This window comes from Bidens hawaiensis, unplaced genomic scaffold, assembly GCF_021521415.1.
Source record: "Bidens hawaiensis isolate Kalapana, Puna unplaced genomic scaffold, B.hawaiensis_p1.1 tig00009196_1, whole genome shotgun sequence".
NCBI lineage: Eukaryota > Viridiplantae > Streptophyta > Magnoliopsida > Asterales > Asteraceae > Bidens > Bidens hawaiensis.
The window spans coordinates 649,431-721,127 of NW_027491680.1; the positions used below are offsets into that span (position 1 = coordinate 649,431).

A 71,697-nucleotide genomic window follows, 5' to 3' on the forward strand; every position below is an offset into this window, starting at 1 on the left:
TGTAAAGTATCCTATTAACTCCCTGATCACAATGAAATGTAACATGTGTTAAAAGTTAGTACTTTCATCAAGTCAAGTATTCGACCATGTTTTTTAAACATATGTTCTTTTAAGACCTCCCAGAAAACGGATGTATATCATCACATTTACCCTATACAGGCGTATATCATCAAAACACGTCACATCAGTAGGGTTTTTAACTTTTTATAACCCGTCTGGAAACATCAACTTTCATTTACCGCATAAAAGAAGTGACATTGGGCATCCTTGTCTTTATCTTTCATCATCTTAAAGTTCACAGGTTTAAAATTGGTTTAATCGCAGCTTTAAAATCTTCGTAAAACCTCTGCTCTGAATACCTACTAGCTCGTTTTCTTGCAGCTGCAGCCATCTCATGCTTCTCGGATTCTGACATCCTTAAAATCTTCAAAATCGCGTCTGCATATTCTTCAACAGTTTGGGCAAGAAATCCGGTGTCTTTCCCTTCTTCTGGTAACACAATATCCATCTTCGGTCCAGCTGAATTATGAGCTGAGAAACAATTTAAAAAATGTCCTTCAGCACAAATAGGTAATAATAAAAGTAATCCAGCATGGTTTAATTAGTTACCGATGGGTATGGCTCCTGCAGCCATGTACTCTACAACACTAATGCCAAAATGTTCATCTATCATTGAATGGATCCCTGCTGTTGCATCCCCCAATAGCTTTACTAATTCCCTGCATTGAGAAAAAAAAGTCAAGAGCTTGTTGGCTGATATGGTGGTATGAGAATAGCATTATTTTGATCCAGATACTTATGACCTGTTGGTGATAGGCCTGTAAGCAAACTGAACGTTCAGTGAACCTTTTTCTAATAGTTTGATGGGAAGTTCGCTTATTTATTAAATGAACGAACATGAACACATGTCCCGTTCGTTCATTTACGTTCATGAACGTCCATTACATTCGTTTATGTTTGTTAATTTACTTCATTTAAGTTCATTTACTTACATTCGTATATGTGTGTTCATTTACGTTCTTTAGTTTATGTTCATTCAACCCATCACCTCAATCAAACTTAAGATTTAAGAACCAATCCTTGGATAATCGAGTAATGAGATAAATGAACGAACAAAAACGCGCTCATTTTCTTTGTTCATTTATGTTCGTTTAGAGCTTTAGATTCTAAACGCGTGTACATAAATAAAACGGACACATTCATATTTTAACGAATAAAAATGAACAAGAAAATATGTTTGTTTAACTGTTCATGTTCATTCGGTTAAATTTAAGGAAGCGAACATGAACAAGCCCCACTCGTGTTCGTTTAGCAAGGGGTCAAATCAGAGAAACTAGCTAAAATGGGAACGGGTCAAATGGCTCAAACATGTTAAGAGTCGCCCAAAGTCTACATCTAAAGCATATACACTTATTATACAGTGTCATTTAAAAACTTAGATTATAAAAATAACATCATTAGTAATCATAATCAACATGTTTTTTTGTTTCAAGAGCAGGACCATTACAACCCGTACTAAAAACTGATATGTTTAAAACCAGACACCCAAGCCTCTAATATAGCATTATATATATATATATATATATATATATATATAAAGAAAAGTGAGACAAACCTGTAGCTCACATTCTTATGAAACTCTACATAATCTTCAACCTTAAGTTCAACAGCTAAACTTTTAAGATTCTGCAATCTTGCTTCATCAGCATCGTTTCTACAACTACCAACGAATTGGAGTTTGGGTCTAGAAACATCTGAACCTACTTTACTGATGGATAGAGCAAAAGCCTGAAGCTGAAGAGTATGCGCCTGACATACAATTTTTAAATAACCTAAAATGAGAAACCGGTTCTTAAGATTTCACAAGGTAACAAATTTATAGTTTTTATGCAAAATGCACACCTTCTCTGGTCGAAATTGAGCCACTGAAATGATTATGGGTGGTGTTGTTTTTCTTTCAAGTGGAAGTGCCTGTTAAGTTCACATTGGCTATGAAGCTTCTTTATTATGTTATGAACAAAACCATGTTTTTTTACAGTAAAAGTAAGTGGAAGTTAGTATAGAATACAAAACAAACCTGCAATCCGGTTGTATCACAAGGAGGATAAACTCGTTTAATTCGATCTGGAATTCCCCAAAGCTTCTCAATATGCGAATGTGTCCATGAAGAATTTACCATAGCAAGATTTGCACAAGAGCCAACAAATCCATACATCCAACTAAAAATTGTGTAATAAACGAGTTTGAGACGTGATAGCAAAGCACTGTCACAACAAGTACTGTTTCAGTCATTTTTACTAGATTAGCTATAACAAAAACAAAAAATCAAATAAATATGCAACAAACCTGTTAGCAACAAAGGCGTCATTATTATACATGGAACTCTGTGAATGGACTCGTGAGAGCATATCTAGGCTTATTGTGGGATAATGTGTGTAGCAAATAACCTTACACCCGAAAAGCCGAGCAAGTGGATAAGTAAATGCATATCCACTTGTATCCAAATAGTACAATGGAGCGAATTTTGTCAAAGCTTCCCAGGAAAGGTAGATTGAACCGAGACTTTGACCGATCATAGTTAAACGAGGATATGTTTTTTCTTCTATCCATTTCCTTTTGTGTAAATGCACAACCTGATATAAAAATTGTACAGCAATCATAAACTTTCCTCAGAAGATTAGACAAAACAGCTTCAACAAATTAGAATTGTAAAATCAGATACAACAAAATTAAACCTGTAGACGAACCCAGCGTTCGGCGGAGTTCGTTTATGTTCATTTGTTTAATAAATGAACAAACATGACCATGGAATTTCGTTTAACTAACTAAATGAACGACCACGAACAGACGCCATGTCCGTTCCATTGCGTGTGAACGTACGATAATGATAATGTGAATGTGTTCATTTATGGCTGTTTACGTTCGTTAATGTTTGTTAATCAAAGGTTTTAATATTTCTAATGACTTTTCTAATCTTATCATATAGATTTAAGCAAAATTATTAACTATAAAACAAAGATACCTATGACTATGAGTATTATGTGATTAATTTATATGTAAACTAACATACGAATATGAATGTTAAGAAAAAACACCAACACAAACTTGGTAGCCAAATCAAATAAAACATCGTCCGCGTTCATTTGTGTTCATGAACAGTTAACACAAACAAGAAATTCCATTTGGTAAGGTGTTCGTAAACCGTTCTCGTATCCGATAAAAGCTTAAACAAACAAACATGAACAATAATCTTTGTGATACAAAGCTTAAACACACAATCAACATTAGAATATAAAAGCAGGTTAATTTATCACATGATGCACAAAATTTCATCTCAATTTGAAATTTCATCTTAAAATGGTAACATTTAAACTTTGTGATACAGCAACTAGTGATATAAATTTAGTTTGTTAATGGCTGTTAATGTTTGTTAATTTATATCACATAATGCACAAAATTTCATCTAAATTTGAAATTTCATCTTAAACTTTGTGATTCAGCAACTAGTGTTTACAACACTTAAAATTTCACTTAGCAGACTACAATAATAACATCAGATCCATCACAACCAATAAACAAAATACAAATGCACGTTAATTCATCTAATTTCACCTAGATTCATGCTAAAATTGTAACATCTAGAATATGTTATTCAACACCTAGGGTTTACAAATTACAACAGTTGAAATTATACCTTGGGAGGTGAAATTAGGTTAACACCGAACCGATCAACGGCACGACGGAGTAGACTGTCAGGCGAAGCATCATGATCGCCGGTGTAGATAACGCAGTCGAGATCAGGCCGTTGTTCTTGAACGGCTTTAACCGCACACCATAAGACTCGCTCGCCACCGCCTCCGTCGTTAGTGTACGGATGGAAGAACCCTACTGCTTTGTTTTTGTTGGACCGGCCGTATGATAGGAGTAAGTAGAAGTGTGTTGCTAAGGACATCATTGCGGAGACTAGTAGTATTCGTATGGCGGTTAGAATCCACATGTTGAGAGTTTTGAGTAAATGTTGCAGGTTTGATTGTTCAAAGTGTTGAAAATGAAAGAGGGGTTAGGTTGGAGAAGGAGATTTTGATCATGCGTGCTTTTGAGTTTGACTCTTTCTAAAGTTTACTTTGAACCGGTTATTTACTCGCGCGTTGCGTGGCGAAATTGGTCGTTAAGACAAAATCATTGCAGTCGATAAAACCCGAGCATCGATAAAACACCGTTTTTGATAAAACCCAAGCGTTACAACGGCTAGTTGACGTGAATTCGATCATTATCGGTTACGTTCGTTACGGTATAAACAATGTTGGTTAAACCCGAACGTAAAACCCAAAAAAAAATTGTCAATTAAGTTATAAGAAATAAAACTTTTAAATAGACGATTATTCGAACGGTAAAACCCGGAGAAAATTCCCAAAAATAGTCCATTTATAGTTAGTGTTTCCAAGTTTATCCCTCATAATTCAAGTTTCCAATTTTAGCCCTTTGCTATCTCGTCGCCGACGACATGATAGCTAACACTGACGATGCTCAACGATATGTTTGTGGTGAAGAGGAAAGGGCACGATGTATTAGTGGACAACAAAGGGGTTAGGCGATTCATTAGTGGATAACATAAGGGTTCTTCGACACGTTAATGTTTAAAGCAGAGGTTCCGCGATGCGTTATCACTAACGCATCGCTGCTACCCTACGTTAGCAACATAACGCATCGTCAACCCTATGTTATACCTAACAAGCCGCCGGCGATGTGAGTCGTTGACTTCGTTAACAAGAACACATCGTCTGGGCCGAAGAACACATCGCGGCGACGAGATAACAAGAACACATGTGAGTCGTTGAACACGTGTCGTTATCTTATTTGTTTCGGTAACGCATTGTCGGTGTTCGCTATCATGTCGTCGGCGACGAGATAGCAAAGAGCTAAAATTGGAAACTTGAATTATGAGGGATAAACTTGGAAACATTAACTATAAATGGGCTATTTTAAGAATTTTCCCGTAAAACCCGTGTGTGGCGTTGACGTGTTGGTAAAACAAAGCTTTGTGGTTCTTGGGTGCTTACATGGTGAGTCGACGTGAATTCGATCAATTCGATCACATTCGTTATAGTTTCAAAACTAAAACAGAAAAACAAAACAAAAAAATTTGAGGTGGCCTAATGGAGTGACATCAGTCGATGAAACTCGGGTGTTGGTAAAACCCGGGCAATTAGGCTACGCGACATCGTTCGATTGTCATTACATTAGTTTTAGTTCCAAAACTAAAAACGCAAAAAAGGGTGTTGGTGAAACCCGAGTATTTTCGGGCCGATGTTAAGGTTATCAGTCTACGCGACATTGGTCGGTAAAAGAAAAGAAAATACAGTAACAAAGTCAAATTGCAAAAATCAGAAAAAGCAATACATAAACTTAAAATTGATCTTGTGGCACCAGGTCTCATTTACTCAATATCTATATGCATAAAGAAAAAAAACAGTAAAAAGTCAAATTGCAAAAAACAAAAAAAGCAATAAAAAAACTTAAATTTCTTTTTGTGGCACCGACTGTCTCTTTTACTTATATATTGATAATAATTTGAATCGACGACCGCGTGTTGCAGAGATGAAATGGTCACGAATTCTGTCGGTATCGAGTTACAGAACCCAAAGTAAAGATAATCGTGCACACCAAAATACAACAAATTAGTATATCTAAATAGAAAAATGCGGCAAACAAAAAAAGACACGAGCGTGTTGCGCCTAAGAACTAACCGGAGTTCGACTGGAATCACTAGACAATATTGACTGTAACAAAAACCCGCGCTTTGCAGCGGCAAACATACACGTATTTGGTTGGTATCAACGGCACTGTCTCTAAATCGTAAACATGGAATTCGGTCGTTATTGATGTACACACTAAACCCTAGGCTAAAAAAATATTTAACCAAAAAAAACACACACACGACTTGAAGTGCCAACATGGAATTGGTGCCACGTGAACCAATCAAATTCACGCGGCACCAACCCATATGCTTTAGATATATATTGGCAATTTAAACTCTGTCATTTAATTAAGGTATTTGTAACAATTAATCTATATGTTTTGGTTTGCATATAAAACATAGGTGGTGTCCTTTTGCCCCAAGTAACCTCGTTAGTTTGCTTGGTTAAGTTTGATCATGCGAGTTGCACATGAGGGCAATATTTATGATTATTTTACACTTGTTAATAAAATAAGCTTAGGATAGATTATGTAACTATTGTAAGTAGTAGAGTAAATGTTGTATTCTGTAGGTAGATCATAGATGTACATGTGTTTACATTTAGTTTTTTATAACTGTGTACAAATTCTGAAAGTAGTTGTAAATAGCCAAATAGCATTCCACAGCTGTTAAATGAAAAACATTTTGAGAGGTGTATAAAAGCTTAAGTATTTTGAAAACAATAATAAAGGGATCACTGATCACTTGTATCCAAATAGCTAAAAAATAGAAACAAACAGAAAGAAACATACTGCAATTAGATTATTGAATTAGCTGAAAACAATGATAATCAAAAACATGAACATCCAAGGTACTAATACTGAAAACAAAGATAAACAGCTGCTCCGCTAGTCACGAACCGGTTAAGGATTACGTGGGATACTTATCACTTGCTCTTGACTTCTTTGTTGATCAACAGAATACTGCTGCACGTTTCCTTCGACTGATTGCGGTCTCTGTCAAGGTAAAACAGCTAGAAGTTAGAAACGAAGATGTACATGCAGCTTCGTTGTGGTCTCCGATTACAAAGAAAAAACTGATCATATAAAACATGAACATCCAAGGTACTGATACAGTGATACTGAAAACAAGGATAAATTAAATAACTGCTCCACTGGTCATGAACTCGGTAACTAGTTAAGGATTAATACTTATCGCATGCGCGTCAAGAGCTTGACTTCTCTGTGTTCAACAGATCACAACTGCATATAGGGTTATGCATGGTTCGGTTTGGTTCATTTTTAGGCTAAAACTGAACAAAGAACCCAAGTTATTTGAATTTTTGAAAATTGTTCGACTTCGGTTTTCGGCTTTCAGTTTGGGTTAGGTTTATGTTTTTTTTTATTTTGCCATTTGAGCTTGAAAATTTTGACCAAGAATTAAAGTTTGGTTAAAATAATCAATTTCGACCGAAATCATTCTGTACATTAAAGCTTAATTGATTATTATACATTTCGTCTAAAATATTTGAGGTACATATTTATTAGATTCTAATTAATTACTTAAAATAAAAAAAAGTAAAAATAAAAATATATAAATGCAGTTAAGTTCGGTTTTTTTTCGGCGTGTGTTGCATGCAAAACCAAAACCAAACCTTAAGTTCGTATTTTACAAAAGCATAAAATCAAACCGTCGGTTTTTTGGTTTTCGCCAAGCAAAACCAAAACAAAAACATAAAATCAAACCGTCGGTTTTTTTGGTTTCATGCACATCACTAGCTGCATATTTACTTTGACTAACCAGGGTCTCTACATGATCATAATCAGACTACGAAACAAGAACTGGCAAGCAATTAAAACTACATAAACCAATTTTAAAGTTTACAAAACTTACAGAAAAAAAGGGGGGGAAAAGGAACATAACCCTGTGCCACATGATATACTTGTAAGTATTTACACAAGTTGAAAACACATATAAGAGCAATGAATACATAAGAGAAACCGGTTTTAGTCCGTACACGCTTAATTAACTATTTAAAATAAAAGTAGATTTGTGTAAGATCTATAAGCAACTATTAAAAATACAATGATTCATAAAGCTAAGTTGCTATTCGTTCGCGTTTAACTAATGAGTAACAACAAACCTCTAGTGAGCCAGGGGCAGTTCCAGTCAACGCCAGCCATTTCTCAGATGGATCACATTGGCAGTAGATTACCTGACTGTTTGATAAATTGGCCGTTCTATCAAACGTCTTTACAGGTTCAGAATCACCTACACCGAAGGAACAGAACACCGAGTTCAGCTGATGTGGCAAAACTCAAAAAACAAAAAGAAAGCAATGTACCTTCAAGTAACCAATGATACACCGACGTCTCGGTTACCATGCACAACATCTTAGGGGCAACCCACTTCCAAAAGATAACCTAGAGAATGAAATGTGATCAAATGTAAATGTTGCAGATAATTAAAATGTTAAAGTTACAAAACACAGTCACCTGCTCAGGCATAATATGAGATTTCACTTTGCCTTTCGTCTCGACACTATATAGCATTACGTAGTCCATAGTATTCCCAGGGAGTTGAGCTTCAAGAAAAACACATCATACATTAGCTATATGCAAAAACTAATTTATTTCAAGATAATCAAATTGCAGGCAACATAGTCCATAATAGGGGCGTGAATTTGTGACACGACACGAACCTAACACGATATTCACATGGCTAGGTTTGGAATAACGTGTTTGAGTCAGTTTCGTGGTTGAACCCGTTTAGCTAAACGGGTCGGGTTCGGGGGTTGACCTGTTTAACATTTTTATTTTTATTTTTTAAATTGATTGGTTATATATGCCTAAAATTTAAACTAAAAATGGAAATTGACATAAGGATTGCAATTAATATCTAACTGTTTTTATATAAGTTTTTTTTTTATTTTTTTTGTTGTAAAAATGTAATATTAAAGTATTAATATGTGAAAACAAAAAAGAAAACGATAAAACTTTTGGGTCAAACTAATTTATGCAAAAACTAATTTATTTCAAGATAATCAAATTGCAGGCAACATAGTCCATAATAGGGGCGTGAATTTGTGACACGACACGAACCTAACACGATATTCACATGGCTAGGTTTGGTATAAACGTGTTTGAGTCAGTTTCGTGGTTGAACCCGTTTAGCTAAACGGGTCGGGTTCGGGGGTTGACCTGTTTAACATTTTTATTTTTATTTTTTAAATTGATTGGTTATATATGCCTAAAATTTAAACTAAAAATGGAAATTGACATAAGGATTGCAATTAATATCTAACTGTTTTTATATAAGTTTTTTTTTTATTTTTTTTGTTGTAAAAATGTAATATTAAAGTATTAATATGTGAAAACAAAAAAGAAAACGATAAAACTTTTGGGTCAAACGGGTTGTGTTCGGGTTCATGTGTCTAACACGATTTTCAGATTCCGGTTTGTGCCAAACTTTCGGGTTTAAGTCGGGTTGGACCCGCAAACACAACCTGTTCTACACCTAAAAAACAATAAGGTGTACCTTTTAAAGCCAGAAGCTTTAAATTGGGATCCAGTAGTGCTGAAGTAGCATCGATTGGCCTCCTCAATGGCTGCATTGGCATACCCATATCAATAATCACACATTGTTCTGAGCCCTGAGGTGATGTTTCACAAACACAAATAAACAAGGAATTTCGTATGATTAACTAAATGAACGAACATGTGCATCGGCCATGTTCGTTCACTTGTGTTTGTCAACGTCCGATGCTGCATTAGTTTACGTCCGCTTATATTCGTTAAAAGATTTTTAATACTTTTTGATGACTTTTCTACTCTAATCATATAAATTTAAACAATATTATTAACTATGAACGAAATATATATACGAGTATTATGTGATTGTTTTATACGTAAAATTAACATATGAATATGAATGTTAATTAAAACGCCTACGCGACTACATAATCTTGGTAGCTGGACCCTACCGTTGACAATCATTGTTTCGGTTAGCCAAATCAAATAAAACATTTGCTTGTGTTCGTTCGTTTGTGTTTGTGAACTCATTCCTTTATTGAACGAACACGAACAAGAAATTTCGTTCAGTTAGTTGTTCGTGAACCGTTCTCTTGTCCGATAAAAGCTTAACGTACAAACATGAACAAGGCCCTGTTGTTTGTTTGTTTGTTCAGGTATCCTATTTCCACTTCAATCACAAACCTTAAAAGTTGCGAAAACAAGAAACAGTGCAAATCAAACTACGTTTGCCATAATGTACTAAAGTGTGAATTGATTCAATTCAAACGAGTGTGTACGATAACCTTGTGTAGAGATTTACGTACCGTGCGTGCTTGGTTCATGCTGAGTAGATCAAAACGAAGATGTAGTGGTGTTCGGAATTGCGTATTTATAACTTATTGATGAAGTTAAATGACTAACTTCGGAGGGTGAGTGACGACTTGGGAGGATGTGCATGGTGGTCTCGAGTTCTATAACGATTACAACCCGGTTTTATCATAACGGCCTTCACGCGGGTTAATGTACTTGGGCAACCTGGCGTTGTTTGCAATCACGGACGTACGAGGTCGTCTTTTGTCATTGAATCACCCTGGATACAAGGGCGGATATGTGGGGCGGGGAGGGGTCGTGGCCCCCCCGGGTTTTCGGATCAGTAGCATACTGTATAGAGCTGCTTAACGGGAAGCTATTTTATGTTAATCTTTTCTTTGAATGTGTAGCATGAGCACCAAGTAAGGTGAGGAGAGTGAAAATATAAAGTTGGAGATCCATTATTCATGAGCTTTAATTGAAGAGGAATGAAGAAGATGAAGAAAAATAGAATAATATTATAACTATGTTGAGTTGAGTGTATACTTTTGATAGAGCCATGTGGGCTTGCAGGTAAACTATTCCTTCATTTATATATTCATTTTTATTAATTGTTATTTACTTATTTGTTTTATATTGGACTTCATATTTTAATTAGTTTATAATGTAATTGTTTATTTTTATTTCCTATAAAATTACATTAAAATATTCTATTTTATTTCATTACTAATTTGTTTGCCTTACCGACCACGTACATTCCATTTTTGAAGAAGAGAACATTAATTATCGGACCTATTGAAATTTATTTCGACCCCCGCAGTTTAGATGTTCAAGTTCCGCCAATGCCTGGATAACTAGGATTTTTCCTTTGCTGTTAAAAAAAAAGCCAAAATCCGGCCTTGGTGGCTATAAAGAATGCCTCAGAGTTCAACGTCTTCAAATGAGTGTAAAATACGAGAGTATTAAAAGGTTAAAAAATGTCTTTGTTATTGAAATCTCGAATTATTGTTTATTGACTCTCTTAACCACCTAAAGTTTGGTGTGTATATTGACTACTGAGCAAGGTCGGCCCTTGGGTCAGCAAACTCAAGTAAAAGCTTTAGGTTCACACTTAATTAAGACTCCTAAATCATTAAAACAAATATATATACACACATATATAATAAATGGCAAGTAAAATTGATATTGTATGTGTCTTTTAATTGTAAATCATGAGTTTGAGACACGATATAAGCGTTTTTATTATTATTATTATTATTATTATTATTATTATTATTATTATTATTATTATTATTAGTTGTAATGAAAAGGTCACATAACCTCATTTCTATTTAGGCCTTTAAATGCAAGTGTGGATATATTTACGTTGCTAAGAGAACTAAACTCATAAATTGTGATTGTGGATATGTTTATGTTGCTAAATAAACCGGTCAACACGAACCAAAACGTGATATCCAACAATGAGTCAAACGCAATATGCAAAACCATTACTTTAGAATATAACGGCAGGCACCAACCTGTTGACCGGGTTTATAAAACGAATCAAGAACGTCTGCTTTTGGACATAAATTTTATTTTTTAGCATATCAAGCCTAAACTATTTGACTCAGTTGCTAGACTTCACATTCTTTTAATCTTCATGACCCAAAAAAGAGTGAAAATAACATTACTTAAGTTAAATTAATAACTTACATTTATTTGGTCAACTCAAAACATTTGCATTATTGTATTGTGGGTCCCACAAAAAATACACAATTAAGTAATCAACTTAAATACATAATCAACTTAGTTGATATTGTAAGTAGGATCAACAATATGAGAAACTACCTAGTCCAAACAATAGTATAATATTTTTGTGTTCATATGATGTTGGTTTCTAAAAAATTAGGTATGACTACATTTTAATTTTATATTTATTAGCTATCTAAGCCTAGTTTATTTGACCATACACATTCTTTTAATAATCACAGCCCGGCCAAAAGAACAGAAAAAATAACATTGCTGAGTTAATTAATGACTTCCAAATTTGATTAGGATGAGGCGGTAAGGTGGTTAAGATGTAGAATAAGATATCAATGGTGTAATTCTTGTAAAGTGTAACATTTAGTTTTTAAAGAAAAAAACTCAAATGTTTGTAATATTTTAATGCGGGTCCCAAAAAAATACACAATTAAGTAATCAACTTAGGGGGTGTTTGGGATTGCTTATTTTCAACAACTTAAAACTTATAAACTTTTTGAAAAGTAATAAGGTGTTTGGGATTGTTTATATTGTGACTTGTGAGTTGTGAGAGAAAAAGTTTCATAAGTTAGAATGTTGTAACTTATTAACTTAATGAAAAACTATAAGAAGATAAAATAAGGAATCCCAAACACCCCCTTAATTAGACCGTGAGTAGGATCAACAATGAAAAACTACCAAATCTTCATGACCCAAAAGAATAGGAAAAAAAAACATTGCTAAGTTATTTAATGACTAACATTTATTTGGTCAACTCAAAACATTTGCAATATTGTTTTGCAAGTCCCATAAAAATGAAAAAACACAATCAAATAATCAACTTAATTAAGATTGTGAGCAGGATCAACAATGAAGAACTACTGATTCCAACAACTAATGGTTTTGTGTGCAACTGATGTCTTATTATATGTTCATGGCATGAAATGAGGCAACCGGATGATCATAACACTCATGTCATCATAAGAACCCCTTGTTGCTGATAAGCCGACAAGCTTCTTACTCGCGGATGCTAGATCCGGTTTCACAGTTCCAATGCAAAAGGGGCGAACAATGTCGACTGCTTCTTGGTTACTAACCTGAAAAGACGCATCAATGTAGAGTGAATTAGCAACCACGGTTTTAATAAAATGATCGGTTAAAGTCATATTTAATATGTAACATGTAAAACAGATAAAATATGTTAACAAAATGTATATGGTAAGATATTACCAAATCCCAAATCCCATCAGAAGCAAGGATTAAAAACTCGCATTCGGGTTTAATGCTGATTATACTTGTTTCCGGTTCTGCAATCACCCATTTCTTAAGATCTTTATCTCCAATTCCTCTCGATACCGCTAGTGAACCTTGGATCCGCCAAACACCATTGCGACAATCAACATATCCACCCTATACATACATCAACAATATTAATTTCAGTAATCTATATTACACTCACATTTTATATTTCATAATTAAAATTAAGTTCTTACCAAACTTTCGACTCTTTCTTTCTCGTCTTCCCTTGAAGGCTTATGATCGACACTTAAAGGCTCTCCAACCCCACTTCGGCTCATAACCGCCCTACAATCACCTAAATTCGAGATTATAAGGTTGCCCTTACGAATCAATGCGGTCACACAACAAGTACCACCATTAACATCTTGTTCTAAAAACTCCGAATCCGTAGCCAGATACCCCTTCCTTACAGCTCCAACAATTTCATCTTCACATTTGTTTGCAAATTTGTACATTATGTTTCGGTTCAAATTCTTCGCTACAAATTCCGCAGCCTTTGTACCTCCATGGCCATCAAAGACCCCAAAAAAAAGCCTATTTTAATTAAATATCAATGTTAATACTTAATAGTTCACACCATTAATGGAAAAATATTACACAATGTATTTTCATTTTTATTTTTTTTTAACTTTTTTAGAACGACAACTATATTTTAAAAACTATCTAAAACTTACCTGTTTTGAATCTCCAACGAGATTTAAAACAACAGAAAACCGATCCTCCGTAGGTCCTCTTTTCCCTTTCTTACAATAAACCGCGTACCCCTCACCATTTTCTTCGATCTCCGCCACGTCATCATCCGGCTTAACAACCTCATTAGTAAAACTCACTTGTGCTAGAGGAATCTGAATCCTAGCTAGCCTCTTCCTCTTAGAGAGGACAGACGGTGTAGCATTTGAGTCAATGAACTTATTAGCATGCTTATTTATAGACGAAACCGGAGATGATGCCTTAGGAGATGTGTGACGGATAGATAACGGTGATGACGGAGGTTGATGAAACATAGGTTATGACACAAACCCCTGCGAGTTTGTTACAATGGCGCCAGACATGTTATGAGAGCAAAAATAATATTGTTGTAAAACTTTTGTTGAAAGCTTGTTTTTATTTTTTGGTGTTGGCTAATGTCAAGTATATATATACACGTTCATGACGGAGTCGTTGAAAACTATGTTATAAGTCGGTAACGGTCTAGATGCAAATATAGAAGTTATTAAGAGGATTTTGTTAATTTATTTATTTCACGTGTTGCTTAAGCGCGTGACAGTCAATTGGGTTGACCATACGAGGCATATAGGAGGACATATATTCATGGTACCTTAAGCTTAAAAGCTAAAAGGTATGTTTGACATAAATGTTTTGATAAAAATACTATTTTAGAAAATACTAAAATAGGAATAATGGATTGAGATATGGGTATAAACCCAGTATAGAAAATCTTAACAGTTGATAAAAAAGTTGATACAGTTTAATAAAGTACCTATTTGAAAATAACTAGAGATTTTGAAAGTTTAGCTTTCTCATAACCGGGGCCCGTTATTCGCGGCTTGAAATTCTGTGAACGGCGACATGAAAAGAAGGTAGTGTGGGGGCGACCAACCGTTTGTGGTGGGAAAAGAGAGATGGGGAGAATAGGTTTCTTACTTTAGGAGACATTAAGCGTTGCTTTTTAAGTGAGAGACGTCAGACAGGTGTGACGTGGAGAGGTTATTGACCTCTCGTTTAGTCGTTGATACTTTAGTCAATAATTATTTGTTTATTCAACGTGGATGTAAATACGAAAATTTATGATATTTTCAAGGTTTAAAGTGACATTAAAATAATAGAGTCGAGATTTGTTTCATACATATGTGACATGGATAGGTTATTTCCCTTACACGTCTTTGATGATGCTTCGACCAATACTCGTTTTTCTAGTCAACATGAATGTCAAAAACATAAATTCAGCGATATTTTTTAAATTTGAAGTGAAGTTATATTATGTTGCATTTGTTTCAACACAGGGGTGACGTGGAGAGGTTCTTGACCACACACTTCTTTACTGATGTTCAATCAAGTACTCGTTTTTTTAGTTAGCATAAATGTAAAAACAAGAATTTACTAATATTTAATGTTTAAAGTGAACTTATATCATATTATAACTAGAATTTTACCTGGGCAGTTGGGATTGGTTTATGTACTCGTGGCATTGTAGTAATGGACATTTGTTACGGCACCGAAACTAAACCTGAAAAATAAATTACGAATATTTAAAGAGATGTTTATTCGGTCGGTAAAACCCGGACATCCAACACCCGGGCTTTGAAACTCGTGCGTTGGTAAAATCTTAGTGTTACGACGGTGAGTCGACACGAATTCGGCTAGTATCAGTTATGTTCGGTATGTCATAAATAATATAGGTAAAACCCGTGCGTCATAACCTACAAAATAAGCTTGTCAAATTAACATGCATATAAAAGATTAAAAATAAAAGAAATAAGTATTTAAAATGGTGACTATTTATTTGGTAAAACTCAGGCGTTGGTACACTCAAGCATTGTTGGTCCCGAGTTTTGAGGCAGTGAGTTGACAAGAATTCGGTCAAATTAACATATAAAAAGATTAAAATATAAAATTTTAAGTTATTTAAAACAACGTTTATTCATTTGGTAAAAGTTAAGTGTTAGTAAAATGCAAGCGTTGTTGGTCATGAGTGTTGAGACAGTGAGTCAGCATGAGTTCGGTCATTTTATGTTACCATGCCTAAACTAAAACAAAACAAAAATAAAAAATAAAACAAAAAATTAAACAATATTAAACAAAAAAAATTAATCAAAATGGTATGTCCCAGTAAGTTATCGCCACCTGGTCCAATAGAATGAAGTGTGGCACCAAAAACTCCCTTTTATATATATTGAATAATATGTCTATTTATGTTAACTTAGAAGAATAAAAAATTGTTTCAGACAGGTTGACGTGGAGAGGTTCTTGATCTCACACTCTGTTGCTGATATTTTCGCTACACGAGTATTGAAGTTCAGAGATATTTACTGCACTTATTTTATGTTAAAAGACATAATCTGAAATTTAGCATAAATATAAAGGACGTAATTTGCAATTAACAGTACTATATATAACTACGCAATATTATAAACCAACTCAATATTTACTATAAGATGATGCATCGTAAAAAAAATGAGACAATGCATGCATGCATCTTGATCAATTGAAAAAACATAGCATGAATTTCTACAAGGGGTTTTAGCCGAAATTAATTGAATCAATCAATTGAAATTTTATGAACTCCTTCAATTGAACTAACATATCATGCATGCGAATTCAATCATATAAATCGAGTCGTTGCATTCGTGTTTGTCATAAATTGATATTAATGGGTGAAGAGAGGAACATTGAGTTGCATGAAGAGAGAAAAAAACTACAATATTAACAAATTAGTTTCATAAGTAGAGTAATTATATAACTATATATTATAGCTAAACATATAACTAGAGTGATTATTTTCATAAGTAGAGTAATAATGTAAGTATATACTATTAGCAAAATATAACTAAAGTAGTTGTTTTCATAAGTAGAGTAGTTAAATAATATATGCGTAAAACTCCATCGCATTCAAAATATGTTATTTAAGTATTACTCTAGTTATAACTATATGATTACTCTAGCTAAGCAAATAACTTCACTATTTATATGTATGTGACTGGTTGCGTTTTTGTACCGTGATTATTTCATAACTAAAGTAATTAAGTTAATATAACTACATCTATGACACAACTTCACTTTCTGTTCTTTGATTCGTACACTTCGTATGAGTACATGTGTGTGTGGTCCGCTAAAAAGGCCATAAAGCAATCAAAGCGCGCCATGCGTTTTGGGATTGAAAGGGTAAATGAAAAGGATTATAAAAGTTGTGTGTAAACACGTCCGGAAAACATCATGTATAAATTAGCACCGTGTAATATACTAAGTTTAAATTGGCACCCGAGTGCAAAACACATGTCTTAATTGACATCATGTGTAAATTGCATCCATGTGCAAAACATCATTTGTTCAAACAAACATGGCAAAAAAAAACTTCAAATAAAATGTACTCACGTCTTTATAGTGAAAAAATAATTGTATTTTCAGTTAAATAATCACACATTTTAGTGAAACAATTAGCAAGAGCCTTCATATCTACATAACACTGACGTGATGAAATTTTTTACCTTTTAATTAAACCACTGCATATATATAAAACACATAAGTTTGTTTATTTGGCAGTTTAAGTCCTCTAAATTTAATAATTTGGTTAACTCCTTGACAAAGTAAAATTAAATTTTAGAGTAAATCTTTAATTACATTATTATTAGAAATATTAGTTAAATTTAGATCTTATATTGTTTTAACTAGTTTTGATACAATAAGGCATTCGAAGAATATTTTTATCTACGCTTCGATATGAATTTTATATAAGTCTTTATCGTTTTTTTACACACATGGGTTATATATAGTGAACACATATGCCATAACGAACTAAACTCGTATCAACCGATTTTCACACCGATTCCCACCATACTGTGCATGAGTCAGTCAACTAGTTTTTTATTTAATAGGGCGATGATGTGTTGCACGGCTGAATGTGCAAGTTATAAAGTGCAAGCATGCATGAGACTTTCATGAAAAGTTATTAAATCAGCATATATTTGGTCCAGATGAGACCAGATCGTGCCAAAGGTCAAACATCTTTAAAAATTATAAATTTATAACTTTAAATAGCCCCCTCTCCTTTAGTTTTTCCGTCAACATAAATAGTCAAACTAGTTTTTATAATATCTCTATACAAAAAAAATTATTGTTGTTAATGTATACAGGGGAAAGTCAGGTGAAAGTTAACGTATAAATAAAATTAATATATTAATTAGGAGAATCAAGTAGAATAATTATATATATAAATAAGATAATTATATAATTATGTCATAAAGTAATTATTAATTACTATATGATATAATTACATAATTACACTACTTGTATATATAAAAACTCTACTTGATTCTCACGTTTAGCACGTTAGTTTCATTTTTATTTGATCCAAACCCCATATATATAATATTAAATCTTATTTTCTGTTTTATAATTCATATAATCAGTTATGACTTCTTAAGTTTTGCAAGTCTTACTTTTAGAAAATATTTAGTGAGTTACTCGAACTCAATTTGGGATGAACATTACATAAAAGGTATGCGTTAGAACAATACATAAAAAAGTATGTGCTATAATATAATACATAATCATTTTTCCCCGTATGGCCGTTTATGTATTGAAACACTTACATTGAAGCTTTTAAACTTATATTTTCTCTATATTCTATAATATAGAGTATTGTTGGGTTTTAACAAGATTATCAAAGTGATAAAATCCCTATTTTACCAAAAACGCAGCGGATATAAAAGTTTTAAATCTTGTTAATATGATATGTATAAAACCAATTTTAAACATGCAAAACCCAAACCCGGATCCAAATACGAATTACACGCTATCAAATACATGCATGTCACTATAAGTCCATGCATGTTACTACTACCTTTCAATATGACAAAACCGGGTGAAAGAGATGATGATTGAAAGGTAAGAACTTGAATATGGAAGCTCCTCAAGCTAGCATACCCCAAGCTTCAACAACACACCACTTCTAGCTAGGATTTGCACTTGAAATTTTCTTCTTCTTTTCTTATGTTGGATGAAAATACCCAAGAGAGGAAGAGAGAAAAGTTTACTTGGAAATTATGTGTGTTATGAAAGAATGAAAGAGAAATACTTGGTTTTATTTAAAGGCATCTTTCTCTCCACCAATAATAACCATTGCATGTCTCCACTCAAACATATAATAATATTACATTTGAAAGAGTTGTTATCTTTTTCTTTTATAAAACTTTAAACATATATATATATATATCCATACATATATACTTTTATAAGTTTATAACTTATAACTTATAAAACCTATTATATGTTAAGAGACATGCTTGGTTATTATTATTCACATATTGTTATTTAACCAACTTAAATAACACTATGTAATGTTCTTTCATAAAACATAAATCATCCATATGATTTGTTTATTACATAAGTACATTTTATTTAGAAACCCATTTCCAAATAACTCAAGTGTTAATATTCATTTGTTATGATCACATCATATATGAACGAATATTATCGGTGTTTGTCTAGCTTGTTATTGGGTATGACCCGACTTGGATCATAACGTACTAGCCACATCAATTTAATATGTCTCTTGGGCAGACCGAGTCCAACAATCTCCCACTTGCACAAGATACATAGAAGATTGATGCAAGTAGCAAATACCGCCTAACTACGGTTTACTACCCCTAATACGTATGACGAAGTGCCATTCAATAACATCATCCCTTTCAAGTCCCATACTTGAAAATGATTTAGGTGAAACTATCATTTATCCTTTTTCCACAAATGTAATGTTAAATCCAGAGACACAGAGTGATCATTCTCTGTTGATTTAACTTGTCAGGTCTTAGACATTTAACTCTCAACGAATAAGAGGGACAAATCCCATATTGACTACATACGTCTCTCACTATCACCTTGTACTATACTTGAGCTTAGCCTTATGTACTGACATATTTCAGAGCAGCGAAGAACTAAGTCAAAGCATAATAGTCGATGAATATCAAGACCCAATATGTATCTCAGGTCGGAGGATACTATGAAGTTCGCCTTTACTCAAATTTACTTATGATCACAAATCCCAAGGATTCCATGCAGTAAAATTGAGAGCGGGTCAGTCCAATATTTATCCCATAAATATCTATGAACCTTGGCAGCAACCCTTTGCTATATTCATACCTCATGAATATCTACCAATCCAAGTTCATAATAGTCTTACTTTCACATTTGTTCCCACAAATATGAACGACTACGGACGTTTAGAATAATTCAAATTATTCACGGATTTAAACATACTAAAATGGAACATAACTCAAGAACATGACCATAACCAAAACCATATGATTGAGTTAAAATAAAATTGTTCCAATATCCAAATATAAATTTTGATCAAATCCAATCACTAGAATATCGAAGTCCTAAGGCGCAAGTATGACTCTCATGCTTCGGCCTTTCAAGGAGTTTCGTGACTGGGTCCGCAATGTTTTGATCAGTGTGAACTTTGCGAATACATATCTTTCCCTTTTCAACTTCATCCCTTATGTAGTTGAATCTCCGCTCAATGTGCCTAGTCTTGTGATGTGCGCGGGGTTCCTTGATTTGAGTAATCGCACCCTCGTTGTCACAAAAGATCTCTAGAGGGTCCTGAATGGTACGAACCACTCCTAGATCGGCAATGAACTTTCTAATCCATGCAGCTTCTTGAGCTGCCAGGGAGGCGGCGATGTATTCAGATTCAGTGGTGGATAAAGCTACCACGTCTTGCTTTGCACTCTTCCATGAGACAGCACCACCATTGAGAACGAAAACATATCCCGATTGTGATCGAGAATCATCTCGATCAGTTTGGAAACTCGCATCAGTGTAACCCTTTACAACGAGTTCCTCCTCACCAGAGCCATATATTAGAAACATATCCTTAGTCCTTCTAAGGTATTTCAATATGCTCTTAACAGCCATCCAATGGCTAGTTCCCGGATTTTGTTGGTATCGACTTGTCATGCTCAAGGCGCATGACACATCCGGTCTAGTGCAAATCATGACATACATGATGGATCCTATAGCAGATGCATATGGGATACCACTCATTTTGTCTTGCTCATCCTTTGAGCTTGGACATTGAGAAGCACTCAACATCGTTCCTCTTTGAATAGGTACCAAACCTTTCTTAGAGTTTTCCATCTTGAACCTTTTCAAGATCTTGTCAATGTATGCACTGTGATTCAAACCTATCAACCGCCTTGATCTATCCCTATAGATTCTTATTCCCAGAATATAGGCGGCTTCACCAAGATCCTTTATGGAAAAACAGCTTCCAAGCCAGGCTTTCACACCTTCCAAGGTTGGAATGTCATTTCCAAACAGTAATATGTCATCGACATATAATACCAGAAAGGTTATGATGCTCCCACTAGCTTTCTTATACACACAAGCTTCATCAGCGTTTTTGATGAATCCAAATTTCTTAACTTCATCATCAAAACGGTGATTCCAACTTTTGGATGCTTGTTTCAATCCATAGATTGATTTCTTCAACTTGCATACTTTGTTAGGATGTTGTGGATCGACAAAACCTTCAGGCTGAACCATATAAACATCTTCATTAAGATGCCCATTTAGAAAAGCAGTTTTGACATCCATTTGCCATATCTCATAGTCATAATATGCGGTTATGGCAAACAATATCCTTATAGACTTTAGCATCGCCACGGGCGAGAAAGTTTCATCATAATCAACCCCTTGAGTTTGAGTGAAACCCTTTGCTACAAGTCTAGCTTTATAAGTATCCAAGTTTCCATGCATATCAGTTTTCTTCTTGAAAACCCACTTACTTCCAACCAGCTTGGAATTTAGAGGTGGAGCAACCAAGTCCCATACTTGATTGTCATGCATGGATTGCATCTCAACATTCATGGCTTCTAGCCATTTGTCACAATCAGATTGCGACATTGCATCTCGGTATGTGGTGGGTTCATCCGAATCAACCACGTAGCATCCATCCATGAAAAATCCATATCTCTCAGGTGGGGTGCTAACTCTACCAGATTTGCGAATGTTTTGTGTGTTTTGATCAACCATTTGATCATCCTCAACAACCTCTTGTTGATTGCTAGTGTCAACTAAACGTGTATCGGCTTGTAGTTCTCGATCCTCTTCGAGTTATACAGTTCTATCAGTTCCTTCCATAAGGAACCTTCTTTCCAAGAACTTAGCCTTTCGAGCTATAAACACTTTATGCTCGCTTGGATTGTAGAAATAATATCCCGTCGAATCCGTGGGATATCCTACAAATATACACTTAGTGGATCGACATTCAAGTTTGTCAGGGGTGTAGATCTTAACATAAGCCTCACAACCCCATACCTTTAAATATGAAAATTTTGGAGCCTTTCCATGCCATATTTCAAAAGGTGTCCTATCCACTTTCTTGGTTGGTGCCATATTTAAAATACGGGCAGCAGAGATCACAGCGAAACCCCAAAATGATAGAGGTAATGAGCTTCTAGCCATCATGGATCGAACCATGTCCAATAAAGTTCGATTCCTCCTTTCGGACACACCATTATGTTGTGGTGTTCCAGGTGGAGTAAGTTGTGAGACAATCCCACAACTCCTAAGATGTTCTAGAAACGCATCATTGAGGTATTCACCTCCTCTATCGGAACGTAGTACTTTGATTGTTTTGTTGAGTTGATTTTGTACTTCATTTTGGAAGACTTTGAACATTTCAAAGGCCTCATTTTTGTGTCTTAACAAGAACACATACCCATAGCGACTATAATCGTCGGTAAAGGTAATGAAGTATCTTTCACCATTTCTTGTCATTGTCCTAAAAGGTCCACATACATCCGAATGTATGATACCTGATAAGTCTTTCGCCCTTTCATTTGTTCCATTAAAGGGTTCTTTGGTCATCTTTCCCAATAAACAAGATTCACATTCATCAAATGAATCAACATTTGATTTCAAAAGACCATTCTTTCGAAGTGTATGAATACGATTCTTGTTTATGTGACCAAGACGACAATGCCAAAGAAAAGTATTACTCAAATCCATTTTGAGTCTTTTGGTGTTAGCTTGGTACAACGAGTTATTAATGTATGAGTCATCATGAATTAATTCATAAATGCCATAAAACGACATCGCTTTAAAATAAAAGACATTATCCATGAAAACATAAATACCATTATCAACAAACTTAAAGTCATAACCAGATTGTCTTAATACAGAAACAGGGATAATATTCCTAGTCAAACTAGGGGAATATAAAATGTTTTTCAAAACAATTTCCAAACCATTTGGAAGCTTTAAAACATAATCTCCTCGGGTTTGGACGTCAACCTTTGCTTCATTGCCCATGAAGAGACTTATATCTCATTTCTTCACCTCATTTCTTCTTTTGAACCCCTGCAATGAATTGCATATGTGAGTTCCACATCCGGTATCCAATACCCATGTGTTAGAAGAAATAATATTAAGATCAATGTGAATCATGAAAGTTGTACCTGAGGTTTTCCCCGCATCCCTCTTAGCTTTCAACTCCTTGAGATAGGTCGGACAGTTTCTCATCCAATGACCTATCTCACGACAACCAAAGCACGGATCCTCAGCGCTAACCTTTAGCTTCTTTGGCTTTGGCTCCGCATTTGCCTTTCCCTTGAACCCCTTCTTGACTTGCCCCTTACCAACGGCAACCTTTGCTTTTGGTTCCGGGTGATGCATTTTCTTTGAGCCACCCTCATTGATCGCAAGAACGGGTAAAACCTTTTTACCCATGCCGGCCTCGGCTGTCTTAAGCATTGCGTGAAACTCACCAATGCTTTTGTCCCATCCATTCATGTTGTAGTTCATGACGAATGTCTCAAACCTTTTAGTTAAGCCATTTATGATTAAATCCGTGGCTAACTCTTTTGAGACGGGACAGTTAAGCCGTTCAAGCCGATCAATGTGGCTCTTCATCTTAAGTACATAAGATGAAACAGATTGGGTTTCTTCCATATGACATGTATGAAGCACTCGAACCATTTCGAATCGCTCAACCCGAGCTTGAGTAGGGAACATTTCCTTAAGTTGGGTTATCATGTCATACGCCCCATGATTCTCGAAATCCTTTTGGATCTCGGGAATCATTGTTCCTAACATGAGGCAAGAAACTTGCACCGAATCCTCGGTGTATTTTAACCAATCCGCATAGGCATCCAAGTTATTGACATCGGGTTCATCGGGAATAGGATCGTCTAAAATATAAGACTTCTTTTCTTGCTTGAGAACAATTCTCAAGTTTCGATACCAATCCATGAAGTTGTTAAAGTTTAGACGATCCTTATCCAGAATGGATCTTAGTGATAGATTATGCACGTGTGGGATAATTGCGTTCGGTGCGTTGTTTGCGGCCATCTAAAAGAATTTTAACAAAGTTCAAATTAGTATTTTCGATATTAATAAAATTTTAATCTTTAATACCCTTTAAATGTCTCCAAGACAATTATTGATTAAAATCTAGAACCCAACGTTTCATTCAAATAGTAGTTAGGTGACCTTTATCCTACTATTCGAATTAACAAGGTAGTCAACGTTTGACAATTGCAACCCTTTGCAACTTCTAGTTTTATGGGATCGGTTAAACATCATATGTTTAGTTGGTATGTTAAATCCCATCAACACCTTTGAACGCCATGTTAAGGTGATCCTATAGTCATGGTTTCAAATCAAGTCGTCCTACTTATACACACGTGTGAGTTTACTCATACAAGTGGTTAGGTGATCCTAATGCCAAAAGTACTTGCAAAATCACCTTAAGATCACAAGTTTTCTTAAAAGTGCTTAGGTGATCCTAACTCACTTTCAAGTCTACAAGTGACTTAAGTGTCGTATAAAAGGATGGTGTTTAACTTGTTTTAAAAAGGGATTTTAGTTTTTTAAATTCTAGATTGGAAAACTATTTATTGTACCTTTCATTTGCATGCATTCAAATGTATGGTACTTAGTTGAAAAACCCATTTTCAAAGTTCCAATTAATAAAACCCATTTTTATTATGAAATCATTAGTTATTAATAAAACCAATTTTTATTACCTAACGATTTCTAAGGAACCAATTTTATGCTAGTTGATTTTAAGTTGTTAAGCAAACCATATTGCAAATAATAAGTAAATCAACCATGCAAGCATAAAATATACACAACCACAAGTTCATAACCATAGCCTCCTAATATTGACCACACTTGTTGACCGAAGACAAGTGTGTCAAAAAATCTCTCCTAAGGAACCCAAAAGAACATGCACTTGTGTCGGTGAACTCCCACTTGATTCCGCATCCATATGCTCCAAGTGTTTACTCCCGGTGTTGTGGTCTTCATCATTTTATTTGGGCTTCCATCCATGCATCTTCTTTTACAAAATATATCCTAATACATTTTTCTAGTAAAAGAAATACATCTAATCTACTTATTATTACAAGCCATATGAATGAATAAATAGATTACAAACCCAAATAAATATTACAACCAAATCGAATGAACAAACAACCAACACAATCATTCAACCAAACACAAGGCCATGGCTAGGTTATGAACATCTATTACACATCCAAATATGCAATAATACAAGACCAAAATGGTTCCTCTTTTTGCCTCAAAACTTTCGGCCAAAGCTTAAGCAAACCGAAAGTTTCGGGTTTTGTCCAAAGAAACTAAACAATCATCCAAATGACTTGGTTTTTCAAGATTACCACATGCATGTAAAGTATAACCTTGAAAAACCATGGGGTAACCAAAACCCCAAAAAGTTTCGGCCAAATGGTGAAACCCACCATAAACCCGAAAAATTTTGGGTATAATGAAGCATGCATTCGTATAAGCGGCTCTTGATGCCATTGTTGGGTTTTAACAAGATTATCAAAGTGATAAAATCCCTATTTTACCAAAAACGCAGCGGATATAAAAGTTTTAAATCTTGTTAATATGATATGTATAAAACCAATTTTAAACATGCAAAACCCAAACCCGGATCCAAATACGAATTACACACTATCAAATACATGCATGTCACTATAAGTCCATGCATGTTACTACTACCTTTCAATATGACAAAACCGGGTGAAAGAGATGATGATTGAAAGGTAAGAACTTGAATATGGAAGCTCCTCAAGCTAGCATACCCCAAGCTTCAACAACACACCACTTCTAGCTAGGATTTGCACTTGAAATTTTCTTCTTCTTTTCTTATGTTGGATGAAAATACCCAAGAGAGGAAGAGAGAAAAGTTTACTTGGAAATTATGTGTGTTATGAAAGAATGAAAGAGAAATAATTGGTTTTATTTAAAGGCATCTTTCTCTCCACCAATAATAACCATTGCATGTCTCCACTCAGGCGAAGTTAGCAGCCAGACGAAGTTAGCAGCCAGGTGAAGTTATGGCCAGGTGAAGTTAAAAAAAAAATAAAAAAAATAAATTGTTTGGAGTTTTCGTCTGTATGGCCAGGTGTACACGATTATTGTGATACCGAAGATGTTGTTCCGTCAACGAGTGATCTTGTTATCTCTTGGTCTTACGTGTGAACAAATACGTGTCAACTCTGGATATGGAGTTGAGTTTGTGAATGGGATATTGATTGAAACTGGATATTGACACATATTTGGGTGTTTGTGGGCAATGAAATTGTTGTTGTTCGAGGTTGACCAATTGAAGAAAGTCAAATTGAACTGAAGGTTTTTGTCATTACTGGATTGCGGTCAGAGCATATTATTTATGTTATTTTCAAGGCGTTCGAGAATTGGATCCTGAAACGTGATGCTTATTTATTAGAGTGAAAATTCTGGAACAAGTTGGATTTAATCGGGAACTAAAGTGTTTATGTTCATGATCGTTATCCCTGGTGATTGAAGATGCTTCGGATTAATTAATGGTCATGTGTTAGATTCTGTCAAGGTGGTTTTGTGATGAAATTGATCACTTGATGTTGAGTAGTTGAAGATTAAACCTTATCGTATGCCGACGAGTTGGTGAAGTTGTGGAGGAAGCCCAACTTCACGTGTTGGTGAAGTCAGATGGACTCACGTGATTGGTTGAGATGATCTATTGGCACGAGGATGCATGCATTTCAAAGACCTCAATCGTTATAGTCAGAGAAGCTTACACTGAAGGGGAGATCTGATATGGAAGACGCTGGGTGATTGGTAGATTTGTGAAGCTACGTGACAGTTTCAGACACGGCTGGTTGAAGAGCAAACAGAAGATCATCAGTTAAGAGGGAGTCTGTTGGTGCATGTTTTTGTAATAGATGATCTTTCGTGTTTGTTAGAATTGAGAGCAACGGTCAAAGGGGAGACTGTTGGTGCATTTTGTGACCGTCGCTATGCAATTCAGACCAGCGGAACGCCACAGGCGAAGTTAACACAACTTCGCCTTAGGCGAAGTTAGAACAACTTCGCCAACGGCGAAGTTGTAACAACTTCTGCCTTAGGCGAAGTTATCACAACTTCGCCATAGGCGAAGTTATGAACAACTTCGCCTACTGGCCCAAGCCCAAGCCCGAGAAGATGTTTTGTCTATATATATGTGTGTCTTGTTTAGGTTTTGTATCCAGAAAATAAGAGTATTGTGTTATAGTTCATTTGTCTAGAGAGTAAAAGAGAGGAAGTGTCGTGAGGGACGACCCGAGGTAGAGCTCACCTCGGGTCGGACGTGTTTCTGTTTATGTTACGGTATGTAACGTGTTTGTTTAATGATTATTATATAAGAATCTGCAGATTTGTTTATCCCGTTCTTGTATTTGTTCGTGTATTTGTTCGTGTACGTGTTTGTGTTCTTTATCTTTACACCAATAAACGAGTCTAGGAGGATTCCGCACTCCTAGACCTCGTGCGGATCTCGTATCGATCGGCGACGTCCCCGGGGGGGGGGGGACCTACAATTTTGAATATGAAGAAATATTATCAAAGTGAACCATCGAACCTTGGATCATCATCTTCAAGTAGTAAACCATTAAAAATAAATTTGGATGATCTACCATGGGATCCTTCCGAAAGGCAACCAATTTCATCTTATCACCCAAGTCAAAAAGATGAAATTAGACGGACATATCTACTTAGAGGTCCATGTCAACCAACCGGGCATGATTGTCCTCTAACAAATTTTAGTGATAAATTAAGACGCTTTAATGAGGAATGGTACACTAGTGAATTTGGAAATTGGTTGGAATATAGTGTCAAAGCGGATAAAGTGTATTGTTTGCATTGTTACTTGTTTAAGGAAAGTGGACAAAATGATGCATTTCTAAGTGAAGGATTGCGATGTTGGAATAGGTGTCGGGAGAAATTTAGCAATCATGTTGGAAAAATTAATAGTTTTCACAACAAAGCACGTAAAAAGGGGAAAGACTTACTTAACCAAGCTCAGTCTATACCTGTGGCCATTGATAAGGGAACAGATCTACATAAAAAACAATATAGAATCCGATTACATGCTTCGGCTAGACTTACCAAAGCATTGTTGAATGGTTCATTAGCTTTTCGTGGTCATGATGAGTCTGAAGAATCTCTTTACAGGGGAAATTTTATTGAGTTCTTAAAAGTGTTTGGAGAACTAAGTGAAGAAATTGGTAAGGTTATATTGGGTAATGCTCCCGGGAATAATCAAATGACGTCTCCATCAATCCAGAAAGAACTTTGTAATTGTTTTGCAGAAGAAGTATTAAAGAGGATATTTGAAGAACTTAATGATGATGTCTTTTCCATATTAGTTGATGAATCGAGAGATATTTCTAAAAAAGAACAAATGGCCGTGGTTTTAAGATATGTTGATAAATTAGGATTTGTGAAGGAGCGATTTATTGGCCTTGTTCATGTTATGGAAACAACCACGTTATCTCTTAAAGCTGCAATTGATGACCTATTTGCTCGCCACAACTTGAGTATTGGTAGAGTAAGAGGCCAAGGATATGACGGTGCAAGCAACATGTCCGGTGAGTTTAATGGTTTGAAAGCTTTAATTTTGAAAGAAAATTCTTCGGCATATTATGTTCATTGTTTTGCTCACCAACTTCAACTTGTTGTTGCGGGCCTTGCAACCAAACATTATGAGATTTACAGACTTTATAAAGAATTATCAAATTTAGTAAATGTTGTTGGTGGATCTTGTAAAAGAATATATTTGTTAAGAGAAAGTCAAAGAGAAAGTTTGGGATTGAATTCGGAAGTTGAAACCGGAAGTGGAAAGAATCAAGAATTGTCACTTGCAAGAGCTGGGGATACACGTTGGAGTTCTCATGAAAAAACAATTCTCCGTTTGCTTACTTTATATCCTAGTGTTATTGACGTGCTTGAATATATAGAAAAATCGGGAGAGTTTTCAAATTACCAAAATAAATCACGTGGGCTTCAAGAATTCATAAAAACTTTTAATTTTGTATTTTATTTATATTTGATGAAATACATCTTGGGTGTTACTAACACATTGTGTCAAACGCTTCAAAGAAAAGATCAATATATGTTGAATGCAGTTAAGCTAGTTAAGTTAACTGATGAAGGCCTAAAAAGGTATCGACTTGAAGGTTTTGACTCACTTTTGGAAGATGTCACATCCTTTTGTGAAAAATATGAAATTGAAGTGGTTGATATGGAAGCCGAGTATGTTGACCCGAGATTTAAAAGAAAGAAGACCGGTATCACCAATCGTCATCATTATGTGGTTAATAATTTCAACACGGTTCTCGATATGCAAATTCAAGAGCTTGGAAGCCGCTTTAATGAGGTAACCACTAAATTGCTTACTAATATGAGTTCTTTGAGCCCGTCTTGTAATTTTAGTGCCTTTAGTAAAGTAAACTTGATAAACTTGGCCGAGATGTATCCATGTGATTTTGATTTTGATGAAAAGGATAAGCTTGTATATGAACTTGGCCACTACATTACTAACGTGAAAGAAGATAAGCAGTTTTCCAACTTGAGTGGCTTAGGTGATCTTGCTAAAATGATGGTGAAAACAAGATTACACATTGATTATCCGTTAGTGTATCGTTTAATAAAGTTATCATTGGTTTTGCCGGTTGCAACAGCAAGTGTTGAAAGATGTTTTTCTTCAATGAAGAATGTGAAAACGGATTTGCGTAATAGGATGGGTGATGAATACATGAACGATTCTTGCATTTGTTACATTGAAAGGGAATTCCTCCAACAAGTTTCGGTTGAAGAAGTAATGCAACGATTTCAAAAGATGAAGACTCGTAGGGAACAACTATAAGCATTTTTTTTAATTCATAAAGACTATTGTATTGATATTATGTGTTTTTTAATTTCTAATGACGGTGTCTCTTTTATTATTTTATCGTATTTTTATTATGAACCGACCCGAACCTCAAACCGACCCGGATTTTTATATACCCGACTCGGTGAAATTGAAACATATAAAAGTAGTGCACCACCCAAAAAAAATTCCTGGATCCGCCACTGTATATATCCATACATATATACTTTTATAAGTTTATAACTTATAACTTATAAAACCTATTATATGTTAAGAGACATGCTTGGTTATTATTATTCACATATTGTTATTTAACCAACTTAAATAACACTATGTATTGTTCTTTCATAAAACATAAATCATCCATATGATTTGTTTATTACACAAGTACATTTTATTTAGAAACCCCTTTCCAAATAACTCAAGTGTTAATATTCATTTGTTATGATCACATCATATATGAACGAATATTATCGGTGTTTGTCTAGCTTGTTATTGGGTATGACCCGACTTGGATCATAACGTACTAGCCACATCAATTTAATATGTCTCTTGGGCAGACCGAGTCCAACAAGTACGACATAAAAAAACCTGAAATCTTTATAATAATTAAGATTTTGATAAACGCAATAAATTCCCTTTATATTTAGACGTGACTATTTCATCAATCTATATAAATTTGGAAGTGTACACAATCAAGGGAAAAAAACAATAAAATAAGTGCGTATGAATAGGGTATAGATTTAGACGTAGAATCGAATGTGTGAGGTTTTTAAAATATAAATAAAGTTGAGAGGAAACAATGTTTTTAAATTAGTTAAACTATATAGACAGAGATAGAGATTCATACGAAGATGCTCTTAGTTTGCAACTTAACACAACCATTGAAAAATTAAGTAGATCAGGTAAAATATGATGTGATGACTTGGTTGTTACTTGTGATGGAATGTTAGAATTATAATGATAAAGCTATAATTTTGGACTAAAGTAAACTATTTATTATAAGTAAACTATATATAAGATATTGTCTTTTGTGATGTGTTACATGATGCTAGTTCCTTAGGCATTTGGTTATGAGAATGGGTCAATGGTGTGGTCATTTGTTTAATCACCATCTTCATTAATCCATCCAAACCGACCATAGCATGGTCAAACAACGGCGTTGACAATTTCTATGGCCCAGGTCATTTGATTCGTCATCTTGTACGTAGTTCCCTTTTGTCCGGCCATTAGCAACCAAGACTTTCGTCTGCCTCCAAAACAATAATGTGCTTGATATTATTATTATTATTATTATTAAACTCACTAGTTTAAAGTATTTTACATGTTTTAATATAATCTTCTATATATATTTATATGAATAGGGAATGTCTATCAAATATGTGTCATTCTATTGTTGCTATTTACCCTTTAAGTCACTAGATTGCTTGATTTTTTATTTAAAGTTTCTTATATGTTTGACCTGAATTCGTATGTATGTGTCTCACCAAACTCGTATAATCCTTAAATAAGTGATTTTACATCTCATTTATTTGTGAAAACATTTCATTATCAAACAATAATTTTTGTGGGTCATAGGACTCACCAAATCCAGGTAGCTTTTAAACGGGTTATAACATCTTATTTATTTGTGAAATAACTTCTTAACCATCAAACAATAATTTAGGGCTTCTTAAACGGATTATAACATCTTATTTATTCATGAAATTTCACGTGTTAGCATCACCCACTACCCTTATTTGTCGCCACCACAATTGTCGTTGCATGCTTCACCCACCACCACCGTCACTATACCATCACGACGCCGATGTTACCATCAATGCCGCAACATCACCCTATGCCATCATGTAACAATCTTAAAAGTAGAACTCGTCTAAAAAGATTAATATGGTGGGTGAGAGAACTCATTTAGTCTATAAACCTCACATACGTTGTTGATACAATCGATGTGAGACACGCCACATATCTTGCAATAGTTTCAAAATCCATAACATGCATGACTTGACTCCATCTGTCCGTATTTAGACTTACACAACTTGCTTAATTTTAACATTCATTTTAGGATTATTTGATTAAAATAATCTCACCTTTAATGAGTTGGTCAATAATAATCTCGCCTGAATTATTTCCCTATGGCAGTCCCATTTTTTCCATGTTTTTTGTTTTATGATTCGTCGTTAAAAATAATTAACGGGGTTAGTTTTTGGCTGATGTGGCTTGATGAGTTGGCATTTAAAAATCCTACATGACATTTTTTTCTTTCTTTCTAGGCATTTAAAAATCCTACTCACTTCACCTTAACTTTGTCGGACCTGCACCGACGAAAACCCAATGAAATCACCGGAGATTTTTCCGTCACCATTTTTAGCTCAGCCGCCAAGAAACAACGGCGGCGTACGGCGGGTTTCATCGTCGTTCTCCACGCTTTCGACGCCTTCATCTTCTACTCCGGCGCCGTCGCTGCGTGCTTCTCGTCTGGACTTTATTAACTTTTTCAAACCCTAAAACACCCACAACACCTCATTATGAAACACCTGCATCTGATCCTAAATCCTCGGTTTCCGTCACGGACAATGTTTTTGTCGACGATTTTACCGGATGTTTGAAACAACACCCTTCATTCAGGTCGGGTTCCGAAGAACGGGTGGTATCCAGATGTGGAATTAGGGCTCCAATCGATCATTTGGGGGTTAAATGGGTGAGAGATTCCACGTAATTTGCCTAGAAAGGAAAAAAAATGTCATGTGGGATTTTTAAATGCCAACTCATATAGCCACATCAGCAAAAAGTTAACCTCGTTAATTATTTTTAACGGGGGATCATAAAACAAAAAACAAGGAAAATGTGGGACTGCCAGAGAGAAATAATTCAGATTGGATTATTATTGACCAACTCATTAAAGGTGGGATTATTTTAATCCAATAATCCTTCATTGTATATATTTAATACTAGTTTTTATCCCCCGTATTACTGGGGTTGTTTTATATTGTTTGTTTTAATATTTATTTATTTTTTTATTGTATGAAAGTTAATAATATACGTATGGTTTGATAATAAATTGTTTCACAAATAAATGAGATGTTATAACCCGGTTTAAAAGCTATATGGTTTTGATGAAACCCAAGACCCGTTTATTTTTTTTACCATGAAATTGGTTTTTTAATTATAAATAATATTTATGAATGTTAATAATATACTTATGGTTTGATGAGACACAAGACCCGTTTATTTTTTTTACTATCAAATTGGTTTTTTAATTTAAATAATATATATATATTTTTTTAAAATAAATAAGATATTATTTTTTCTTATATCCTATTTTATAGGATTTTTACATAAATAATTTGGTGAGAATAATTTTTAATTTAATGAGTGTTATAGCCCATTTAAGGAATATCTGGGTTTGGTAAAACCCATACCCATGAATTCGGGTCAAATGCAAGAGAAGGCTCCATTTAAAAATCAAGCAAATCTGGTAACTCCAAAAAAAGGGGGAGCGACCATATCGCGACACGTAGGATTTTTATGTTTTTCGTTTATATATATTATAGATAGATTTAATTGTAACATTCTTCCGGGACTGTTTGAAGGAGTAAAGTCTGATACAATAAAATAACAGTACGTATTTTGAACCTAGCATTCTTATTCAATTTTATACGAATTAAAAGGCCGGTCGTAATCAATTTAATACGAATGCCCACAGTTTGTACACTAAAAAGTCATTTAAATTTGAACTTTCATAGATTTGCTATAATATATATATCAACCACATATAGTTTTTTTTATTCTTTTATCTAATGATGGCAAGTATTATATGAAAAAGAGCATTTTTTTAAAAACAACAAATATTATAACACCCTGGTTTCGTATAACAGGCCATTTAATCTCACCTTCAATAGTACTCAACCCGAAAGCTCGCAAATCTCCTTTTCCCCGTCTTTGAACACACGTGGAGTCGTGGAGACATATTTTTCATCATGTCTTCTCACTGCGTCTCTTTCACATCAGCCTAGCGATTCTCACAGACGCCGGGATTGAAGATGGTCTAATAAGAAAAAAAGCACACATTCATATTAGCTAACGTTTACATGACACTACTTTTATGAAAGATGTGTCCATTCATATACACTTTATAGTTTATATTGTAATGTTGAAACTAATTATAAAATATATAGGTAAACCATAGATATTAAAAAGAGACATCCCACCTTAAGGTGTTCTGATGGCCAGATTAAGTTGAGCATATACAGATCACTAGAGCAGCAGCGGCAGCTAGGAGTGTAAATGAGCTGAGCCTCTCATGAGCTACTCAAGATCAGCCTGTGCTAAAAGCTCAAATCAGCGAAGTTTTAACAAGCCCAAACCTGAAAACAGGCTCGTTTAATAAACAAGCCCGGGCTTGAGCTTCACTTATCGAGTTCAGTTGGCTTGCGGGCCTAAACAAGACTGTGAATTATACAATTTTAATATAATATAATACATATAATTATATATTTGTCAATACCATATATTGAAATATTATTAAACAGCTATATAATATATTTTACGTGATATATCAATTTTAATTACAAAATATATTAAAAATAAAAAGTAATGAACAAGCTGAGCTCGAGAGCCTAAACGAGCATGTGACCTAATTGAAACACTTTTGAAACTTGATTACTATTCTATGAGATATTCCCTTGTTAAATATATAATTATATACTTATCATTATAAATTAAAAATTAAAAATAAACGAGTCGAGCCAATGCCATGCTCCAACTCTCATAGGTTAAATGAGCTAAGCTTGGGCCAGGCTCAACTAGCTGCAGCAGATAACTATTACCAAGAAACATAAAAACACACAACTCCAATATTATAATAACTAAATCAAACAATAAAAGCTTACAAAAATCATTTCATGCAGCTTCATGTACATGATCATCATCAATCTTTCCAACCGCATCAAGTATTGATGAATAAGTAATGTTATCATATTCAAAACCACATAATCGCATCTCTCTCATAAGTTTTGCAGCCTCGTCAAACATACCCGCGTGACTAAAACAACCAAGAAGTGTGTTATAACTAGCCGCATCCGGCTTAATTTGTGACTGCTTCATTTTCTCAAACATAGCCATTGCCCGTTGCGGGCCACCAGATTTAGCCAAACCATTTAAAATAATATTATGTGAGTTTATATCCGCCACACAACCGTTTTCTTCCATATCCCTAAATAAACTATACGCTTCATCCATCAAACCACCTCGTACCATACCCGACAAAAGTGCATTGTACGCATAAACATCCGGAACGGACCCCAGTTTCTTCATCTCGTTGAAAAGATCCTTGGCTTCATCCAACCGCCCACATTTCCCCAAATTTTTAATCATAACCGCATAAACCCTAGAGCTAGACGTCCCACAATTTTCCCTTAACTCTTGAAACAACTCGTTTGCAGCTTCGTAACGTTTCGCTTTCCCGAGAACGTTAATAATACTACAATAAGCAGCTGGACAAGGCGGAAAGCCTTTTTCATCCATTTCTTCTAGAAGCAGCAACGCTTTTTCCACTTTATTTGTTTTACAAAAACCATCAATAACAATCGAGTAAGTAAACGAGCTGGGAACGATCCCGTTTACCTTCATTTTCTCAAACAATATACAAGCTTCGTGAGACAAACCTTTAGATTCAAAAAGAGTTTTAATCATAGTGTTGTATGTCACTACATTCGGTTCACAATGATACAATTTCATATCTTCAAAGACCTTTTTAGCATCGGATATAAGCCCAGCCCGGCCCAATATGTTTATAACATTGTTTATCAAAACCACATCCGGCTTACAGCCCTGTTTTAACATGTTTATATAAACCCGATACGCTTCTTCTACTTTCCCCGTTTTCGCGAGCCCTTTTATCAACTCAGTATACGTGTAAACAGTCGGTGCACAGTTTCTATCTTTCATTTCCTTCACTAAATCTAGAGCCTTTTCGACCCGACCGGATTTAAAATGTATTGCTAGTAAAGTTGTGTATATTTTAGCGTTCGGTTGAAACCCGTTTTCCTTCATTTCATCAAATAATCTTATAGCAGGTTGATCTTGACCTAATTTGGCAAACGCCGACATTAACGCGCTGTATGTTATCGTGTCGGGAAAACAGTTACCTTCATTACACATCTCAGTGTAAAGATCGTATACTTTGTCCGGATGGTTTTCTTGCATCAGCATTCTAATAATGGAATTATAAGTACTTGCAGTCGGTTTGCATTTTCGACCTTTAACTTGATAAAACAGTGAGAGTGCTTTGTTGACCATCTTTGACTTGCCTGATAGTTTCACAATATCTGATAAATCTTTTGGATCGATAACAGCTGATTGTCGTACCATTTCTTGGATCATCTTCCACATATCCCCAAACATTCCAGAATCAGCCAAACAATATATTAAAGACATGTAAGTAGTTGAATCATGCTCAAAGTGTCTTCTTTTACCAGCCCATTTGAAAAACTGCATCTTGACTTTAACGTCTACATCTATGTTTAAAACCTCACGAACTAAGCGGTGGTCAACTCGTAATTTTAGTACCTCTAGAGCCTTTTCTGCATCAGGGCCCCACTTAAATATCTTTAATATCCTGATAAATCTCTCGTCTAATGTCCTTGCAGAGTTGTTCTTTCTTGATGTTCTTTGATTGACAGGTGTGTTTCTTGTATCTTCTCTGGGACTCGATAACCGGAACATTTGAACAATTTCACTTTCTGCTGTGACAAATTTGGTATGTTCAGACTTCAAGAGACGACAATGATTTGATTCATCTTAACCATTGTTAACAATTATTATTATCACAAACTAAATCATATTTGTGTTCATTTAAAAAAAATCCACTAAAGACGATAGAGTGAACAAAATTAATGAATGCAATAAGAATGCACATCACCTGTTTGTTTAATTCTGTCAGAGAGAAAAGGCATGGTAAAGATGGATCGTCGCAGACCAACTGTCGTCTTTGCCATTATTCACAAAATACAGCTGAAATAGCTACCTAATCTTCAAATGAGTGAATTAGGTTAGTTGTAAAATGTAGTTTTACACCAACAAATATGAATGCGTGTTAAATAATTATGTTTAAACTAACTTCAGATTGACTTTAACCTATTTTTGTTCTTCGAAAGCACAAATTGCAAATTATTACTCTAAAATCACTAACTTACAGCAACAAATATGAATGTGTATAGAGTTTTTGCGTTTAAACTATAAACTTGATGCTTGTTAGTTAGTTGTTTCTCTTTGATTAAACTACCTATATGTTTAGATTATAACGACATAAAGAATAATTGCAGAAATTAAGTATAACATTAAACTGAATAACCGATCGGTTAATTTGGTGAATTCTTGGGCAATTCGGTCTCGGGTATTAGCCCGTGAAAACAAGTCAAAAAATTTTAAAAAAATTACCAGCAAACACTAACTTTTATAAAAAAAAATCATTAATTAAAAATCATGTTGACCTGTTTGTTTAAAAACATATCACTATTGTTAAAGTTTACATCAAAATAATTAGTGCCTATTCGAATGTTAATTAGCAACAAATACAAAGATAACTTCATTCAGGCATTTCATCGAACGGTTGGTGTGCTATATCAATCAAGCAATAATTCTAATACACATTGATCAATTAGACACCAGTAATGCAAAATCACGTGGTACTAAACAACTAACTTATTGAATCATCTATATATAACGAAATTGTAATAAAGATGAAAAAAAATGAATGATTAAAACTTAATGCAAGCATACCTGATGATGAGATGTTTGAGGATGAATTAGTAATCGATTCGATTATATGATAGCAGTGAATTTGCACAGCAGTGAGTTTGCTGAATTAGGTTTCGGTCTATGGCACAGTTTGTAATTTCCGGGAGTCGGGTCGGGTCGGGAGTCAACAAATTCCACGAAAGGTGGAAAGTCGTTACTTTGGGTATGGATGTCAACAAAACCGAATTAGTCGATGTAACAAAAGCATACCAAAAACTGGTAAGTCAGTTTAATGAATTTTTTGAAAACCCATATTAACGGGTTAGTTATAGTTTACGAGGTTTTCATACATGATAAAACTGAACTGAACTGTTTATATGTAATTTTTTTTATGTTATAGATATATGCATTTTTTTAATGTTATGTAATATTGTAATATAGTAATTTATTTATATAAATATGTAATAACAATTTGCTCTTTGTTGATAAATTTCAATGCCAACCTTTAATATTCAAATAAGGCTCAATTATATTGTTTTGATCTATTTTTAGTTATGCTCAAATATATGTTTAAACTCATGATCAACATCTTAGTTATTAATGGTTTATGATCCAAATTATAACCTTCATAATTTATAATTAAAACCTTCATAATCAATTGTTTTTTTGTTATGATTATCCATTAATCGACATCTTAGTTATTAATGGTTTTTATCCAAACGACCATGCACACCCTTACTTTATGACCACATTATAATTTTATGGTTTGACTTTTGGCTTTGCTATGGGATATGTTGAGGGTTTAGTTGGCCTTATATGGTTTTAAGGGGGGCGATACAAATAAAACGAATAGCTATAGTCGTAAAAAACCGATTTGATTTGATGGCAAAACCGGTTTCGGTGAAACGTATTTGGTTTGAGATTCGACTCGCTGACGATCCTAGCCGTTAAAATTGGTTTGGATTAAGTTTGCATGAACCGGTTTGAAAAAATAGCATTTTTTCCCATCGATAATATGGATTGGATTTCACTTGACTGTCTACGGTTCCATTGCGTGTGCTCGGGGTAGAAGTTTTGTATAGATGTATCGTCATGCTATTAAGGGGGTGTTTGGGATTGCTTATTTTCATCAACTTATAACTTATAAACTTATTGAAAAACAATAAGGTGTTTGGGATTGCTTATATTGTGAGAAAAAAGTTCCACAAGTTACACTTTTGTAACCTATTAACTTAATGAAAAGTTATAAGGAGACAAAATAAGGAATCCCAAACACTCCCTAAGTATTTTGATTAAAGTTCTTTTCTTTCTAATAGGTGGAATAGAATAACCTGGTTGAAACGTAATGATCATATGTCTATAATGCATTATCAGTCCCATAGTAGGTCCCATTCTTACTTATGCCACGTATTGTCTGCATATCGTTTGTCATCATTTTTCCCACATCTCCCTCGTATTAAATAACCTTTCTCTCTTTATTTTACAATAATAATTCATTTAAAATAAATACTAGTTATACTTATTAAACAGTTATTTAAAAAAAACTTTGAAATCTAATTATATATTTTTTTTCAATCAGAATGAATGATAGGTTGCATTAGATACTAGTTAAGGGTTGTTTGTTAACCTCCTAATGGATACTATCTCTTAATGGTTATTAAGAGGTTACCAAACAATCCCTTGCTGTCTTTTCTAAACACCCGATGGGCCGATGATATTTTACTTTTTAAATATTTTCAAAATTATTAAGAATCATTATTATTTTTCCAGCTATAAGCTACAAATAAAAACATGCTAATTTTATGTATTAGTATTTTTAAATTGCCTTGTAACACACGGTAATATTAATTATTATTTCTCCATCCATGGATCATATTTATGGTAATAACTAATAAGAGTTAATATTATTAAGATCTTAAAAGATATACCCTTAGCTAATGTTAAGATCTTAAAAGATAAGGCCATGAGGTATACTCTAACCCGCCTTAACTCCACATAAGCTCCACATCACTCAACTTTTCCTGTTTCACTCCATGTCATCTAAAGGAAATGGTTTAACTCATTCAAGTATTTAACTTCATCTTTCTTCTATTAATATTTAATTTAAAATTAAACATTTAGTTTAATTACAAAAATAAATAATAATAATAATTTTTCATTAATTTCTTATTTAGAATAAACATTAATAATAAAATAAAATAAAATAAAAACATATGAAAACATAAAACAAAATAAAGACTAAGAAATCCCATATTTGTTCCTAATCTCTTGTTTCAGTTCTTCCGCCAATTGACGGTCCAAGACTACAACTGTTTGAAAAAAAACCTCATCCACGGTGTCGGAGTCGGATGATGATGATGAAGAAGAAGACATTGTTTAAAAATTTTAAAGTATTGATGATGATAAAGATTATTTGGTTTGAAACCATAATAAAATGTGAGTTTATATAATACTAAATTTTTAATTTATAAAAAAAAGAAAAAAAAATAAGCAAAACAGCCGTTAAAGACAAATCAATTACAATTAATACATATATAAACTAACAAATCAATTAATATTTAATACATAATTAATGCATATGGTTCCTTTTAACCCTTTAAAAAGCATAACCCATGGGCATTTTTAACACACTTAACACAAGTGGGGAGTAGTTTAACCCACCTTTTAAGTATCATGTCACTTTAACCTATGCAAGGGTTAGAGCATACCTCATGGCCTAAGTATCAATGTATCATGCACGTAATCTTTAAGGTCGGAATTTAAATTGGCATTGAAATTAATTTCAAATAAATTTGACTCTGAATTTATATTATTTCACATATTTTTTCCCATATGATATTTCTTACGTTAATACTTCAAATTTAAACGATAAGTGCAAATATTATTTCATTTAAATTCGTTGGAAATCAAACTAAAAATACGCAAACCCTATTCGACTATAACATACTATATATAAGTCATGCTGTTTTAATTAAACATCATATTCCATGACAACATCATCAAGTTCCAACAACAAGAAGATAAAATTCCACTACGGTTATGGCGGCACAATCACACCCGGTAAGAATGGCGGTACACTCCGTTACAAAGGTGGCACGAATGGGATTCTGAAAGTTGACCGTGGTATTACTTACACGGAGCTCGTGGTGAAGTTGTGGGACGCGTGTGAACCGTCTATGAGTTTGAGGTGTACGTTGCCCTATGAGGATCTTGACTCGTTAGTTCATGTCGAGTCTGATGAGGATCTTGCTTATGTTCTTGAAGAATATGATCGATATGGGGAGGATTTGAAGATTCGGGTTATTTTTGACGACACGTTAAGGATATGTTGGGCTGATGATCAGTTGTATTGTTTCCGTCCTAAGGATTTTTTCATGCAAGTCCACACGGTTGAGGCAAGTCGTTGATGATTCGATCAGAAGTTCATGTGTGGTGTTGCGTTAATAGTTGAATCTTTTGGATCATGGTTATGTTTTGATAGTTTTATGTTAGTTTCTTGAATGTTGGTGTTTTATCTACATAAACAATGACTTATAATAACAAAAAGAAAAGAACATAAAAATTACAACAAAAGAATCAAAATCAATAACAAAATAATAACAACATATACCAACAAATACTTATAACGGCAAACGAAAATATCTAATAATAACAACAAAATATAAATAAGCAAATACTTATAACGTCTCATAATCGAAAATTAGCAAATACGAACAAAAAATAGCAGCAAACACCTATAAAAATAAACATAATGATAACAACAAATTGGTTCTCACCATTTTCATGTTAACAATAAAATGTATTTGATCCTGTTTCATGTAAGAAATATTTAAACCCCAAGGGAGAAAAGATACACACATTGTTGTTAATTAAACTAGTAGAAGAGCTCGCACGTCATGGCGGGTGTCCCAACTGACGTTAAATTAAATTTTGTTGTTGTTGCCATTCAACCCATTCCTGGTTTTAAACAATTCATAACGTCGATCCAAATATAGTCGTAGTAGTCTGTATGGCGCGCATGAGTGTATGTCTAGTACGTTTAATCCATCCAACACTCAAAACGATCAACTTTATGAAGATCTTATTGTGCCACTACGTCAACTATATATATGATTTAGTCGCTATGAAGTTGACGGTTACATTATATATGTACACAAATTGGGTATATTGAAAGAAATCGAAATCTTGATCTGAATGATGAAAAATGTAATTTTTATAAGAGGTTAATAATGCCTAACTACAAAATATATGTATAATATGATTAGTAATCTCTTATCATAAAGACATGTTTGCATTGTAAAAAAAAACTGAAAACAAAAAATGGTACAAGTTTTTGCACACACATGCAAAAACTTCCAAAAGTTGTCATCTAAGCTCGCCAGCAAGATTAATCATAAAGAAATAGTAGTTTTGGGCTAGGAATTTGTATAAACCTGGACCAAGCTTCTCAAAAACCCAGTGATGATAACATGGCGTCATTCTCATTGCTAAAATTGTAGAATGCTACGTATACCTTTAACCAAGGAGGGCCACATAATGTTTTGTGTTCATTACTTTTTATTTTTGAAATTGTTAATGCAACTTCTGTCAACCTTGACATTACAAGTTTGCTTGAATGATAAAAAACAAAATATAACTGGCCTGTTTGGTAGCCTATTAATGGTCAGTAAGAGGCTACCACCTCCTAATGGTTCACACACTCTTAATAATTAAAAGGTAATCTTAAGTCTGAATGGTTATAAACCATTAAGAGACTACAATTAAAATACTATCATTTAAAGGTTATGAACAATTAGCAATTATATTTTTTAATGAATCATTAAAAAATCTATTATTTATGACTTTGGCTGTTTATTTTTATGGCTTGGTTAACGGATACGGATTTTAACTTAACCGGCTTTATAGATTGTGCCGTTGTGATTTTCCATTCTTAGAAAACGGTCACTAACCAAATGAGTTATTAATCAAACCGATACTGACCGTGTTCACTAATAAATGATTCAATCAATCTACTTTTTTGTAAATTAAGAATAGAATTTATATTTTATACGACATCTATTAATTTATTTTTACGGGTTAACGCCAGCACCGCAACCAAGTTAACCAATACCTAATGAATCTGTTTCTTTTGATAACCAGTTTTTAAACATTTTCTGGCGCTAGGGTTTTTCTAAAGCACAAAAAAAGGGCGGGAGACGAGAGCACAGTTTCAAACCACACCTCAATCAAACCATCTATTTCAATTTATCGAACACTTGATCGGCAACGAGTCAGTCAATGTTCACCACCAAATCACCAATCGTATTGTTATCAGACTTACCACCGGTTATATCTCTGATCTAAGCTCTCTGAAAGACTTAGGTTTCAGATTTAGTGCTCCGATTCAGCTCATCTTTGCTTGAGCAGTGGTAAGCTATTGAATACGTGTTATTTTGTTTTGTGAACTTAGGTTCCAGCTTTGTTGATTGAAATTGGACTCTAAATTATGAATAATTGTGTTAGGTCTATTGCACACAAGGTGTTCGATGAAATGCCACATGTGTGATATCTGTTTCTCATGTTTTATGACCTATTAGCAAATGAACTGGCAGTTGGTTCAATTTTTAGCTGCTCGATTTATGTTTCAAGTTATGAACCTTAATTTGAAGTTAACGAGTTTTAGATTAAGTGCTCCGATTCAGCTTCGCTTTGCTCGACTAGTGGTAAACTATTGAATATGTGTTTATTTGTTTTGTGAACTTAGGTTTCAGATTTGTTGCTTGAAATTGGACGCTAATATGTGAATAAATGCGTTAGGTTTATATTGCACACAAGGTGTTCGATGAAATGCCACATGTGTTATATTAATTCCTGATGTTTTATGACTCGTTAGCAAATGAACTGGCTGAATAATTTCAGGAGTTAGGTATTGATCTATGGCGGTTCGCTCAATTTGTAGCTGCTTGATTTGTATTCCAAGTTTTTAACCTTAATTTGAAGTTAAAGAGTTTTAGGTTAAAAGACAGTCTTAGCAAATGTAATAATGTACATGATTTTTTGGTAGTTATGATATTCTTTTGTTTATAAGTTCAACTGTGTTTTACCGGCAATAGAGTTGCTTAAGGCTGTAAACGAATTGAACCGAATCGAACGGGGACGTTTTCATGTTTGTTCGTTAAGCTTTTATTGGACAAGCGAACGGTTCACGAATAGCTAACCGGACGAAATTTCTTGTCTGTGTTCGTTCATTAAGGAAATGAAGGTTCACAAACACAAACAATATTTAGTTTGAATTGGCTAACCGAATATGGTCACTGTCAACGGTTCGATTCAGCTCCAAGTTTTCGTTGGTGTTTTTTAATTAACATTCATATTCATATGTAAATTCTACATATAAATTAATCACATAATACTGATATATATTTTTGTTTTATAGTTAATTATTTTGCTTAAATCTATATGATAGGATCAGAAAAGTCATTGAAAAGTATTAAAATATCTAATGAACAAACAATAACGAACATAAACAGACGTAAACGGACATCTTATTGAACGCTCACGAACATGGTCTTTGTTTGTGTTTGTTCATTTAGTTAATTGAACAAAATTCCCTGTTCATGTTTGTTCATTTTTTAAACAAACAAACATAAACTAACTTCCCGCCGAATAGGTTGTCGAACGAACGTTTGTTTACAGCCCTAGAGTTTCTAGTGTGTTTTGTAATGTTTATATTTTAGCAAATAATACAGAGTTACTTTACTCAATGGCAGAGGCTAAAGCGTATTAAGTTGTTTACGAAGTATTTAATTCTTACCTTTTCACTTTGTTATGTAATCTGAGCTTCTTTTACTTGCAGTTAACTACCTCTTCAGTTCACCACTTCATCCAACCACGCCTCTTTGCACTCACACCGCAACACACTCCTCAGTTCATCCAACACTTTAATCACAAAGCAGTCAATGGCATCAATCAGAGTCCGGCATCTCACTGTTCTTGGAGAGTTCAAGCCCTTCGGCCTCATTGCTGAAGCTCTGGATGGAAAATCTGCCGATGAGATCACTGACGAGTATGAGTACTTTTTATTTGATCCAGAAGTTACCAGACAGCGAGACGAAGCCGAGTCAGATGACACTGAAGCATCGTCTTCGTTGAGTGATCGCAGCGATCACGAGCTTCTTATAAGAGGAAACCGGTAACTTTACCTTTTTCAGTTGATGCACTCTTATTTTCCATATTAGGGCTCTTCATTATGTTAATATGTTGTCGGTTAAGAGTTATAGACAGGAGAACAGAGACTAAGAAAGGCTTGTTACTATTAGCCCCTAATCTTACAGTTTACATGTTTTGTACGGTACAAAACCCTAGTTTCTAAACTGTTGAACTAAGAAGCAGATTAAGAAAGTTTTGTTACTATTAGCCCTTAAATTTACAGTTTACATGTTTAGTACATTACAAAGCCCTAGTTTCTAAACTGTTGAAGTTTGAACTATTATTTTTTGTTTTGTTCATTATGAACTATTGGTGTTGAACAATTATGTTAGTTAGACGTTCGTTGTGTTTTCCTTTTTTGCTTTAATTAATATAGGGGGTGAGGGTTACGCCTAAGCATATCAGAGCTTGTGTACCTAATTAACGAGTAAAACTATAAAATAGAGGTACCGTGTCAGAAAGTCCTATATGTTTGTCAGAGTCTCCATGTTTCATATTTCTGTGAATTTGTCTTTTCTTTACTACCAGGACCTGAGATTATAAGTGTATTCTTGTTTCATGTAGTCTATATTTCAGGACTTGAGATTATAACTTTATAAGTGTATCCTTGTTTCACGTGGATACTGGTTTAACACCATACACAGATAGGTGCCTGATGGACATTTCTTACATCGTAGTCTTTTTATAGTGCATATAATTCAACTGATATGGCAGGCCTATAATGTTGTGATTACGTCAACTTCTAAAATTTCATAAATGCATGCATACATGTGCACAACTGCACACACATATGTACAAAAGAATGCAAGATTGATATGCAAATAGTTGCAACCATGTATATTGGCTCAAGTTTTCAAGCTTACATTTGTAAAGTTTGCATAACATAATTGGCTGACCGAAGTCAACTAACCAGGTTCAGTAAATCACATCAACCAACAAAGCAAATGATTTAGTTAAGCACCACGTTGTAAGCTTGGGTTCTGTTCACTTGTAGTACAAGAAGGGAAAATGGTTTTATGTATTGCATTTATGTAAATCACATAAGTCAACTAACCAATTCTTTCTATTATTTCAACATTTTCACTAAATGCATTTGCGATTATGTAACAGGATAATATGGTCAACAGGAGCAAGAGTGTACAAGAGGTTCAGTATACCTTCACCAGTTATCATGGTAACTTAAACCATAGTTCACTGTATATGATTCATCAAAACCTTTTTAAGATGTCAATGACTATCTTCATTCGTGCTGTTTTTTAGGCTTGCTGGTGTCGAATGGGAGATTTGTCTGAAGCTCTTCTTTGTGTTCTACAAGTAGATAGTTTGACGATGCATAGCGCATCAGGTGTTTATAACTAATCGTATCTTGCTGATGAAGTTTATTGATGGTTTAAAAATTAAAAATAAAACATTATTATGTGACTGGTTTAAATTTGGATACCCTTTTTGGCAGGTGATGAAGTATCTATCCCTATTCCTCATGCTGTCACATCAATATGGCCTCTTCCATCTGGTCTACTTCTCCAACTGGCAGATGGACCCAATTCATTAGTACGTCCTCATTTTTCATCTTCAAGCCCACTACTGACTCCCAATGATATACCCCGCTCAAAAAAGGATATGGGTTATAGTCCTCAACAATCCTTTAGTTTAAGACGTTCATGGGATCATATGATGAAAGCCGATGGAGCTTCATTGTCGTCACATCTGATTTTAAAGGATCCGCTAGAAGAACCACAGGTGTTTTAAACACCTCACTGCCTTGAGTTCTCTTTTATTCTTTTTTCTTATTGTCATTTGTTTAAATATTCTTGAATTTGCTGTGGCTAGCCAATCCATATCGAAGAAAGAGGGAAGCTCAACATCATGAAGGAATTTGATGAGAAGACAATCTGGACTAGTGATCTTATTCCACTTATGGCATCCTATCATAAAGGTTTTCACTCTCTGTTTCTTGCCTACCATTTGAATTCCGTAATAGCACCCGAGAAAGTTAGTCTGACTTTCATTGTCACATGATTGGAATATGGTTCTTCTTTCAGGAAAGTTGCAACACTCGTTATGGACTGCAGAAGTTACAAATTCTAACTTTAAATCCAGGGATTCTTTACTCGCTGATGTTATGTTATCTAAGAAGTTCTTTTTTAGAAGAATATGGCAAGGGAAAGGGGCACAAGCAGCTGCAAGTGAGGTGACATATCCATTAATCCCTCTATGTAATGCATTGTCATGTCTTCATTAATTCGGGCACATTTTATCTGTGTATAAAGTGTGGGAAAATAGACAATTGAATTTGTGAGGATGAAGACGGGTGGTCTAATTTTGCTATTTACGACAACTTTATATGATATAGTCTCTTATTTTCTACCGGGAAGACTTGATTTTGTTGTTTTGGGATTAACATATGATTTATATTGATGTTATGCAGGTCTTTTTGGCAACAGATAGTGACGCCACTCCTGTTATTTGTTTCCTTCTTCAAGAACAAAAGAAGTTGCAAGCAGTGAGGCTTCAGTGTGTTGAAATGGATAACGATGTCCTTTATGATATTAGACCTGACATGAGCTGGAGCATACCAGCCATTGCAGCGGCTTCTGTTGTTGTAACTCACCCAAGGTATTAGATGTCCACTTACTCCACTGTTTTTTTGTAGAAATAAACTGTTCTTGATCATTATTGGATAACGCGGTATTAAAAAGATTGCTTAACTGTTCTGGTTGTTAACATTTTCCAGAGTAAAAGTTGGACAACTGCCATATAAAGATATCATTGTTTTGGCCCCTGACAGCTCTCTTGTACTTTATGTAAGTAGGTTAAGTTTGTTGCTGTTGCCATCAGCTGGTTCTGACCAATAACTTTGTTTCGATGCATACACCAGTTATTCCCCAAAAGGTTAAACTAATATTTGTTTTTTTGTCTTCTATTGTATCAGTCAGGGAAGCAATGCCTGTGTAGATATGTCCTTCAAGGACATGCTGGCGTTTCACATAATGCCAAACCACTGGAAGCAGCGACTGCTTTTCAAGATATGAAAATTATTGGATTGGCAGATGCTATTGAGGGGAGAGTCAATGTCATTTTACACAATGGACAGGTTTGATACCAGTTTACACGCGTATGTATTCACTTGTGAAGTATCACGAGACATGTTTTTCATATGTTTGGTCTTTGTATATTTTTTTCTTTGTACAGATGCTCAGATGTACGTTTCGTAGATACCCGTCTTCATCATTGGCCAATGATTGCATAACAGCAATGGCTGAGGGACTTGAAGCTAATTTATATGACTACTTTGTGGCTCTTCTTTGGGGAAATGGTGAATCAGCTTATCTGTCTAGGGTGGATTCTTCTGCTGATTCTGAATGGGAGTCTTTCTCTGCTATTATATTAGAAATTTTTGGGAAAAAAAGAAAAAATCCTCAGTTACATTCAGGGTCATCATGGGAGTTTCTCCTGAACAGCAGCTTTCATGAGAAATATTCCAAATCTCATTTCATGAGTGGATTTTCTTCGAGAATGTCACTTCAAAGTGATGAATCATGTTCTGCTTCTCAACAGCTGGATACATTATACACATCTGAATCTTTGCTAGAGATCCTTGATATACTACATGCAGTTTATGAAAGCTTGAAACTTAATCATCTTCGTAGAAGGTACACTTCATGTTTAAATCACATTTGTCTTTTCGCTTTCTGTTTGTGTTTTGTGGTCTATTGTAAATTCGTTTTATGTTCTAAGAACAACTATATGGCATGCTAATTGTCAATGGGCATCTTAACTGATTACTGATTCAAAATTTACAAACAAAGAAATCCTTGTACCAACTGAACATTTAGGGTTATTTTCATTTATACACCCCTACAAACTTGGAAAATGTCGTATATACCCATGCAAAACTAAAAATATCATATATGCTCTTACAAAACAGTTAAAATATCATATAGACCCAAATCATAAAATACAATTTAATAAAAGGCCATTTTGCTCTTATTATTTAGAAACTTCAAAATTTCATATATGGCCCATCTTTAACTTTAAATTTTTTTTCTCTCATATAGTTTAAACTTATTTTTCTTTTACCAATAAACAATAGTTTCTCAAAGTATTAGATTGCCTATAGTTCGATTATCATGCGATTATACCTGGTTCGATTATCTGATTCGAACATACAGATTCTTTTGTTCGACTATCTACCACCGAGAAAACCAAAGAGGAGAGATGATTGTTCAGTTCTCTTGCTTATCGACGATGTCGATCAAATCCAAGTAAAAACAGGGTTTAAAAAATATAATGGAAAAGGGTAGAATGGTCATTAATTAAAAATTTATTCAAGTTGGGTATATAAGTATATATGATGTTTTTATTTTTGGTTGGGTATATGAAAATTATCAAGTTTGTAAGGGTATATATGAAATTAATCTGAAAATTTATAACCTTTGTTATATTATTTAAACTTCTGATCTAACTTTTGCACTCATATATGCATATGTTTTTATCAGCGTTGCCTAATACATGCCTTGCTATTTCAGGGATTTAGGTTTTCTTGTTGTTCTATTATGTGAAGTTTCAAAAATTTTAGGTGTAGATGGTTACCTGGACTATTATATACGCGACTTTCCCGCTCTTTCTAGAAAGTATCGTATTCAAAAAACATCTTTATCACAAAAAAATCCTCCCAGTTTGTTTAGATGGCTTGAAAATTGCTTAAGAAATGGATGCACTGCTACCAGCATTATTGATCTTCCATCTCTTATGTGTAAAGATGGAGATTCTGTTGTGAGTTGGGCCAGGAAGATAGTTTCATTTTACAGTGTGTTATGTGGTGGAAAAATTATAGGGAACAAGCTGTCATCTGATGTCTATTGTAAGTTTGCTACCGGATCAGTCAACAGTTCCGAGGAGCTAACAGTTTTGGCAATGGTTGGAGAAAGATTTGGATTGCAACAACTTGACTTACTGCCTGCTGGTGTATCACTTCCCTTAAGACATGTAAATTATGCTCTGAAACTTGTACGTTTAGTCAAGGTTGATCTTGAGTATCTAACTGGTGTAAAATTTCTAGGTATTGGACAAGTGTCGGGAATGCCCACCAACCGATTGGCCTGCTTCTGCATATGTTCTTCTTGGTCGTGAAGATCTTTCATTGTCACACTCTAAAAAGTTCACTGAAATGAATTCTTCCAGTAATGTGACTTCTGTTTCTATGTCTACACCTTACATGCTACATCTACATCCGGTTATTATTCCTTCTTCAATCACCGATGTGAATGGGTCGGATGATTCCAAGCGTGAAGATACTGATGCTGTTGATGAATCTACAATTGATGGCATGGAGCATATTTTCAACTCTAGCACACAGTTGCGATATGGTCGTGATCTGCGACTTAATGAGGTTTGTTTTGGTTTATTTATGTTGATTTATAATACTAATTGTTATCTTTCTTATGATTTCTTTTCTTTGATGTTTGTTCTCGCTTCATTCTTGAATTTGTGGTGGCAGGTTAGACGTCTTCTGTGTTCTGCAAGATCTGTGGCAATTCAGACACCAGTTAATCCAACCGCCTCAGATCAGGAATTCCAACAGGTAATCTCGTTTTTTTAATTCTTCTTCACCTGTGTAGTTTTGTTGGATTAAGTGGAGGTTATGTATCAAATTAACATACTTATACTTTCAATGTATCATCTTTGAGAGATTGCATGTATATCTCTGATAGGACTTACGATCTTGTGCACAACATTTCATTTTTATTTGAGTCAATTTGTAAAACAAACTAGAGATCTCATTACAAACAAGCTTAAGTCTCACTTAAAAGAGTCGAAGTTTATCTACTATGACAGCTGGCTGTTTTTCTTCTGTACAGGCTCAGCTATGGCAGCTTGCTCAAAGAACAACTTCTCTCCCTGTAGGCCGTGGTGCATTTACTCTTTCAACCACATGTACCTTGTTAACAGAGGTAAGGCCCTTTTCGTGCAGCTGCAATGATTACCTAAAAAAACAGGGTTATCAATGTTCTTTGAAATTCTCTGCAGGCACTTCCTGTTCCAAAGTTGATATTAGCAGGCCGACTGCCTACCCAAAAAAATGCAACTGTATGATCATTACAACTTTTTCTTTGTTTTGTAACTTCAATATTACCCAAATTCCAACAGCTCTGGTCCCCAATTGCAAGGGCATCGTCAGTTTAGAGAAGACTGTTGAATATCTAGTTTCTGTATTTGTTTTTTTTTTCCGATTATACTCATTTCATGCCTTTTAGGTTAACTTGGATCCAAGCATAAGGAATATACAGGAGCTCAAATCTTGGCCCGAGTTTCACAATGCTGTAGCTGCTGGTCTACGAATGGCACCTCTCCAGGTTTATTATATATTATGAAATATATATGTTTTGTTTCATATTTCAATAATTAAAACAAAAGTATACATAAAGATTGGAATACGTAGAAAGTGAAACCACATTTCAAAACGTATATAGATTCAATATATCCAAACTTAAAGCTTAGCTCAGACTAATAAATGAATCATAATTTTAAGGCAAATAACTTTTTAGAAATTAGAATATTCAAAGAATTATAATAATCTAGAAAGTAAACACCTAGTTTGTGAACTAATCATATTATTGATTACCATCGTGTACTCGTATAAAATCTGTAAAAGTCAACACCTTCTGAATTTCTGACTTCATCATGGGGCTTACAATGGAGAAATTAGTGATTTTACTATAACCATTTATCCATAGGTTGCATGGTTAGTGAACGCAAGGTGCTCAAAGCGTGTGCAATCTTGCATTAGGCGATAACAGTAGTTTTTCATTAGTTTATTGCCACAGCCCATATTGATAGTTTTTAGTTGATTTAAGCTTTAAACTTTTGTGTAGCTGACACTGCATGAGAGGAAATTGAATGTGTTCATTGCTCTCCCATTCATTAATCTTTTCATTTGAGCATGCCTAGTATTTCATTCTAGATTCTTGTAATCCAAATCGGTATCTTTCAGGGTAAAATGTCACGAACTTGGATCTTGTACAACAGACCCGAGGAACCAAATATTACTCACGCTGGCCTTTTACTTGCACTGGGATTACATGGTCATCTGGATGTTTTGACTATAACCGATATATATCAGTACTATGCACAGGTATTTTGTTATCATTGTTATGTTGTTTATTTGCTTTTTTGTATCAAGAGTTAACAAAGGAAACCACTTCAAAATTCTTGGATATCTACTTTTTCCATGTTAATTTTACCTTCGTAGTTGGGAGTTTCTGTAAACTAAAGTTGGTTGCACCCTGATATAACCTACATATTGTTGTACTTTGCGAGTGTCTCAAAATTTTCATCTTTTATGCATCACTTTCTTAAAAATATATTGAGAAGCAAACAACTTCTCAATTTGGATTTCATGCCAGCAACAATTTTTCAATGTGACACTACGAAAATTTAATGTTTTCACTATCTTAGGAACATGAAAGCACGACAGTAGGACTAATGCTTGGACTTGCCGCATCATATAGAGGAACAATGCAGCCAGCAATATCAAAGGTTAGTCATGTGATACCTGCTTCATTATGCTTAGATATTAAGTAGGGATTTTTGTATTCTTACTCCAGAGAGTTGTATGATTTTTGTTTTTCTAAAAATATAATCTACTAGAACAGAGGAGCGCCATTTACCGGCTGTAATACTGGATTCTACTTCTTATGTTGCATCGTTGTTCACTTTCTGTTTTGTTAATAGCTCAATGCTGTTGTTTTAATGGTAACTCTATTCTAGTTGTGGTTTGATCTATTTTTTAGGTAGAAACAAAAATGATTTTAATTTTCATGCTCACTTATGGGAGCGATTAAACAGAATTCTAGGCTCTTCTAGACATACCTGATTTGCTCTAGGTTGCTATTGATTTATTGTTAGCTGTTGGCCTAATTGTAGCTGGATCTTTTTTTTATGTTAAGCAGTGAAAGTTGTCACTTGTAAGAAAAGTTAATTTTCTGCTTTAGTAGAACTAAAGTGCATCATTGCATTGGCTTAGCTTCGTTATTAATTTGTTTTTACATGTAGATTTGGTGCAGTCGTTTAATGTACGAATAACAGCTCGCCATTCTTTCTTGCAGTCGTTTAATGTACACATAACAGCTCGGCATCCATCTTCCTTCCCGGAACTGGAATTACCAACCCTTCTTCAGGTAACTTATTACCACATTTTTATCCACACATCGCCTGTCATCTTTTCTTTTCTTTCCAGAAGTATTTCTCTGCTTTAACAGATATGTTTGTATTATATAATAACCTGTATTAACTGCCTTTGTACATACTCAACTCAAAAAACAAACTCTTCACTGGGAGCAGTTACTCAAGGCTTTCAATACATATATATAACAGTCATGACTATCTTGCGTGGGCACTATACCTACACAACAACACGCATATTTGTCACAATTGTATCCTGTTTTCAAATTGTGTTCATGTTTTTGTTCAATAAAATGGGGCATGGGATATTTTCTTGGAAATTAAATTGGCTAGGTAACTAGTATAGGGAAAAAAGTACAATTTGATTATATAGCAAGTCCATAGCTTCTAATTGTTTTTTAATAATTTTCAGTCGGCGGCGCTTGTCTCAATTGGGATTCTTTACGAAGGATCTGCACACCCCCTAACAATGAATAATCTTCTGGTATACGCTCGGGTCTATGCTGTTCCTAGTTTTAGATAAACATCTATGGCAATCATATTCTTTGATGTTATGCCAGTAGTTATGCATTCTTCGATTTACATATTTATGACCTCGAGCTGCCACAATCAGTAACTGTAATAAACTTCTGCAGGGTGAGATAGGTCGTAAAAGTGGCGGTGATAATGTACTTGAAAGGGAGGGATATGCTCTATCTGCTGGATTTTCTTTGGGACTTGTTGCTTTGGGTATGTTTTATGTACACATGGCAAACTATGTGGGTTGAGTGGATGGGTGATGGGTCAAACGGGTCGGATCAAGTTGACCTCAAAACACTTTTTTGTTTATTGTTTAGGTAGTTTTATACATTAAGAGATGTATAAAGTATTTTTTATTCAGCTAATTCTTTTGATTCAGCTGGTGGTAGTTGCTAATTCTTACCATATTCTTTCTGATTGCAGGTCGTGGTCTAGATTCGGTTGGTGTCATGGACACTCTAGTTGATCAGTTGTTTCGATATGCAGGAGGCAAAGATATCCATCATGTAAAAGCTGTTTAAAACTGTCCATCGCATTCTATTTGATTTTTTGCCATTCATACTCATTTCACTTCCCTTTTAAAGATCTACAAGACCACAAGTTCTTGTGCCTGACTTTGTTGTTTCGGATTCCTCAGGAAAGACCCCTTTTCTCCAATGGATCAATAGATGATCACAATCGTGGTTCTGGACAGGTTGTAAATATAGTTTTTTCAAATATGTTTATTCATTATATTTTTCTCAATTCCTGCTTTTGTGTGCTATTATAGATGATGGATGCAACACAAATTAATGTTGATGTTACTGCGCCTGGAGCTATAATTGTTTTGGGGCTAATGTACTTAAAGGTAAAACTTCTGCAACATGGCTATATCTTAGATTGTGGAATTTAATTGTTCCTTCAGTTTTTCTCACTTTTTTACTGTTATTGATGGCAGACTGAATCACAAGCGATTCTATCCAGGCTTTGTATCCCACAAACACGATTTGAATTGCAATACGTGAGGCCCGATTTCATAATGCTTCGTGTCATTTCCCGTAACTTGATATTATGGAGTCGGTAAGTACTATTAAAATATAGATCTGTTGATGGAGATCTGGAATTCTGCATCTACCTTAACACCTTGTTGCTTTCAGGATTCATCCATCAGAAGATTGGGTTCAGGGTCAGATTCCACAAGTTGTTTTAGATGGTGTGAGTGGCCTGAATGGTGAAATGGATGATTCTGATGATACGGACAGTGAAGCAATTGCTAAAGCATATGTGAATATGGTTGCTGGTGCATGTATCTCACTTGGTATGTAACCTTTTACCAATTATAAATTCTTGCTTCTTATAAAACCGATGCTCATAATATGGACTCATTGTAGGGTTGAGATTTGCTGGTACCAAAGATGGAAGTGCACATGACTTGCTATATAAATATGTTGTTGCCTTCTTGAATGAGGTGGTTAACTGACTTCTATATTCATTCGTTCTGTTAGTTTGAACTTCTTATATATAAATGCATACATGCATTGCAGATAAAGTCTCTACCTGTTAAAAGTTTGCATGGATTTCCAAGAGGACTGTCTCAATATGTTGACAGGGGTACATTAGAGACATGCTTACACCTCATTGCTCTTTCCTTGTCTGTGGTAAATGTTTGCAATCTGCTAATTATAAAATTATTTTATTTTTGTTATTTTCTTTCCTTGTATTGATGGTTTTGATTCTATACGATATTAAAAACACATCAGGTTATGGCTGGTTCTGGGCACCTGCAAACTTTTAAACTGTTAAAGTTTCTGCGCTCGAGAAATTCAGCTGATGGGCATATCAACTATGGTACTCAGATGGCTGTAAGTTTAATCTCTTAGCTCCAAACCAAAGTTCTTGTATCAGCTCAGAACTTTTTTTAAACGTTAATGTGTATTTGTTCATTTTAGGTGAGCTTAGCTATTGGTTTCTTGTTCCTTGGGGGTGGAATGATGACTTTTTCAACTAACAACAGCTCTATTGCGGCATTGTTGATAACCCTTTATCCACGCCTACCCACTGGACCAAATGACAATCGCTGCCATCTTCAGGCATCTCTCTCTCTCTCTCCCTTTCTGTCTGTCTGTCTGTCTGTCTGTCTGTACACACACACACACACACACACTAAAAAACTCCATACTACATATATGCAGTATGGAGTTTTTCGTTTTCTCATCAAGAATGAGTTTTCTCATGATTATGTCTCTCTATACACACATATGTTTGTTGCATCTCAATATCTGAGTATAAGAACTGCATTTACAGGCATTTCGACATTTGTATGTTATTGCTACGGAAGCTCGGTGGGTTCAAACAGTTGACGTGGATACCGGGCTACCAGTTTATGCTCCTCTTGAAATCACAGTTAAGGAAACTGAGCATTATGCAGAAACAAGTTTCTGTGAGGTCACTCCTTGTATTCTGCCCGAGCGTGCCCTTGTAAGTTTCCATTTTTATTTCTTCAGGCGTTGACTGGCTAAATCATTTGTTTTTCAACAATGAAATTTGCTGATGCAGTTAAAAACTGTGCGAGTTTGTGGTCCTCGTTACTGGCCTCAAGTAATTGAGCTTAACCCAGAAGGTAATTTATGTTTTTGTTAGTAGCTTATTGATGATTCAATGTTTGTTCAACACTGGTTCATGTTTTTTGTTCTACAGAGAAACCTTGGTGGAATTCTGAGGACAAGAATAATCCATTTAAATCTGGTATTCTTTATATTAAACTTAAAGTTGGAGCTTGTTCATACGTCGACGATCCTACAGGTCGACAGTCTCTGCTTTCAAGGGCAATGCACAAGGTCAAACCTTCATCATTTCAACATTAATCAAACATTTCCGTCTGTTTTTATATATACGTTTTATAATAAAGAACCGAATTCACACAATATAGGTGTTTGGTTTGGCAAGTTTGCAAGCCTCTGCTCCAAGCAATAACGATGATGATGCTGCGGTAACCGTTAATCAGTTGGTCAGTACCTTTTCATCAGATCCCAGCTTGATTGCTTTTGGTGCTCTCTGCTGTGATCCTTCTTGGAACATCAAGTATGCATACACAAAACTTTTTGAATCGATTCACAAAACTCTGCACATTCGTTAAGCGCCAACTTATTATTATCATACATTCTTGCAGATCTGATACTGATTTTCTAGAGTTTTGCTTACAAGTGCTATTTGAGTGTGTGAGCAAGGACCGGCCCGCACTTTTGCAGGTCTACTTGTCATTGTACACAACCGTTGCATCTATGGCTGATCAGGTTATCAGCGGTATACCAGTTATAAACGATTCCCAGTTTCTCCCCAGTTTAAAGGTAACATTTGTTTCCCTTTGTTAGGGTATGTGAACACAGAAGCAACAACACACAATCACGGTCAAACACAGAAAGTAAACGAACACGAGGATTTAATGTGGTTCGGTCTAAACTGACCATAAATTATATTATTGTTCTGCTTTACACCACTCTTGAACACCACTCTTGAAGATGAATTACAAGTACAAAACGCCTATATATAATGACATAATAAGGTTACTAATTTTTTCCACAAGAAAACATAAACGGGCTAGGAGTAAATTATAACCGGGCCCACCTGCCTCTTAATTCATTGCCACTAGCTTAGTCTTCTAAATGTACCAGGCCCAATATTATGTACTCCCTCCGTCCCATTATAAGTGTCCTAGTTTGATTTTTCAAGTCTTTCTTATTTAATTTTGACCGACAATATTTTTGTTTGTGTTATATAATACCTGATGTAAAATATATGAATGGATTGGGTTTTAAATGTATTTTACATTGATATAATTTTCATCAAGTATTATATGACACGAACAAAAATATTTACGGTCAATGTTGCAAAAGAAAGACTTGAAAAGTCAAACTATGACACTTATAATGAGACGGAGGGAGTAATTATTTTAAATCCCGAATCAGCTGAATTTAGTTATTATTATTATCATTATTATTTCACATGAAGCTTGCACTAGCTTACAACGATGCTCTACTAGAAGGACGTCTCTCGAGTTCAAGAGGAAGCATTGTTCAATCGACGTTTCTAGGATCTCTCAAAAAACGGGTAGAAGAGCTTCTAGAATATTCTCCATCGTTGACGGGCCACATACATGATTATTTAAGATCCGGTGAATGGCCTGAAAAGGACGATAACCTCCCCACACTTTTGTCATGGTATCTTCAGTGGTACAGTGTACCGACACCCGCCACACTTGAAGCTGGCATTGACAAATTGAAGTCTATGCAAGCACCATCTTTGATGCCCCTGCTACGTTTGTTGTTTCCTGTTACCAACATTAAGGCAATTAAGGAAATTGATGGGTTTATGCTAGCTACTTCAAAGTCCAATAGGTAAACTTTATTTGGTAGATTAGTGATTTTTTATATAATATGCTCTGTAAAAACTATGTACAATTTATATGTTCCTTAAGTATTATCTATTGTATTTATGTTATCTTTATTTCTTATGTGATTTTGAATTAATAGCTAAAATAGTGGGAGCACAATGAATTTTAAGTCAGATTTATAGTATTTTTTACTTGAAGATTATATTGCATGTTATTTTAGTTGTACTTGTTTTAGTGTAGTGTGAAACTCTAGTTAAAATAAGATAATCCAATTTTCTGACGAGTTAAAATAAGTAATCCCATTTTTGGTGTGACAATTGACAAGTCTGGTGCTAATGGGGCATGTTTGCATGGTGAATACGACACTAAAATAAAAAGGTTACCAAACATATTTTGTTTGACCAAAAGTTTTTTTTTTCCAACGTTTTCTAAGCATATTTTACTTTATTTTTGTGTTGTAAACGTTTTCAAAGGTTATTTGTAGACCAAAAGAGCAAATGCTCTCTTTATTTCATTTTCCTTTTCCAAATTGGATTTCACATGCAGATCTTGCATAGATTGAAGAATGAAAAGTACTTTCTTAGCGCAGTACATTTTTAATGCATTTTTTGTCATCTTTGTTTTATGTATTAAATACCCCACACTTCATCTCACTTTTTTTTTTGGATCCACATGTTATACAAAAATCCTTTTATCTTTTTGCTTCCACGGTATTTTTCTATTAAAAAAACAAAATCAAAAGGTTAATTTATGTATTCAACCCGCTTGAAGATGACATGCATGAGCTAGCAGTTGCAAAGCAAAACAATCAAACGAGATTTGACTTTCCAATTTGGCTTCTGTTTACGAATTGGTGGGGAATTGAATTTATCTCCGTCGACAAGACAGAAGCTAGACCCGTATCGTAACAGTGCCAACATCGAAATACCAACACCAAAATTAAAGAAAACTAGGTATCATATTAATCTATAGTATATTAATTCAAATTAATGATAAAGAAGGGCGGCCTTTTAAATAAAGTTTTTTAAATAATCTGAATAGTAAAGTTTTACTGCTGGTGATGAAAGTTAATATGTACTCTTGAAAATGAATATTTATTTCAAAATAGTTTATAATAAAAACAAAATATTTATTTCAAGGCGGATGATTTAATAAATAAAAACAAAGGAAAGTGACTAAATTTATTTACTTACAGTAAATTAATTCAAATAAATGATAAAGAACTACTAAGTTTTTAATAATAAAAAATTTAGTAACATAAATTCAATAGGTCATCAATGGATGTCAACAAGTTCCTAATTCATATTTATTTTACTTTTGTGTTGAAAACGTTTTCAAAGTTTATTGGTGGACCAAAAGAACAAATGCTTTCTTTACTTTTTTTTCCTTTTCGGAATAGGATTCTAAATGAAGTACATTTGTATTGTAATTTTTTTTCCGTTTTATGTATGTATGTATTGGCTACCCCTGTTTTCTAAGCCCGCACTATTATTCAACTTTTCTTCTAGATTCGTCACTTATACGTGATATGGCTAGATTAAACAAACTTCATAATATTAATAACTCAAGTTTTAATATACACTAAACCCATATGTCATATCAACCCTTGTACTCCAACCAAGTCTGATAGCGAAATCATCTGTTTGCTACCACAACATTTTTCTATTTTCTAAAAAGAAATATTAAAAAAATTAATTTTTGTAGTCAACTAACTTGAAGGTGCCATGCATGAGCTATCAGTTGCAAAGCAAAACAATCAAACGAGATTTGACATTTTAATTTGGCTTCTGTTTACGAATTGGTGAGGAATTGAATTTATCCCCATCAACAAGACATAGAAGCTAGATCGGTACCGTATCGATACCAGTATCAAAATACATATACCGAATTTCTAAAAAACTAAGTAGACTATACTCACACTATAGATATCAATAGTCGTTACAAAATACTTATTTATATATGGTACCAGTTCGGTACGGTACCGATACTTGGTATTAAATTGTTTTGAAGAGATCATAAATGAAAATAAACAACAAAATCAACCGAAAAAAATAGGAAAAGATCATCAAAGAAAGAGAGAGAGAGAATAGGTTTAAGTGTATTGAGTGAATGATGAATGAGGTCTATATAAAGAGATGAAAAATGGTTAAAGTTATAAATCCAACGGCTCTGATTTGATAAAGGACGGATCGTGAACCTTTATTGTTATGACATGACCTATTCTATGGGATCAACCATTTTTCAGGTGACACGTTACAACATTTCTCGTACCACCTTTTGACCAAATTTAAAAATTTTGATTTTTAAGAATATGGAAGTTTTAATTTTCGGTCCAAAAATTTGACAACTTGTTATGTAATCTCTTAAAAGTTCAAACTAGAGGTGCAACCTAGACATGATGATTGTAAGTCAATCTCGAGATTGGTTTATTAAAAGTTTGAATTAAGTCAAGCTTAAATGAGCCCGAGTCCAAACTCAAACCTAAAAATAAGTTTGTCCACTAAATGAGCTTGAGCCAATATGAGAACTTAAACAAATTAAGCTATTATTTATCTAATTAATATTATAGATATTTAATATATAAAAGTTATATATATACATAAGTAAAATAACTAATAAAATAATAAACAAGTCGAGCCGAGCTCAAATTTGAAAAACTACTCATGAGCTGAGCTCAAACCTAACACACACTCAAACGCACACCCGGAAATGCATCCACTTTTCGTGTTGCTATAAATAATTTTAACAATTTGACAATAAAATCATAGTTATTCAAAAATTGATTCAAAACATGGATGATAAGGGCATGAAACTCTATTTAAAAAACTTTCGAGTTTAGTTTTTTTTTTCTTATTGCAATGTAATAAAAGAAACTTAAGGGGTTTGTCTTGAGCAACCACAGAAAGTGAGTAGACGTACTATGTAAAATAATATGAAACTTTGAAGGCAAGATACGTAATTATGAGACATGAGTTTAATAAGAGAAAACTGCAAGGGGCACAATGAAAATAATGAAAGAGCATGTTGGGCATTTGGTCCTTGGTTATTTGATTTGGGCTGAAGTAATTCACAAGCCCATCTTTATAACTAAAAAAATTCCAAGAGAACAAAATCTTTAAATTAAACAGCTCAATAAAATAACTATTTTATATAAAAATAAATGAAATTCAATTTTTAAGGAGTGTTGATTTCCATTTTAAAATTTGAAAAATAAAATTCCAATTTCAATTTAAATATTTAGTGACAGAATTTAAATTTGTATTGAAATTAATTTCATTCAAAATCCTCTATGCTAATTCTTCTAACAATATATATTATTTTTCATTTAATTGCATACCGAAGATCTAGGCTAATATGTTAAATTTAAACAACAAGTAGGAAATCTTATTATCTTAAATAAATTCCTTGGAAGCCAAGATACAAATATGTAAACCTTATCAGAGTATAACATGCATGCATGGTATATATATAAAGGTACTTGGTTCCCAACTTATTTTTCATACAATCAAAAACACCCATGGCAACATCATCAAGTTCCAACAACAAGAAGATCAAATTCCACTACGGTTATGGCGGCACAATCACACCCGGTAAGAACAGTCGCAAACTCCGTTACAAAGGCGGCACGAATGGGATTCTGAAAGTTGACCGTGGTATTACTTACACGGAGCTCGTGGTTAAGTTGTGGGACGTGTGTGGACCGTCTATGAGTTTGAGGTGTACATTGCCCTATGATGATCTTGACTCGTTAGTTCATGTCGAGTCTGATGAGGATCTTGCTTATGTTCTTGAAGAATATGATCGATGTGGGGATCAGGATTTGAAGATTCGGGTCATTCTTGACGACACATTAAGGATATGTTGGGCTAATGATGAGTTGTACTGTTTCCGTCCTAAGGATTTTCTAATGCAAGTCCACGTAATCGAGGAGAGTCGTTGATGGTTCAACAAGAAGTTCACATGCATGTTTGTTGACAACTGATGTTTCTTGATAGTTTTATGTTTGTTTCTTGAATGTTTGAATTTTAGAATGTTCATTGTTTGTGTATAAGGTTTAATAAATTGGATTGAACAAGTTTTTATTGATTTCATGATTTCTTACACCAAGATGTAAAGATTTAATATGTAAACTCATGTTTCGTAAAATCGTTAGTACCAATTACGAACGCAACTAATCAAATGCATGTCCTATGTAGATAACATTAGTGGTCTGTATGGTGTTTGGATGTGATTATAGTGTTATATGAGGTCTCCTAGAGTAAAGAAGTTAATTTGTCACCAAGAAAGACAGTTATGGTACGAGTTTTTGTACTCGCTTTAATGTTTTTAGGCTGAAATATACACACTTCATATCTTTTAGAGTTACATGTATGATATATTGTTTTATGTACATTGTGTTATACGAACCATAATTACAACAACATAGCATCTCACGAATAGCAAAACTATTAGGAACCTTAATTAAAATAGTCATTAAAAAAAATAAGTTAAATCAAATAGTCAAGAGAATATAAGAAAAATAAACAAAGAAGAAAAGAACGAACGAACTGCATTCAACATTCTCGTTGGGTTTGCAATTTTGCATTGTAGTAAATTAGTCATTAGGCTATGCGTAATGGGCGCCAGTTTGGGTGATTTTTGGGCTAGAAGGGTGCGAACACCCCCCCCCCCCCCGGCGATATGTGGGCGAAATGGGGCGGGGTTCTTTTTCACCGGATCTTCCTTTCTTTTTATACATATAATGTGTGTGGGTGATATATATACATATATATTATTACTATTGTAGTCCCTACATCATTACACCCCAAAAACAAATTCTCACCCCTTGCTGACGGGGCGCCACATGGCGCAAAACGCTCCAATTTGTAGCCCCTCCACTACGCATAGCCTTAGAGATGTACTGTAGTTAAGTGGTTTAGAGCCTATGGGCTTTAATATTATAGTAATTGGGCTATACAAAAGTCGGCTTTCTAGTAATGTACATATAGATTTTTTGGCCCAATCCAGTTTATAAGGAAAAAAAGGATTGATTCGGTTTGGAACCAATTTTATCTGGTATAATTCGGTTATATCCGGTTTAAATGAAAGAGTTTTTTTAAACTGATTACGAGTTGTGATTCAGTTCGAGTTCAAACTGGTTCTAGAGCGGTTTGGTTTAGTGCCCATTTTTATTTGCTCAATTGACAAGGATTTCGATGGCAACGATTTCAAATGATGAATCTACCGCTTCATGCACTTCTTTAATATAGATGAAACTCCATAAAGTATGAAGTTACATCATTTTTCATTCACTTGAAAGGTGATGCACTTCAATGACATTAGTCCATGAAGACCATAGGAGTGATAGTCGCTGAGTTACCTTGGTGGAATATGTGCGAGCAATATTGAGTAGGTTCTCAATTGCAATGTTCGAAGATTTCATGGAAAACCCTGCCTCGAAAACTCATACATGTTTGCTAAAGGAATACTGCCATTCTTTTGATTTTATAGTGAATAAATAGATCATTCAAGTTGTCCGTTTCATATCATACTGCGATTTTCATACTCTAATTCATGTAGAATAGTTTGATCATATATTTAGTAATAGAAAACAAAATAGAAAAAATTAAAACATATATACTAAGAAACAATGCCCAAAACATATATAAACTCTAAAAAAAGTGACTTGTAATCCTTATTGGGTTCATATCATGTTGCCATCACGCATGCCCTTGGTTTGCATTACATAGCACTATTATTGGCCCCTAGAAATTGAACCACACATTAAAATTGACATGACATGACATGGCACATACCTACTTACAATTTGTGCATTTATTTCCTCTTTCAACACTTCATTGTACAATTGGGACAATTTTTAATTTGCTTTTGTGATCAATCATCTAAATCAAATATTTCAAAATTAAAAAAACAAAAACAAGAATATAAATTTGGCTTGTCCCTAGATACAAGGTATGTGAAAGAAAATTCCAATTTTATCGTCTATGTGAATGTAAGAGTTGCTTGAAGCTATCAAGGGCGGGAAATGATACGAGTATAAAGAAACTCGTTCCATATGTCAGGCAAACCAGGAAGACACCAATGTATGCAATCCGCATATGTATCGGGGTCCGCCTGTTGCTCTAGTGTCAACATCTTGCCTTGACGAATTGTATATACAGAAGTATGTGCATCTTTGCGGTATTCTGAAAGTGAAGTTATGTTGAGAAAGTGAACCGGAATCTTCATTGATTGTATTACATCGGTTGCAGCATAAAAGAGCCGCCAGTCGGTGCCGACATTTATTGGCATGGACATGTTAAGTATCGGACTAGTCTCCTTTGCACATTTTATGCCGTCAGGATTGTTCCAATCTAAACTCCTGCAAAATGTTCATTCATTTATGAATAATCATGTGCCATAACCTCTATGATGGTGTTTAATTAATGTTATATGTTTTATTATTAGTATTTAATAAAAATACATATTTTAATAAATAAGTTAACTACTTTACTTGTTAACTAATCATACCCAAAAGTCATCTCTACTTCAACTAATATCCTTTTCGTTGGTTGAAAGGTACAACCTAATACTTATATTTAGTTTTTATTTTATTGTATTTATTAGTTTTTGTTATTATTATTATTATTAATACATAAGGTAAAAAAAATATACTTTATATGTAGAGGCGACATGCTGCTGAAAAAAACTGTAGTCCGGTTCGGGTCTATATTTTTATCGACCCATTTAGCCCATGTCTTCAAAACTCTTGCATAAGCCACTGGTCTATCAACCTCTTCATATTCTGTATCACCTTTGTCAAACGATCCCTTCCTGTATTATTAATATTAATATATTAATCAGAATATTATATTAAAAATGGAAATTGAAAATTTGAACTATCAACAATCATCATGTGATGATGATGATTGATTTGTTTTTACAAACTTATAATATGTACTATATTATATTTGAAATGTAAAATATTCAAATAAGAAACTTACAAGACTTTCATTGTGAAGGTGTTCATCCACCAAATGTAAGTGTTGAAAACTAAATAGTCAACATTTTTCCAATTTTGACCGTGCTTTTTAATGGATCCGGGCATTATGATCCGGTTCAATATGCTATGCATCTTCGGGTCATCCGAATTCGATTGTACCAAAAATGGTGCCCAATAAAATTCCACTGTGGCATTATAATCCTGCAAGCAAATATTATTTCACATCCAATTTTTAATGCTCAATAAAAGGTTTAAATGCACAGCTTGAGTTCAATCAATGTAGGGAGTACAAAATCATTAAGGGCCATATATTCTATCTCCCATACTTCATTGTTGATGTATCAATAATGTTACAACTACATTCATTAAATGGGTATCTATTTCGCTATCTTTTCACGAGAAATGATTACGTTACGACACCTAATTCATTAAACAAATTCGGACTCCGACACAAATGGTAAAATCAAATGTATATGTGAATGGAAAGTACAAGATATGTCGTCTCATGTGAACCGACTATCACACCCTTTTTGTTTTTTATTCTACCTTTAAATAAATAAACTACAGGAACAGTCATTTCACACGTGAAATGACTATGATACCCTTTTTTACACATTCTCTTACTTTGTGGACATTTTTATTCTTTTAACCTTGTATAGTTACAAAGCATCAATCATATTATGTGTTGATCATCATCCATGCACATCTTGATTAGGAAATTAAAATAAAATTAGTCAATAATGAAAAGAGTGAAACCTCAATTCTGAAAATGGATAGAGAACCGGTTTTGTTCAAGCTCTTGCGTCCCGGAGGAATAATCGATTGAGCCAAACACACCATCGATTCCCATTGATTTCGGTTTAGCGAATCACCGACAAACATAAGCCTCTTGTTCCTCAGTTTCTCCAACAACAGTTTTGCCTTAAACCTAAATTTCATACACAAAAAATAAATAAAAAAATTAACTTCAGTTTCAACTTTTAAACAATTTTTAAACATGCAAATAATATGAACAATTCTTACTTTGGCAAATTACAATCCTTAGGTTGCCACCTCCAGTTTTGATACATAGAATCTTTCCTCCCATTTCTCATACACGTTACTTGAGCCGTAAGAAACTCACATTCATCTTCTTTATACAACGGGTGGGTCGAATCATCGAAAACCCATTTTCCGTCGTACAAATTACATTCTTCCGGTGGCAATTCGATCTCTTCATCGTCTTCGGGTTCATCCACCGGTAATTCAATCACTTGATCGCCCTTTGTTTCCGATTCCACCACAATAGTCGTCCTGAAATTAGAACGGTCACTTTTAACCGCAACCCGAAAAAACACTAACCCGAACCATGGACCCCGAACCCGAACCGTAGTAATTTGGTTCGGCTACTTGGTTTATGGTCAACCCGAATAAATTTTTTGTTTTGAAAAAATTATATTAAGTTGGACTTTGTTAAATTTTACTCTTTTCGGATTATGTTGTTTATTAATTTGGTTATTTACGTTACAAGAGATGATAAATATGTTGTTTTAATTTTAAAATTTTAAAAAAAAAATTGTTTGCTTTTTTGATACTCGAAACCTGATTAACCTAGCCTGAAAAAATCATGAGTGATTTCAGTCAGGTTTTGGTTCCAGATTTATAACTAAATAAACCCAAAAAACCCAAAACCAGAAACTTAACCCGAAGGACACCCCTACCTGGAATCGATCTCAACCATCCTCTCACCACCATTAACCAACGGGTGGTCTATTTTTGGCCGAGAAAAGGGGAACTCAGCTATGGACTTAAAATCTTCATTGTACATAAAGAAGCCAAACAAGAAAACCGAGAAAACCACTACAAAAACCGAAACATTATTATTCTTTCGTTGCTTCATGGCCGCGGTGTAGGTCGAAAACAACGACACTTTTCGGCGAAGAGGATGCATGAGAAGAGGAAGAAAGATTTGAGAGAGATGGTTGTGTGGGAGGTGATGATATAATAATATTGGAGACACACAGAAACATATTGTTTAAGTGTAGATTTGGTGAAATGGGACTGTCTTCGAGTAATATGGTGGATGAAAAGTCGTCTTCTTGAAAGGTTTTATTTTATTAATTTGGTAGTAAAAATATAGTAACATGTGATATAAGTAATGTGTTCAACGAACATGTTGGGTTTGGTTTTATGTGAAGAGTGAGATTTAAGGTTTGTGGGAGTTTGTTGGATTGGTTTGCTTTCAGTTCCGGTAGAGTGTGTGTGTGGGGTGTAGATGACGTGGATTTGTTGAACTGGGATTTGGAGCACTGTACTTATGTTTTTATTTTAGTAGATTGAAAAATTACGTTAACAAACCGTTGGTGGGTGAGGGTCAAAACAAATTGTAAAATTGTATGTCACCTATAATGTTTCGATATTTAGATAAACTTTATTTTGCTATTGTGTCGAAGTGATAGTCTTTATGATGTGAATGTATATCTGAATATAAAAATTTGGGACTGTTATCAAGTTTCCCGCGAAATGTGCGTTATTAAAAAAAAAATATTTCAACAATAACGTATAAGGCATATGAAATTTTATATTCTTCTTGTTAATCTGCTTGGGAACCACACCCATGCTTGATGCTTCCTTGAACCGGCATATTGGAGTGGCAAATTTATTCAAAAAGAAAATTGAAAATAAGATTAAAACGTATGAAAGGTTTCCTTGAACTAGGGATTATACAGTTACTTTTTATTTTATTATTTTTTTAAAAGGCCATGCACACTCATCTAATATGCAACTAATTCTACTTCACTATCCACATTTAGTTCCACAACAGGATTCGAACTCTAAGCTTCTTAGAAGAAAGCACCTTATCATACCTTATCATACAGGAAGATATCATTGAACTAACTACATTTTAGTTAGTGTAATTAATTAACAGAAACAATTACATAGACAGTGAACACGGTGGTGTCACAATTCAGTTTTGGTGTCATGTTTAAGAGATTAGAGATTTGTCACGTTTTTCTACCAAATGTGTTAAACATTTGATACCTGAAGTTATAGCATTAAAATTTCTACTAAATCTATATCTATACTATATATAAAGAATGAGTGAATGATCTCTTAAATATTAAGAGATACAATCACTAATGCATGATATACAATCACTAATGCATAAGATTTTGAAAATTTTGAGGGCAATATAGTAGTTTTGACATTACGGTTAAAAATATTTACTTTAAAAAATAGTTACAAAAATGACCCTTCAACTTCAATACAACTTTGTTAATTTGTAAGTAGTTACACATAAACCCTTTATCTTTACCAATTTAATTGACAAATTCATTTAATTTTTTTATTTCTTCAATATAATTTTAATATATTGTGTTTTAAACAAAAACGAACTTACCATGGCAATATGCTTATTTTTGTTGACATTACGATATAAATTTTGTTTTATTTTAAGGTGTTGATTATAATGTACAGGTCAATTAAGCATAAAAGTACAGCTCAAATATGTAATTATGAACATAAAATATAATTATAAATTTCACCATTCAACTAAACTCAAGTTTTGTAAATTTAATCAATAATTACTCTTTCATCCTGCTTAAGTTTACCCATATAATAATCTATATTCTCTTTCTTTGTTTTTCATTTATATATTTGAATATAATACGTTTTAATAAATTTCAAACATGCAATCACAACGTGTTAATTTTTGTCGGCGTTCCAATGTAAGAATAATTGTGCGCATGTTATAAACTTATACCAAAATGATTCCGTTTCAATTAAAAAAAATATATCAATTTTGGTTCAAGTCAAAATAACATCAAAATTGTAACACCCCGACCAAAGGCGGATTATACATCGGGGCGCCACATATTGTTTCATTACTCGTGACACTATTGGGTGTCAATATTTAATAAATACATTCATTCGCGCACGCGCAAAGTAAACATAAGATAACATAAATCATCATAAATCAATATATTATAAATCATAATATTCGAACAGCAATAACTTGTCTTGATACATTTTAATCTAGGTCCAAAATAAAGAAAACTTCCTACGTGTCCTCAAGCTCCAAAACAGCTACTGCAAACCTGAACATGTGTTAAAATAAAACGTCAAACACTTGCGTGTTGGTGAGAAATCAAGTTTAATACAATACATAGATAACAATAAATCTGCGCGCAACATGTGTATGTCTGGTTTTCAACAAGGGTGTAATCCGATCGGGACCAACTCTAAGATTCATAGACTGCCAGTGCTCACAATTGAGCTCACAAACAAGAAAGACTGTGCAAGTGTAAACAAAAGAGAAAATCATAAACGATAGTTCTCCCGTGTTCATCTAATGGTACCATGAGAACTGCGGAATAGACCGACAAGACGGTTAATGATCCACACATACAAATAAACAGCCAAGTCTACGTCCTCAACACATGGGATACTGCGCGACTAAAGTTCATAAACAGTTTAAGACTCTAAGTTTGTATGAACACATGAACATCCCAAAACATTAAAAGCAAAAAGGGATTAGGTACGAGATTACTCACTTGATAAACGATGCGGTGTAAGATAAAGCAAGAACCAACTTTAAACAAGCACAAGTTAACCTATAAATAAGATTATTGTTTTAATGATCTGTTTTAAGTCTTGATTATAAGTTAGCATAATTAATAAGTAAATTATTATATATAATATATTACCGAAAAAGCAGGGCAGAACAGGGAGGAAGACGGAGGCAGAGAGGAGGACGGCAGAGAGAGCAAGGAGGAGGTTAAATTAAGTGTTTGTGTGTGATGTGTTAAGAAAAATAACATTATTATTTATAGAGAAACCCTAGGGAACACAATCCCTAGAAAAGGGGAAAAGATCTCAAAAAGCAAAAGATTCCAAAAGCAAAAGATATCAAAAGATATGGCAGCTGCAGGGGGCAAGATAAAAGCTGACAGGGAACAGTAAACAGGCATGGGCGGGTCAGATAAAGGTACTGGTCAGGCATGGAAAAAGCAGATCTCAAAAGATAACGTCAGTCACTTTTTCTGTCAACCAATGGGGTTGGTGCGCATGCTGCGCCGAAAGTAACTTTTCAGACATAAAGCAGATTAGGTCAACGGCTCAAAAGATAAGATATCACAAAAGCAAACGGCTGGACAAAACAGAAGAAAAGACTCAAGACAAAACGCGAGAAAGCTGGAGCGCGAAGGCAGACACAGAAGGTCAAGAGAGCGCGAGCGCGAAGGCAGACAAAACCAACCTTTGCGCGCCGCGGAAAGAACTACATTTCTAAGCGCGTCGCGGGAAGAACTTCAATTCTAAGCGCGTCGCGAGAACTATATTCCTTAGCGCGTCGCGGGAAGAACGGTATCCATAGCGCCCCGCGGGAAGAACTAAAATCCTTAGCGCGCTGCGGGGACAGTTCGTCTCGCGTATCGCAGTAACAGGTGGTCTTCACGCAGGCTTCCTTGCAAGGAGTCTGGCGCGTGGAGCTGCGCAGACAACCTTAGGCGGGAAGAAACAAAGGACAAGGAGAGGAGAAAAAGAAGGAAACAAGGCTTAAGGGCGGGACGGCGACAAGAGGGAACAGAAGGCGGAAAGAGAGAAGAAGAGGGACGGGACGGCGGAAAGAAAGAGGGAGAAAGAGGCGGGAAGGAAAATATATTATTATTATTAAAAGTAAAATATAAGTATAAATAAATATTAAATCATAAAAGAAAGAGATCGGATCAGAGAAACGGGTACCTGGGTCGGGTCGGATTGGGGCAGATGTCACAAAAATGAGTTTTGATCATTTCCTTTAAAATACTTTTATTGTTTCAGGTCAACGATTGAGGACTTTGACAGGTCGAAACGCCTTCAAGTTATAACTGGATGTAAGTCAAATGAGTTTATGTCAGTATAAAAAAAGTTTAAAATATTGCTTAGGCCAAAACATGCAATAAGTAAAATGAGTTTGAGTCATTTAAGAAAAAAAAGTTGTCACTTTTGGTTATGGTTAAAAAATGTTATAAGCATAATGAGTTCGAGTCATCTTAAAAAATGGCTTTGGTTTGCGTCATAACGATTATATGCAAAATGAATCCAAGTCATTTAAAAAAATATCAATTTCGGCTTTGGGTAAACATTAAATCATTGGTCGTTTATGAAGGTTTCAAAAGACTCCCAAATAACCGTGACTAACATAGTAGAATTGGTTCAGGTCAAAATGCCCAACAAAATGAGTTTCCATCATTTTTTTAATATTTTTATTTTTTCGGACTAACCATTGAGGACTTTAATATGTTAAAATGCGTTCGAGTTATAATGGGATGTAAGCCAAATGGATTTAGGCCATTATAAAAAAATTAAAGTTTTGTTCAGATTAAGATGGATAATAAGTAAAATGAGTTTGGGACATTAAAAATAAACTGTCAACTATGATTATGGTTAAAACATGTTATAACCATAATTAGTTTGATATATCTGTCACACCCCGGACCAAAGGCGGAACATGCTGGGGTGCAACGTGATTGGACAAATACACAAGACACTATTTAAAGTGACAGTATTCATTTAACTCATTTTATTTCAACAAATCGATAAACAACACTTCTCGTCTACACAAACAAACTGAATACAAGTAATAACTATATTGTTCGTTTTGCTAATATCCTAAAGGTCTTGGTAACGTTTTCCGTCAAGCACTCGAGTCAACAAAAGTCAAACCTGTAACATTTCATAAAATAAAGTTTGTCAACACAAAGGTTGGTGAGCAATTCATAAGTTTGAGTATATAAGTGTATAGTATGAAAATCCACAAAA

General features: G+C 34.3%; 8 protein-coding genes and 1 pseudogene across 11 annotated transcripts; 4 read left to right on the forward strand and 5 right to left on the reverse strand.

The window, feature by feature from the left end:
* Nucleotides 1-5: 5 nt before the first annotated feature.
* Nucleotides 6-4,094, reverse strand: LOC143531616 (GDP-Man:Man(3)GlcNAc(2)-PP-Dol alpha-1,2-mannosyltransferase-like). The gene is made up of 7 exons (XM_077026877.1): nt 3,695-4,094; nt 2,347-2,633; nt 2,078-2,264; nt 1,903-1,971; nt 1,616-1,809; nt 610-719; nt 6-531 (listed from the first exon to the last, which is right to left on the reverse strand). Exons 1-7 carry the CDS (start codon nt 3,995-3,997, stop codon nt 296-298), a joined length of 1,386 nt encoding a protein of 461 aa, XP_076882992.1. The 5' UTR covers nt 3,998-4,094; the 3' UTR covers nt 6-295.
* A 2,405-nt stretch (nt 4,095-6,499) lies between these two features.
* LOC143531642 (clathrin heavy chain 1-like) lies at nt 6,500-9,409 on the reverse strand. Its single transcript, XM_077026895.1, has 7 exons — nt 9,395-9,409; nt 9,215-9,284; nt 8,173-8,261; nt 8,022-8,100; nt 7,821-7,948; nt 6,628-6,693; nt 6,500-6,511 (listed from the first exon to the last, which is right to left on the reverse strand). Exons 1-7 carry the CDS (start codon nt 9,407-9,409, stop codon nt 6,500-6,502), a joined length of 459 nt encoding a protein of 152 aa, XP_076883010.1.
* Nucleotides 9,410-12,636: 3,227 nt separating this feature from the next.
* On the reverse strand, nt 12,637-14,069 carry LOC143531617 (putative protein phosphatase 2C 53; annotated as a pseudogene). Its single transcript, XR_013135050.1, has 4 exons — nt 13,678-14,069; nt 13,212-13,551; nt 12,949-13,128; nt 12,637-12,815 (listed from the first exon to the last, which is right to left on the reverse strand). The product of XR_013135050.1 is annotated as a putative protein phosphatase 2C 53 (transcript).
* A 13,785-nt stretch (nt 14,070-27,854) lies between these two features.
* On the forward strand, nt 27,855-29,935 carry LOC143531643 (uncharacterized). The gene is made up of 3 exons (XM_077026896.1): nt 27,855-27,916; nt 28,000-28,658; nt 28,812-29,935. Exons 1-3 carry the CDS (start codon nt 27,855-27,857, stop codon nt 29,933-29,935), a joined length of 1,845 nt encoding a protein of 614 aa, XP_076883011.1.
* A 3,693-nt stretch (nt 29,936-33,628) lies between these two features.
* Nucleotides 33,629-37,856, reverse strand: LOC143531675 (pentatricopeptide repeat-containing protein At3g16010). Of its 3 annotated transcripts, XM_077026917.1 has the most exons (4): nt 37,718-37,856; nt 36,858-36,967; nt 34,828-36,678; nt 33,629-33,983 (listed from the first exon to the last, which is right to left on the reverse strand). In XM_077026917.1, the coding sequence occupies exons 2-3, from the start codon at nt 36,931-36,933 to the stop codon at nt 34,838-34,840; spliced, it is 1,917 nt and encodes a 638-aa protein (XP_076883032.1). In that variant the 5' UTR covers nt 36,934-36,967; nt 37,718-37,856; the 3' UTR covers nt 33,629-33,983; nt 34,828-34,837. The 3 variants fall into 3 exon arrangements, with proteins under 3 accessions (XP_076883032.1, XP_076883031.1, XP_076883034.1); XM_077026916.1 differs by lacking the exon at nt 33,629-33,983 and having other exon boundaries at nt 34,708-36,678; XM_077026919.1 differs by lacking the exon at nt 33,629-33,983 and having other exon boundaries at nt 34,708-36,678; nt 36,858-36,962; nt 37,718-37,821.
* A 2,806-nt stretch (nt 37,857-40,662) lies between these two features.
* LOC143531644 (RAF-like serine/threonine-protein kinase 24) lies at nt 40,663-41,082 on the forward strand. The gene has a single exon (XM_077026897.1). The coding sequence runs from the start codon at nt 40,663-40,665 to the stop codon at nt 41,080-41,082; it is 420 nt and encodes a 139-aa protein (XP_076883012.1).
* A 1,743-nt stretch (nt 41,083-42,825) lies between these two features.
* On the forward strand, nt 42,826-58,097 carry LOC143531645 (anaphase-promoting complex subunit 1-like). Its single transcript, XM_077026898.1, is given in 38 exon segments — nt 42,826-43,083; nt 44,511-44,846; nt 45,974-46,037; nt 46,124-46,208; nt 46,317-46,603; nt 46,694-46,799; nt 46,906-47,054; nt 47,292-47,479; nt 47,598-47,667; nt 47,796-47,957; nt 48,056-48,516; nt 49,393-49,852; nt 49,926-50,255; nt 50,364-50,447; nt 50,725-50,817; nt 50,894-50,953; nt 51,121-51,219; nt 51,858-51,998; nt 52,322-52,402; nt 52,972-53,043; nt 53,460-53,531; nt 53,683-53,776; nt 53,990-54,072; nt 54,204-54,260; nt 54,336-54,413; nt 54,504-54,625; nt 54,703-54,863; nt 54,937-55,013; nt 55,090-55,203; nt 55,306-55,407; nt 55,495-55,635; nt 55,850-56,023; nt 56,102-56,165; nt 56,243-56,382; nt 56,475-56,626; nt 56,715-56,892; nt 57,554-57,953; nt 58,075-58,097. Coding segments are annotated over 37 exon segments (5,457 nt in total). The 5' UTR covers nt 42,826-43,083; nt 44,511-44,613.
* Nucleotides 58,098-61,452: 3,355 nt separating this feature from the next.
* On the forward strand, nt 61,453-61,875 carry LOC143531646 (RAF-like serine/threonine-protein kinase PRAF). The gene has a single exon (XM_077026899.1). It carries the CDS (start codon nt 61,453-61,455, stop codon nt 61,873-61,875), a length of 423 nt encoding a protein of 140 aa, XP_076883014.1.
* Nucleotides 61,876-63,837: 1,962 nt separating this feature from the next.
* On the reverse strand, nt 63,838-67,225 carry LOC143531676 (xylan O-acetyltransferase 1-like). Its single transcript, XM_077026920.1, has 6 exons — nt 66,618-67,225; nt 65,941-66,210; nt 65,674-65,845; nt 64,919-65,118; nt 64,590-64,748; nt 63,838-64,296 (listed from the first exon to the last, which is right to left on the reverse strand). The coding sequence occupies exons 1-6, from the start codon at nt 66,845-66,847 to the stop codon at nt 63,948-63,950; spliced, it is 1,380 nt and encodes a 459-aa protein (XP_076883035.1). The 5' UTR covers nt 66,848-67,225; the 3' UTR covers nt 63,838-63,947.
* Between the last annotated feature and the right edge of the window lie 4,472 nt (nt 67,226-71,697).

Coding starts and splice junctions, on each gene's coding strand:
- LOC143531675 (XM_077026917.1), bottom strand. CDS start 36,933: ATGGCAAAGACGACAGTTGGTCTGCGACGATCCATCTTTACCATGCCT. Junction 36,679..36,857: donor TGACAGAATTAAACAAACAG/GTGATGTGCATT, acceptor TTGTCACAGCAG/AAAGTGAAATTGTTCAAATG.
- LOC143531676 (XM_077026920.1), bottom strand. CDS start 66,847: ATGCATCCTCTTCGCCGAAAAGTGTCGTTGTTTTCGACCTACACCGCG. Junction 66,211..66,617: donor ATGGTTGAGATCGATTCCAG/GTAGGGGTGTCC, acceptor TTCTAATTTCAG/GACGACTATTGTGGTGGAAT. Junction 65,846..65,940: donor AAGGATTGTAATTTGCCAAA/GTAAGAATTGTT, acceptor TATGAAATTTAG/GTTTAAGGCAAAACTGTTGT.
- LOC143531644 (XM_077026897.1), top strand. CDS start 40,663: ATGACAACATCATCAAGTTCCAACAACAAGAAGATAAAATTCCACTAC.
- LOC143531643 (XM_077026896.1), top strand. CDS start 27,855: ATGAGGAATGGTACACTAGTGAATTTGGAAATTGGTTGGAATATAGTG. Junction 27,917..27,999: donor ATAGTGTCAAAGCGGATAAA/GTGTATTGTTTG, acceptor ATGTTGGAATAG/GTGTCGGGAGAAATTTAGCA. Junction 28,659..28,811: donor CGGTGCAAGCAACATGTCCG/GTGAGTTTAATG, acceptor TATCAAATTTAG/TAAATGTTGTTGGTGGATCT.
- LOC143531642 (XM_077026895.1), bottom strand. Junction 8,262..9,214: donor AAAGCTTCTGGCTTTAAAAG/GTACACCTTATT, acceptor TTTTTCTTGAAG/CTCAACTCCCTGGGAATACT. Junction 8,101..8,172: donor CTCATATTATGCCTGAGCAG/GTGACTGTGTTT, acceptor TTCATTCTCTAG/GTTATCTTTTGGAAGTGGGT.
- LOC143531616 (XM_077026877.1), bottom strand. CDS start 3,997: ATGTGGATTCTAACCGCCATACGAATACTACTAGTCTCCGCAATGATG. Junction 2,634..3,694: donor ACCTAATTTCACCTCCCAAG/GTATAATTTCAA, acceptor TTTTTATATCAG/GTTGTGCATTTACACAAAAG. Junction 532..609: donor TGCAGGAGCCATACCCATCG/GTAACTAATTAA, acceptor ATTGTTTCTCAG/CTCATAATTCAGCTGGACCG.
- LOC143531646 (XM_077026899.1), top strand. CDS start 61,453: ATGGCAACATCATCAAGTTCCAACAACAAGAAGATCAAATTCCACTAC.